Source organism: Haliotis asinina, chromosome 9 (genome assembly GCF_037392515.1).
Source record: "Haliotis asinina isolate JCU_RB_2024 chromosome 9, JCU_Hal_asi_v2, whole genome shotgun sequence".
NCBI lineage: Eukaryota > Metazoa > Mollusca > Gastropoda > Lepetellida > Haliotidae > Haliotis > Haliotis asinina.
The window spans coordinates 4,320,267-4,381,214 of NC_090288.1; the positions used below are offsets into that span (position 1 = coordinate 4,320,267).

General features: G+C 40.2%; 1 protein-coding gene and 1 pseudogene across 1 annotated transcript; one reads left to right on the forward strand and one right to left on the reverse strand.

Annotated features, from left to right (window-relative positions):
• Positions 1-44,501: 44,501 nt before the first annotated feature.
• Positions 44,502-56,361, reverse strand: LOC137295920 (universal stress protein Sll1388-like). Its single transcript, XM_067827498.1, has 4 exons — positions 56,186-56,361; positions 50,424-50,504; positions 45,757-45,866; positions 44,502-44,875 (listed from the first exon to the last, which is right to left on the reverse strand). The coding sequence occupies exons 1-4, from the start codon at positions 56,253-56,255 to the stop codon at positions 44,645-44,647; spliced, it is 492 nt and encodes a 163-aa protein (XP_067683599.1). The 5' UTR covers positions 56,256-56,361; the 3' UTR covers positions 44,502-44,644.
• Positions 56,362-59,532: 3,171 nt separating this feature from the next.
• LOC137296510 (probable ATP-dependent RNA helicase DDX23 pseudogene) lies at positions 59,533-60,717 on the forward strand (annotated as a pseudogene).
• Positions 60,718-60,948: the final 231 nt, after the last annotated feature.

A 60,948-nucleotide genomic window follows, 5' to 3' on the forward strand; every position in this document is an offset into this window, starting at 1 on the left:
AATGTTTTGTTTAGGAAGATGAGCAAATCTCTAAGGACACATGTATGATGTTTCAAAACACTGACACCACTTTTAGAGAAATGTGGATCTTTTGCCACAACCCTAATTTTCGCTAGCATACTTATGCTAACACTTACGCTGATCACAATTTGGTCAGACTCACTGACTTGGTCGACATGCCACCGTATCCAGATTGCGTAGATGCATGTTCATGCTGTTGATCCCTGATCCAGACTCGACTATTTACAGGCAGCTATCATATAACTAACAAACAACAAGATATAAGTTTGTGGACATGAAATCCTTTACAAGAGATCATGTCACATCAACGTTTTCACATTGTTACTCCTTTAAGCCAGTTTAGTTCATTGAGAAACGTACACAAGGTATTATAGACCTACTAGGTTTTAAGTAATTCTTATGCATTTTTATGTACTCCCAGATTTGTAATTAATTGAGCAAATGTTATATTTATTGAGTAAAATACGCAAATACGCAGACATTAACAAGGGAATAATTAGCACTGGTTGATGACCGTGATTAACGCTGATGGATGATATGATATTAGATGGAATAGCTAGAAAATATGGAAACCATCGGGACCAATAGTCATGATGAAAGACGGACATCATCAAGAGAATAGTTAACAATTCCCTTGACCATGCACTCTGCGTAAAGACCTTCGTGAATAAATCGATGATTGGTAATCTTTCAATAATTCATGCCTTAATACCTCTCTAACTATTCTTATTAGCAGTTTCAAAATGATATTGTGTGTAGCTTTCAACACTGATGTCCGTGAATATGCGCATATATCCAGTCTCAAACGCAATGGTGCCACCACGTCAACGTGTTGGTAATGTGAAGATAATGAGAAATGTATTGAGTATGGTCATACGAGTTGTGTCATACTTCCGTAGACACCATACGACAGCAGACTGTACGCGTGCCGTGTTCGCGTCTTTAGTTAAAGACGCATTGAATATCGTTCTCTGTATTCAGCGAGGAACCTTTTTGGAATATACATATGAGGGGCGAAACCCTATCCGGTTTTCATAAGAGGTATACCTTTGTTTTGCTCATTTAATCTATATTCTTTTTGTTCTTTGTGCGCGCGCGCGTGTGTGTGTGTGAAGGGAGGAAGGGTGTGTGTGTGTGTGTGGGTGGGTGTGTGTGTAGGGAGGGTTGGCTGGTTGGAGGGACGAGTGCTGCACAGTGTTGGAGGACCAGTTCTGGCAAGCATAAGGTATACATGCAATGATTTACTCGGCGTCAAAATTCAGAAAAAAATATCAAAGCAGGTTATTGCAGCCTTTCAGTTGAGCAATATATCAACAACCCAGTGAGGTGTTTTGGATGCCAGTAGTCTGGGCATGGGGTATATCCATGCAAAAATGCTAATGCTTGTGCTCGCTGTGGTGAGAAAACACATGTTACCGACCACTGTGGTAGCAAATTTAAGAAATGTGTCAGCTGTTCAGGTCAACATTCATCCTCGTCAAAAGATTATCCCACATGGAAGAGAGAGATACAGATTAATAAAATCAAGACTTCTCAGAACATTAGTTACAGTGAAGCCAGGAAACTTGTACCTTCCTGTGATCCTTATGGTTCCTATACCTCTGTAACAAGAAGACCAACTTTGATAGCATCCTCTATTGGCTGTCAGACAGATTCGACATGGATAAATACCATTAATCCTGAACTCTCATACACTGGATGATTCAAATTTATATATAATGTGATCACTTCCCCACCCTTCTTAGAGACTTCATCCCAAAGGATGGTCCGCCTTTATCCACACGAAACATCTAAGGGTCTGTTTAAAACAGTTTGTTCATATAAAACACTTTGTTCTGAACACTTAAAACCTGATGTTATTTTTCGTAAACAGCAAAGGTCCTATACAGCTGTTTTCTGATATGCCCCATAACATTGCTGACCAAACTATATCAAAGTCCTCTGCAGTCCCACACATTCGTAAACCATGGTTCAATAATGAATGTAAACAGGCCAGAGAGTAAAGGAAGAATACTTAAAAGTATTTTCGCCGACATCCCACTGTACATAATCTAGATAACGTCAAAATTTTAAATGGCAAGCTAGACGTGCTTTCAAACAAACTAAGCGTCAGTCATAGAGAAAACATGCTTCTAAAACAAATTTACACACGCCTGTGTCAAAGGTGTGGGACATGATTCAAAGAATAGAGGGCAGAGGTTCTACGTCTACTGTTCATCATCTCATGGATGGTGATAATTTAGTAACTAATAAATCTGACACTGCCAATAAACTTGATGAAACTCTCGTCAAGCAATCATCTTCTTCTGATTATGTCCGTGAGGTTCAAAGGTTTCAGAAACAGCAGGAGAAGAAAATATTAAATTTTAACTCAGACAACAGTGACGACTATAATGAATTATTTGCACTACATGAGCTAGATACCGCCCTTGAGTAAGCTCATGATACGGCAACAGGGGCTGATGATATCCACCATCAGCTCCTGAAGCACTTGTCCAAATCGTGTCTGGAAACGTTGCTAAATATTTTTATTCAATACGGAATTCAGGGAATTTCCCAACTTCCTGGCGTAATGCCATTGTAGTTCCCATTCCCAAACCTGGCCGGGATCATACTGATCCGTCTAATTGCAGACCAATCACTTTAACGAGTCGTGTCTGTAAAGCTATAGAGCGAATGGTAAACAACATGTCAACTTGAAACTAATAATCTCATTGCAAATATTCAATGTGGTTTCAGGAAAAATTGTAGTGCCACTGGTACTCATTTGGTACGTTGAGAACCCTTTGTTAAAAATGCTGTGGTTATAAACAACATGCCGTATCAATTTTCTTTGCTCTTGAGACAGTTTATGATACAACCTTGAACGATTTACCTAATTTTGGTTTGCCTCTTTTTATATCAGAGATTTAAACGACAGGCAATTTCAAGTCTGAGTGGGTTCAACCCTGTCTGATCATTACAATCAGGATCAGGGTGTCCTTCAAGGAAGTATGTTGTCTGTTACATTGTTTAGCACCACGATCAACAGTTTATTCGAGGTTTTAAATGATTCAATATATGGGTTACTGTTTGTGGATGATTTTAGTATTTCTTGTCGCTGTAAGAATATGAATACTATTGAACGGCAGCTGCAGTTGTGTTTAAAACAAAATAGATAAAAGGTGTCTTTATACCGACTTTAAATGTTCTAAATCTAAGTTCTTGGGATCTATTTCCGATTCATATATGATCTTTTGGCCACATAATAAAAAGCAAATGTCTGAAGGCACTCGATGTGTAGAAGGCTGTTTCTAATTCAAAGTGGGGAGGGGTTCACGCTACCCCCCTTCACTTATCTAGATCACTGGTGCGATCTAAACTTGATTATAGTCCCACCGTTTATGGCGGAGCCTGTGAAATCGACCTAAACCTGCTTGATTCCGTCCACCACCAAGGCAAACAACTTTGTCTTGGGTGTTTTTTAATTTCTCCTATTGACAGTCTTTACGTCGAGACTGATGACCCTTCTCTTAACCAACGCCGTATAAACTATCTTTGTAATATATTACAAAATTATCTTCTAACGAGTCTAATCCTGCATTTAACTGTGTCTTTAATCCTGTTTATGAGGATTTGTATTGCAAAAAGCTTTCTCTTGTTCCTCCTCTTCGGCTCAGCATTAAACCATTTATTGCTGCTGTCGGCATTGAGCTGGAAAATATAGCTCCTTCCCGACTTCTTCTTCTCCAGCTTGGCTATTGGTTGGGCCACATAACATTAACTGCATTTAAAAAATCGAAAACTAATGGATTACAATTTAAACAAGAATATAATCAGTTAAAAACTAAATACGCGTATAGCAAATACAAATCCTTATTTACAGACGGGTCCTAGGGCGGTGGCGCAGTAGCTTGTGGCACTGTCATTGGATCCAGAACAGTATCTTCTAGACTACCGGATAGCAGCTTTATTTCTTCAGCCGAAGCAAACGCCTAATTAATAGCTCTTAAATATGTTCAAATCCACGCTAAACGTAAACAGTATATTAACTATTCTGATTCGTCTTGTCTTCAGGCTATTAAAACGTATCATGTAAATATCCACCTTTAAAGAAAGCATTCAATTATTCAATGATCTTGCAACTAGCCAATTGGAGATCATCTTTTGTTGGTTATCCAGTCACGTTGGCATTTGTGGTAACACAATGACCGATTGTGACACCATTACTTATTCCATATTCAGATTATAAAGCTACAATTAGATCTTTTATCCGTGATCTGATGCAAACGAAGTGGGACACCAAAGTGGGTATTAATATATTACATGCAATAAAACCCTACATTGGTTATACCTACTTGGGTTGCCAGTCCAGATTTCGGCAATGTTGTATTGGCCATACAAGATATACTCATGCATACCTGTTGAAACGTGAAGATCCTCCTTTTTTGCATCCCTTGTGACGAGAGAGTCACGGTCAAGCATATCCTGTTTGGCTGTGTGGAATTCTCCATTATAAGGTGTAAATATGTCAATGTCAAAACAGTTAAGTATCGTTTTACGACTGTTAGTTCTCAATTTATTTATTTATTTTAAATTCATTTCATTGATGATTTATGATTAAAACGTTCTTTAGATAGATGTATCTTAGTGATCGGTAGTTTAGATTAGTAACTTAGATTGTTAGTGGCTGTAGCTGCAATTTAAAGTCAGTTTAGCTCTACCATGCTTTTAACAGTAGTATACTAGTATTTGTTTTTGTATGTTTGCATAAACTCGCCAGCGGCTGAAGGGAAGGCGTAAATCCAGCTACTGTCCATAAAGATAGCAAAAGTACTGTAAGTCCCTATGGACCCTTGGACCCTTGGTAATCTACTTTCAGTTGTTTGCGATCTATAGCCTGTTTAATATTGTATTGTCCAAATAGTACTATTAGTCTGAACGTTTGACACTAGTTTTATTTGTAATTGTGATTTTCTCATTGTTTTACTGTCCATTGTCGACAATTGCTCATAAAATACACATACACATTTTCTATTTTAATATAAAATATGCTTTTGTCACGATATGGCAGAAGATATTGCCACTGTGAGGTTAAATATTCACTCACTCACTCATTCACTTGATGTAAGCACGGAGGACTGAACAAAATATGATTTATAAACATTTCCAGCACGTTAAAATAATCAAAATCTTTCTGACAACGCTGATGTTCACTCAGAGTCGACAATCTCGTAAGACATTTAAACACCCTTTTAATCCCAGAAATGTCATGAACTATTTAAAGACCGTTGTGGTCTCCTTAAAACACTTTGATCCTGAGATAGCAAGGTGTGTGTTTTGTGTCTGGCAATTCACATTCTAAATCATAACCTTATCCAAGATTCGAAAATAGGCGCTCATATGAAATATGTTTGCTGTAAATCTTTCAGCATCTCTTGGTAAGATGTAGCCAGGTTATCTAGCAAAAACGTGATCATATGATATTGTCTGACTCTTTGATCCATCGCATACTTAGAATATTACCAATAAGTAAAGTAGTTGGGTTTTTACATTTGGTAATCCCGATCAACAATATCAGAAGTTCGAGACATCCTTACTGAAACCTTGACTTCAGGAAATGCCTCCTGTTGTTTCCTTGGTGACCTCGCATGGTGGAAATAGAATATTTTCCACCAAATCCATCAAAACATGTGGGCAAGAATCAGACTCATTTTTGTACATGACAGTAGGAGGCAAAGAATAGTAATAATCAATGTTTTTGATTAAAGTAAAGTTTGTCTTACATCCCTCGTTGAAACGGAGCCATTTGGATCGATTCGTTTCTACCATTGACGAATTGATTCCATCAACACTGAATACACTCAACAAATAAATGTACTCAATGTACTTTTGAAATATTTGCTATCACAACTTAGTACTAACTAGCTGTATGTAAACTCTGTCCAAAAAGAAACGCACAGGTGAAAATTCAGTAATGTAAACACTTATTTACTTATTTATTTCATTTGTCAATAATGATAGAAATAATGATTGTACAAACATCAAATTTCACTTGGGTGACGTCAGCAGTCACTGTTACAAGGTACACATGAGAAATGTTTCTGGAAACGTTACACTCGACGTACGGATGGCGTGAAAGTCAGTATCTGTTGTGACCGCCTTGAGCATTCAACACTGCTTGGCACCTCCTAGGCATAGACATGGTCAGTCTCTGAATCCGTGCTTGGGGCATCCTGGTCCATTCCTCCTGCAAGGCTGGAGACAGTTGTTGCAGTGTTTGAGGTTGAGGCTGACGTCGTAGGACACTTTTACCAAGCTGGTCCCACAAATGTTCAACTGGATTGAGATCGGGTGATTTTGAGGGCCAAGGTAGAACTGTGATGTTCTGATTCCTCAGTCCATGGTGACTCGTGCCACGTGCAGCCCGGCGTTGTCCTGCTGGAAAACGTGGCGTTGAGGGTCGAAAACTGGAAGCAAGTGACGTTGCAGAACTTTGTACCTATAACGAATTGCTGTCAGGTTTCCCCGGACGTGTACCAAACCACTCCTCATGTTGTAGGAATCCGCTTCAACTACACAGTTACGAGCGTAACGTTCGTTCCTACGTCTGTAGACCCATGCTACCATCGTGTTTTCGGAGTTGAAAACGAGACTCTATGCTGAACCAAATCCACTGCCAGTGTCTCCAATTCCATCTCTGGACGTTCCTGCACCATCGACCACGTGCCATGATGACGTCGTAGTGTGCATGCTACGAGTGGTCGTCGAGGGCGTATCCCGTGCTCTCTGAGACGATTTCTGATGGTCTGTGCGGAGACGCGGCGAAGACCTGGGACGTTTCCTGCTGTGTGTGTTGCTGGGACGGTCCGGTTACGCAGGTGGAACATCCGGATGTAACGATCCTGCGCTGCATTGGTAACGCGTGGTCTACCATTCAGAGGTCGGTCGCGGGTCGATCCCAGTTAACTGTAGCGCCTCCAAAAACGGGAAATGGTTATGTGATGAACGTTAAAGTTCCATGCGACAGATGGCTGTGATTCGCCATCTTCTAGACGGCCGATGGCGATGTTCGTGTCAGCTGCACTTAATCTTGGCATTTTCAGTTCGTCGCTGAATGTCGATGCACGCTATTTGAAAAGTGTTCACTGCCTTCCTTATATACCCTGCATACTGGTGCATAAATGCAGCAATTTCCACGTGCTTAGCGCAAAAAGTTTAATTTCCACGTGCAAATTTCATGAATCATATTTTCTCCTTCAAACATCACTATTTCGTGGAAAGATGTGTGTAAGCGATTTTTCATGGACATGAACATGATATCATCATGTTTGGTGAAAGAAACTAGGTTTGATTCCATAAAAATACAATAAAGTGAATTTGAAATTTTATTATCATCTGTGCGTTTCTTTTTTGACAGAGTAAATTTACATATCACACAAACAGGCGTTTACGTTTCTGCTTCCATTAACGCCAGTTATACACTGAACCGCAAAACAAACGCCACTCCCATTTTGAAATTGGTAAGTCAGTTTAATTCAAACACATGTAAATAACAGTAATTGTCGGAAAGATCCAAAATTGACGTGTTTGATTGCCAGTAGTTAAAAACGAATTTCAGAAAATTGCAAGTGAAAATGACGACAGGTAGCGCCACAGTGCGATCCGAAAGTCAATAACGTGTATGACCTCCTTGAGCATTGACAACAGCTTTACATCGTCTGTACATGGAGTGGATGAGACGGTTGATGAAGGTCATAGGAATTTGCGCCCATACTCGGTGACACGCCTGAGAGAGTTCAGCTGCTGTTGTCGGTCTTGGTCGCACATCATTGAACCTCCACTGAATCTCGCCCCACAAGTATTCTGTCGGGTTTAAGACTGGACTAAGGACAGGCCATTGAAGCGCTTGTATGCCATGTTGACGGAGAGTGAGTCTCTAGTTGCTTTGGCAGTATGGGGACCCGTGTTGTCTTGCTGGAAGACGTAGTTTCCATGAGGACCAAAATCTAACGGGTCTCACCGCTTGATCAATGTGCCGGGCAGATGTTACTCAATTTACTCTACCAGGACACCTCGGGGCCTAGTTTGTGAGCAATAGCACCCTATACCATTATGCTCGGACCTCCCCGAGAGTCTCTTTTCAGGACATAATCATCTACAAAGCACACCCAGAGTCGTTGCCACACTCTGACTCTACCATCTACCGTCTTTCATCGGAGAAGACTACTGTCCGCCACACCCGGTGACGCCCAGTCCTATGATGTGTGGTCCACAGGAGAGGAGCACGACAATGTCGAACCCTAAGGATCAGACCCCTGTAAGACCTGCGACCCCTGACGTTTCGCTGCCTCAAACGCCTATGCACTGTGTCAGCGCTGATTGGTCTCTGGTGAGTGCCAGTGGTTGTCCGTGCAGTTTCCGTGGCCCTAGCGAAACGATTTTTCAGGTAATGACGGACAACCTGCCGATTTTGCCTCAACGTTGTCACAGGCGGTCTTCCACTGCGAGGGCGGTGGGCTGTTCTTCCAGTGGCTCGGAGTTGTTGCTGCTGGCGGTATATAGTTCGAACGTGAACAGAAAAAACTACTTGATACATGTCTTGCAGCCTGGCCAGCATTCAGTCTTCCTGAAGTTATACATACAGAAACGTGTTGATGAGTTCAAATTTCATTTTTGCCATCATAGTCGTGGGGTCTATTTATACTTACATGCCATGTGTCTGATAAATCATTGGGTTGGTAATTTGGAGTTGTTCGTTTTGTTTCGGGGTTTGTTTGGTGTTGTTTTTTTATTACTATTATTAAACTATGCATAGTTTTTGTTTGTTTCTTGTTGTGTTTTGTTTGTATTTTATTTGTGGTGTTGGTGTTTTTACTTTCTCTGTTGTTTATTTTACATGTATATTTGTTCTTGTTTGTTGGTGTTTTGGGTGTTTGGGCTTTTTGTTTATTAGGTCAGACAATCCACTGATTGACATCATGAAGGTCGATGCCTGACCACCGGATCCTTTAAGCCTCCCTAACGGCAAACACGGGTTGCTGATGACCATTGTAAGTCACAGAATGACATCTATGATTTGAAAACTATGACAGTGAAATACCCTGAGAAGGTAATTTAGCAATTCAATAATATACCTTGCTAACTTCAACATGTCATCATGTTGGCTGATAACAGCATGCACACTGAGAAGGAGATGGCAAATGGGTTCGCTCAGTATGTACCACCGCTGTTATGCTAATGCAGATTTTGAACATGTGGATGAAGTCACGCAACCTTTCAAACATATTTTGTCACCTGACACCACACTCCAAACCTGGGAATGACATTTATTAAAGTAAAACCTCAAAAGTAATTGTTTGAAAAATCAATAAAGCGTCAGGCCTCAATATGTTCCTTCAGATCAAAGAACTCTTGCCCAAGAATCACAGGTCATTATCAAGCCTGCACTGAAAAGGCCACAGTCTCGCATTACGAGTGGTATCTCTGTAAGATGTAACGTGTAGACATTCGGCGTTGTTATGGAAGGAATGGTGCTTGAGATGAAAAGAAATCTGACAATTAGAAATTAAAGTCATCATTTCAGTCACGCAACCTTTGATATCGGTGTCGTTTCATCAAGGAACAGGACCCTTCGACTGAAACTTAACACTGACCAGCAGTGGACATTTCAATTACATGAGATAAATCAAAGCGCTATTTCAAAATCTAATCCTTCATGGCATGTAGTCAGTTCAAAGGATTAGTATATATCAGATGTTTGAATACGATAATGTCATACAATACTGAACAACATGTTACTTCTCGAAGAATGGATTAAATGATTACCGACCATCTGTTTTTTTCTGTCGTGTAGTCGGGGGCGTAGAACGGGCTGATATTGTTTTGAGAAACGTAACCGGAAAACACATAAGGTGAAAGAAATGTAATTTGTGGCCGGTTTTCCCTCAGACAATCAAATTGTTCGCTGAACGTGCTGGTTGTCATAAACGAAAAGGTGCTGTTGACAGCCCCTTAGTACACTAACCGTTTTGTCAACACCTGGCATCATTACTAACGATGATGATGATGATCATCATCATCATCATCATGATTCATGATGGAATGCTTGCGATTTAGTCGAAATTGCACAATGCTTGCAGTGATTGGTAGTCCGTGTACATCTTTTAGCATTGGAGTAATTTGATCGGAGACTCAGATGCATGTGAGTTCTGCTAATGACGTTGGAGATATGCTTGTCCCTATTCAGACAGTAGTACTTCCTAATTGCAAAGATGGCTTGACAAGTTCGGAGAGTTTTGCTTTTGATCCAGTAATCAGAAATTCTGTTTTACTTTCAATATGTTTTAGTCATCCATATCTGTATATCATTGCAGGAATCAGAAAGAGAGTCCAGAGATGGCAGGGTTTCCGTGATAGGGAATGAAGAATAGATTAGGTTGTCATCTGCATATATATCACAGCTTTTATCTGGCAGATGCTTCATATATTCATTTTGTATTTATCAGTTGAGAAAGGTTGTATTTCATCAAAATAGCCCGAAGTAGTTGAAGTAAACACTCCATACTGGTTATCTGGAGTTCATCTTGCGTTGAAGCCAAAGGTCCTAACTTGCCGTGAATACTCTCGATCTTCTGTTCTGAAGTATTTTAGTCCACAGCAGATTCTTAGGGAGGGTGGTCCCCGGTGCAGGTTGGTATCAAATGACTTGTTACACAGTTTGGAGGCGAGTCGGTGCAGCTGTTTAGAGTTGGCATCTGCATCCAGCACTTTGGTGTTAAGGTACTCGGCCTCAACCCGTCTCATGGAGTGAGTCACTTTGTTCCTTTGAAACATACATCTGGCGGTAAATTTCCAGGTCTGTTCTTTTTCCATTGCTTTTCAAGCATCCATCCTTTTGACCCGATCACCTTTCTCGCCAATTGCGACAGGAACGAAATTTAAACCAACATACTGAAGCATCGCGTCGTCCCTAAGATGTTCTTTTTCTCTGCAGCCTAAAGCCTACGCTATTGTTCAAGATTATATCAACAACCCAAAATACGAAACTGGGCTTCAAGATCCTGAAAGACGGTGCTCGTATGAGATGCCCTGTTGTTGCAATTTTTCACACTTCAAAGCTACATGAATTCATGTTTCTTACTGGTCAAGGACGTGTCAGCAATCAAATCGGTGCAACGGTATCGATATTCGCTATGAAGCCTTCCCTTGTTAACTGCTAATCAACGTGAAACTGGCCAAACTGGGAAATTGCACCCAGTGTTTTCTTTTGTTAGAGATGACATTATTTGGCGCCGATGGACAATTAGTGTCATATTTGTTATGTAACGTCATCGATTCAGACACATACCTGGTGAGCTGCATATTACCTTGACACCACCAGATTGAATACCGATGAGAGCAGGACGGTAGGTGGGTACCAGACAGATTGCGAATCGAAAACAAATTACCCTTCCCCGAGGTGATTAACTTTCGACGTCAGTAATCCGTAAAGGTTATGAAACTCGTCTGAAGTTTTTCTCACCCCCGTATCCTTGTATCCCACGACAGGCATCCGTAATTACCTAAACACTTATCCGTAGTTGTTTTCACATGTATCCACACGTAGTTGTTGCCAGAGTGTGGTAGCCTGGTGGTTAAAGTCTTCGATCCTCATGAAGACCCGGGTTCGATTCCCCTCATGGGTACACTGTGTGAAGCCCATTTCTGGTATCCATGGTCGTGGCATGACTGGAATATTACAAGAAGCAGCGTAAATGAAAACTCACTCACTTACTCTTAAAGAAATAAAGAGTCAGCAAAGGGGCTTATCTATCAGTCGGTCCATCGTATCTACAAACTATGGTGTGGGATCGATAAAATCAGACGCGGAACACACAAAATCTTTTCTACAGACACTGACAAGATAAAAGAATTTGTAATGGACATACATCAACCTTATTAATCCAAATCCGATGTGGCAAGTGTATTACGTGTTACGTAATATCCTGAGTGTGCGTTTGTTGTTCAACGTCGGACACAGCAGTTTCACAATATGGCCACGATCTTTAAATAGTCGTGTCATCAACAGCATAAGTATCGACCTATGCATTTGGGATACGACGACATATGTCAACCAAGTCAGTGAGCCGGACCAGCCGATCCCGTTAGTCGTCTCTTGGTGACTGAAGACCAGTTCTGGCCCGGACCTTCACGGAGGGGTGTAATATGCATGCTGAAACATTATCAGTTAAAAAACTCATTCAAAGGATTAACGGATCTACAGCAATTGCCCCGGATTTGTTTCTGCTGTTATTGTTTTTCCGCGGAAAGATGGGTCATATTACCTGACTGGTTCGCTTCCTATGCTGTGCTTTGACCCATGAAGGTCCGGGATAGAATAGGCCCTCAGCTACCCATGCTTGCCATAAAAAAGGCGACTATGTTTGTTGTAAGAGACGACCAACGGGATCTTGTGATCACTCACTGACTCACTCACTCTTCTGCGCCTTACCTAAACAGCAAGCCATATGCATAGTATTGTTATAGTGTCTACTTCAGGACAGCGATGTCAAATATTTCTACTGACCAAAAACTATGTGACCAGGCTATATGATATTTTGTTATTATTATTCAATCTGCAATCTTGATCTTTATCACTACCGCAGAGTACATTGTTTTGTCAGCTACCTTGTTCCTCTTTGTCACTTCCATTAATTACTGTATATGACATTTATGGCCTTTATTGGTTATCCCCTGACCCAGACAACTTCCCCCTGTTCCGTAAAGCTTGGACCCCAAGCTTAAATAAATTCAAACTGATAGGAGTGAAGCTTTGTAAATACCAACAGTGCGAATCAGTACATAATCAGGGTAAAGTGATTCTTGATCTCGTTGACATCCCGTGCAGCAAATATATCTGTGCATCGACTGTAAGAGAGTGATCATCTTGTCAATTTGACACCAGAAAAATAATCATAGGATCATTGCAATGTACATTTCACATTCGGGTATTGGCTACTTAGGACAGTTTCAAGAAATATTTCAAAGTCTGAGCAGGATATTCAAATCTGGGGTCTGGCTTTGTGGTGAGGCTCAGTACCAAATAATGATAATAATTAGCGTCATAAAAGTATGCATTAAACATCTCAGCAAATATTTCACATTAAGAAATTTGAAACCAGGAGTCTAACTTTACCGCGCGACTCAGACGGTACTTGTGGGTACTGTTGCTTTTTTAAGTATGATGGGTGCTCTTCCCGTGCCTGTGACGGAGCTTGCCCATATATTGTGGGTGCTATGCCCAATAAAGAAGTATTAATAACAACCCTACTCTGACTTCAAAATTGTAAAATGCTGAATATTTCTTTGCTGTTAATGCCTTACTATTGACACATGATAAAAATGTGGTTATGGGTATCTGGAGAAAACAATATTCCTATTCTGACTTCATTCTGTATCTATATAAGTAATCAATGTTCACATGCTCGAAATACAATATGGTATAGACATAAGAAGGTAGTAATGTACTGGTCTGTGATCAAACATACCTGGTTCCACTTAGCAACAATAATACATTGTATATCCTGCACTCAGTTCATTTACCTACACACAGATAAGTAAGTCCTAATGAGCTGTCTTGTACACAATGTTCATGTTGAAGATGTTCATAAGGTGGCTTCTGGATGAATACACGATCTCCACGGGAGAGACGCACCTACTTTCTTGGTCTGTCATATCTTGCTGTTCCATCCTTAACTTGTGGGTTGTCCATTAGGTGGTTGCTGTATGATGCTCCATTCAAGATGGCAGTGTTGAGGGACCATGTTTGCTTGCAATCTCTTCGTTTTGACGTAGAACTTGGGGGATCATCCTTGATACATGATGTTAATGGTAGGCACATAGAGAGGTTGCAGATTGAATAATAATAACTAAATATCATATAGCCTGGTCACATAGTTTTTGGTCAGTAGAAATATTTGACATCGCTGTCCTGAAGTAGACACTATAACAGAAGCATTAACGGCTACAGTCCAGTAGCTATGGTTCTGTAAATACTTTGGATAGTCGGTTTAATGTTGAAACACCATCACTGTAAATCACTGACAATCACACCATCGGACATTCTTAAGTGGTCGAAATGTGACTGTTAACCTTCCAGCGCCCCTTAGGCCACATGTATACTCCCCAGGGAGCTGAGAATAAACCTTCCGTGTCAGCAGATCCATTAACCGGGGAATGAGATTGTATAGCGCACGATGTATGAAACAATATTCTTACTCTTGAAGTACGCGTCTTTCATATTTAAAGAGACAAACAAGCGGATACAAATGTTTTGTGATATCTACGAAAACGAAAGACAGACTTACATTGACGACATTGATTTGTGGGCTTCTGACCTATAATTAGTCCACAAAAATAATGTCTGAAAAATACAAAGTCAAATGATTGGACAATCTACCAAGAAGACAAAATTATGACACATTTGTGAAAGTGAATCACATGTATACACTGACTGTAACAAGGCTACAAATCCGAGTCAACCTAGTTCTGAGTAAGTGGAGAATATACGAATAAGCAGCTGTCTGCCTAATGCTGATAGCTAATGTTTCATTGTCAAGTGGGTGGAGGTATTCACAGATGCTGTTACCCCCATGGACACGACCCTAGCACTAGGTGGTCCCCCATGGACAGTTTAGAGCATGTGATACATTATCGTTAAGTTAAGTGATCGACAGGAGTGCTTGTCTACTCCCAGTTTAGAAGTCCGAATCAATATAGATTGACCGATGGTCAGGAGAATAGATCTCCCTTTTTCTGGAGCTCTGAACCTGAAGATGATAAACCTGCGACTAACTATAAACCTACAAACTCTATTCGGAAAGGGCTAATTTCGATCAGGGCATTATATGTAGCACCGTGTACTATTGGGTTCCATGTATATCAAGAAGTATCATATATATATATGGAGAGAGAGAGAGAGAGAAAGACACACACACACACACACACACACACACATATATAATATATATATATATATATATATATATATATATATATATATCGAAAAGTATTCTCCACCCATTCACCACAAAACCTTATATCTAAACCCGATGCGGCTAATCCGACAATCATACCATTAAATCAGAATGAGGCAATCAGAAGTATGTCGAAAAATGACGTCATGTCCTACACGAAGTTTGGCCGTGGATTGATTCAGTCAGTGTCACAATGCTGTTGATGTTTCCCGAGATATACAGACATAGACTTTATTATAGATTCCGCATTGATCGGACATGAATGTCGGATGTTTTCGTCCACCATTGTCTCGAGAATGACAGTGACTGGTGCACAGACAGGCACTTATCTATAGTTAACTGTCTGTGATCAGGCCTGAGTATTGATGGCGATGGATGCAGCTGAAGTAAAGACAGACGTTTAGCAAAATATATCGTACTCTGTATATTGTATTTCACAACAAAACGTTTCTTTCATACATTTTACTTTGTACCGCGGAAACTTTGTATTACAACTGGCTTAACCGGGGTTTTCTTGCCGTACAACTTAACTCACTGGACTCGAACGGAAAAAGGAAGAGTCCGCGTGTTTGCGTTGCACTTTTCTTACCAATATTTGACTATACATGATCGTTCCAGATCATTCGTGCACGTGCACACATCCGACACGTGTATCACTGATAGATTTGTTATAGGACAACAAAGACATTTGAACGCTACCTTTTCCTTCCAACCAATGTGTATATCTCAATTCAGAATGCCAGAGCAACTAACCACCTTTAACGTTTTGAGACCGGTTTCTAGTCGGACATAACCAGAGAAAATAGAACATGTAAGCTACGAGACTCACTCACAATAGCTGATGAACTTCATCATTTACTGTGATGTAGTTACTTTAACGACATTAGACTAGAGTGTATTCCTTCACAATACCTTAAATGGAAAAGGCTGGTTACCTTCTTACCTTCAAGCCAACAATGTGTACAAAGAAAACAGCAAAACTGGAAACGCTGTCTATATTTATTATACTATCGCACTTTAAATGATAACTGTGCTCATCTTGTTATTCACTATGTAATCCGATACTTTTGTGCTCTTGAACCACAGCTGGGTGGTTGAAGGAGAATAAAGAAGTTGAAGAAGTGTAAGTAAGTGTCTTGTTTCTGAGCTACATTTCCGTCTGCCATTCGGACAATATATGAGTAATACACAGAAATACCTCGGTTCACGTGTATTAAGTTCACATATGGGGACGGTCTATTGGTTAAAGCGTCCGCTTGTCACGCTGAATACCCGGGTTCGAGTCCCACATGGGCACAATGTGAGATGTCCGCACTGGTATTGCTGGAATATAGATAAAAGCGACGTAGACTCATACTTAGTTACTAGTTCACAAATGAATGTTTATACAACTGTGGAAACACTAATAGTTACAACTGGTTTCAAGGCGTGCTGCTTTCTTTACCATTTCCTTGCTGGGACCAGTTCAGTGAGTGGTTGGTTTGTTGGTTGGTTGGGTAGGTGGGCGGGTGGTTTTGTCATGGTGTTAAACATTAGTTACCATCACTAGACTTGAAAATATGCAGGTTATGGTCCCTTAAATACCTTGAATATTTTTGGTTGAAATATTAGATTATTTCCATTCCCTTGTGGGAAGTCGCATGAATCAATGAAGCCATGCACCCAGAATACGCAAATGAGTACACAGGCTCAGATGATGATGGTATTTCGTGTCTCGAGAAAAAGATACTTCACATTATGTCAGACTTCGGAGATGGTGTTAAATTTATAATTATTGATGATTTTAATGCACGGACTGCTGAAGAGCCAGATGTTATTTCACATTCTGATACACAACATTTGCCGCTCCAGGAAGACTTTAGAGACGACAGTTTTGACATGAAAAGAGTATCATGTGATAAACAAACAAATAATTTTGGTAGAAGTCTTCTCAACTTGTGCAAAGTTTTCAGCCTTCATATTACCAATAGAAGGAACCCATGTGATAAACTTGGTAATTTCCCATGTATCACCCATTCTGGAGCCAACGTCGTTGACTATGTACTGGTATCGAGTGAATGTTTTACTAGAATTCACGACATTATTGCAATACCGAGATCAGAGTCTGATCATCTCCCTATATCATGTCATCTTAGTGACGTCATCAAGCTTATGACAAGCCATGCTGCGCCTAGTATACCCTTCTTGAAAGTGGCAAGATATATTTACAGCAATAGTGATAGACAACATTTCACTGATGTGTATACTTCTGACAAAGTGATCTGGATGATCTCGGAATTCCTAGAGTATTTAGATGGTGATATTAACTGTACAGTCACCAAACTGTCTAATATTTTTGCTGCTACAGGGAGACAACTCAGACTGACCGTCTTTGATGTGCGAACGACTCTCAAACAACCACCCTGGTTTGATAACGATTGCCAACAACTAAGAACCAATAAATATAGATGCTTTCACAGATTTAGGAAAATCAACTGTGACGAATATCGAAGGAAGCACTTAGAATCAAAAAGAGCCTTAAAAAGTTATGCTGTCTCAAGAAAACTGAATTTGATAAGAAAGAAGCAGACGAGATGGCCTATAAATCAAAACATGGAAATTGCAAAGCATTTTGGAAAATGATAAAACAAGCATTTCGCACAAGTAATGACTCATGGATTCCAGCCCAGGACTGGCACTGTTACTTTAGGAATCCTAAATTATCTCTGTCTTTGATGAACATGTTAAATACTTTCTTGAACACCACTCGTGCCAAGACTGTGATGGGTAAGCTAGCCAGGACATCTATCTCGATGAGGAAATTTCCGAAACAGAAATCAAAAATGCAATTTCTAAACTGAAAATGGGAAAGCAACTGCTACAGATAGGGTACCTCCGGAAGTTTACAAACTATCATCGGAACTTATAATCCCATATGTGAGGCTGTTATTTAATAAGGTCCTAGATGAGGGTATGTTCCCATTACTATGGTATATTGGAATGATTTTGCCTGTATTTAAGTCCGGAGATAATCAAATTACAGAGGAATTTCCCTACTAAATATCATGAGAAAAGTCTTTACAACAATAATCGAGTCACGACTTAGAAAATGGATTGAAGTTAACGAATGTATATCTGAATGTCAAGCCAGATTTTGTCCACAATATTCTACTACAGGGCATTTATTTACACCACAGGCATTGTTCCAAATATTTGGGTAAAACAAAAGATCATTCCTGTTGGTGGATTCATTGACTTAAAAAAGCATTTGACTTTGTAGACAGAGATAAATTATTATATGTGCTCGTGCAACGTCGATGTCATGGAAAGTTATTTATCTTACTCAAAAATATGTACCATCAGTGAAGGCTTGTGTTAAAGTTGGTAATTCAAGTAGCTTTTGATACCTCCCGTGAAGTAAGACAAGGATGTATCTTAAGTCCCGTACTCTTTATTCTGTTTATTAATGAATTTGTACATGTCTTGTATATGTCTTTTAACAGTGGAGTGTTCGTTACTCAGGATATACGAGATCTACTGCTACTAATGTTTGCCGACGTATCATCGTATTTCAAAATGGTGGAATTCTGACAAAATCGGAGAGATGGTTGTTCGGTAATTAGCCTATGCATTTTGTTACTTACTATAAATATCTTGGAATTGTGTTTGACGATTTTGGGCAAAATTATTTGGGTGTCAAGTGTGAGATCTATTTCACTGAGAAATGGTTTTTCACATGTATGGCTAAACCAAAGTGTTGGCGATGTACAGTTATTCATCCTAACCTCCGAACAACGCATCAAAGATATAGTCTACAAGAACTGGCATATAGACGTTTGCAGCTCAACATTTCTAAAACACTATTCACAATTCAAATACGACCTTCATTTGGAACCGTATATCACTGAATTAAAAAAAAAACAAATACCCAATACGTGCACACTGCAAATTCCGAATTAAAAGTGTCAGTGATACTGAACGTATTACACCTATTAAAATAGAATGTATTTGCACTGGAAAATGCACAATGCACACACACGAACGTACACACACAGATACCTACCTACCTACCTACATACATGCATACATACATGCATATATACATGCACGCAGGCACGCACGCACGCACATACATACATACATACATACATACATACATACATACATACATACATACATACATACATACATACATACATACATACATACATACAGCCAGCCTAATTCCATTTTTATGAAGAGATATTCGCGTATGCGAAACATGCTCTAAATTATTTGGTAAAGAATTTTAAACCACAAAGCACAATAACTGTAACCACTCTATCGCAGTCAGCATGATGTCAAAGCAAGACTCGTCAACAATTCTAATGCCTGCAGATTGCTGGAGAGGCCGTTATGAGTGCATGTGGCTAGCGCTGGTTTTAGACTTACAATACGTAATGACCCCAAGTTGACTTAACACCGAAATGTCTCCTCCTATGAGATTTCTTTTACATACAAATGAATTGTTATGTGCGAGCGTTATTTGTTGTAGAATAGTGTAGTAATTGTTTCTGTTAGAATAGTGAAGTTTGAGTTAGAATTGAGTTAGAATTCAGCAGGGGCAATGGCGTGCTCTTATACTAAATGTCATGAGCAACTGCGAGTCAAGAGGATCCTGGAACATTCTGTGGATGGAATAATCCAGCGTGTTAAAGCGTGTTAAAGTGAGTATGGTCTTACACCGCATTTATCAATATTTAGAATATGTTATATTCGGGATTACACTTCCCTAATAAAGTACAAATTCTAGCACCTAATCGCCAGCACAGCAATTCAGTCTCCTATCCTGCTCAGCCACCTGGCAGTTAGATGCCTGACTGGAAGTTGCGGGTTCGAATCCCGGATTGGACCCAGGTAGGCTAACTCCCTACCCCCTCCCCCCACAAGCATGGAATAGAATGCTCCTGTTGGAAATATCCTATAGATATGGGGCTGGGTTGTGTCTTTGTCATTGAACATCATCTGTTAATTTTCATTCTGGATTCCCCACCAAGATCTCTTCCTAACCTTGATCGTGAATTTAATAACCACTATCTTGCCTGCTATAGTTTCTTTAATATTTGTACTGCCACTCTCTATTACGGTTATTATTCCTTTGCAGTAATTGGTACTGATCAGAAAATAAATATAACATAGAGTCGTTAATTAATTCCTTTGTTATTTTTTGGTTTTCTACTGAATTCATTTATATACCGATTTCCACTTATTGTTCCAGATTGGAAAACGAAACGTAACGGAATAGGTATGGCTCTCGTCATCGTATACATAGTCGAAATCGATACGTTACTCTTGTATCGATGCAAATTCAATGGGAACCCCGTATGAACGGAATTCAACTTTTTGGAAACTACATGTGCGAACCCTTGTTTCAATAAGGTTCAAAATTGTATTTCTTAAACGATGCTTAACAAGAAATATATGTTTTTCAATTGATTATTTAGTCAAGACTCCATATTTACAAACAACAGCTGTAATACTGCTGAAACATATACATTGTACTCGTGAAATAGTCAAAATTGTACAATCGAGTATATTTTATGGTAGAGTTATGGATGTGGGGAGGGATTCTGACAGATCTTTAGATTGTACATCTACAGTCCGGTGTATTTACGTCGACTCGTAGCTTCGACTGTTTTGTCTGTCGGGTTCTTGAATACATGCGTGCACAGAAGCACAGATGTTGAAATCATTCCTGATCTGCTGAGAGAGTAATGAGTCCAGGTGTTCGTGAAATGTCTGAGAGTCATTACCTCTGACGAGACCAGCACTGACCGAGAGTCACCCGTCAACCCTACCTCCCCTGGGGACTGGCCCTGGAGCTGTACGTCCCCTGGTGTTATGCCTCATGATTTTCCAGCGTTGTCGTGAATAGCAGGATAATTCCAGGTTTCGTTTGAGAACTGTTAGCTAGCTCGTTGTAAATGTGGATCATCTATCATAAGTGAGTGAGTGAGTTACGGAGCAACTCCGCTTCGAATAATAATCTCATCGACGGATGATCAATTTAAATTGGAAGGAACGTCATAAGTGACTGAGGTTAAAGCTATGTTCCCTTTTATGTATGGCGATTGTAACACTCGATAAACTATAATTAGGGCAAGCAAATTCGTACGAATCATCAGCGGATCCCAAAAGGTACGGGACGTCACTCTGCATGCACAATTACATGCCTCCAGAAAGTAGTCATCATGATCGTGACACATATATACATAACGAGTGAACGTTGAACATGAAAGCTATTCAAATGTGATATTTTAATTGATTTATTCATGAGCAAAAGCGAGATAAAGAGTGCAAGAAAAAATTATTTTAATATATACGGTATCCATAATTGTACTGTGTAATGTGTAGATGGTATCCAAGGTTACATTAATTGTCTATACGGTATCCAAAATCACCTTCATTGTGTATACGGTATCCATGGTTACCTTCATTGACCTTCATTGTATATGCGGTATCCAAGATACCTATATTGTCTCTACTTTAACCCAATTTAGTGTAATTGTGTATACGGTTTCAAAGTTACCTTTGTTGCGCATACGATATCCAAGGTTACCTTCAGTGTGTATACGGTATCCAAGGTTACCTTCAGTGTGTATACGGTATCCAAGGTTACCTTCAGTGTGTATACGGTATCCAAGGTTACCTTCAGTGTGTATACGGTATCCAAGGTTACCTTCAGTGTGTATACGATATCCAAGGTTACCTTCAGTGTGTATACAGTATCGCTTAGTTTGGTTACATAACATTGGTTGAATTCGTTGAACTTTCAAGTGGTTACACAAGAAACCACAATGATCGCATGAACATATTTAGAACACGTCTGTAAATGTCACTGTCAAAGAATATACTTATGTCATGTTTACGCATCCGTTTTATACCAGTGATACATACATACTGTTCGTGTTGTGAATGTTCATGATAATGTTAACATATGTATATTAATCAGAACGGCACTCTTGGGTTTTGGGTCTCCCTATAATCGATGTTGAATGTTTACCTAATCAGTTACTGAACAACTTGCTGTGAGATGTGAATCGTTGTGAAGTGGTCCCGAGGGTGAATGGTAGTTAGAAATCAATTTCCACAAAACTATGAGTTAAATAACTAGGTCCAACCACAACAACAAAATAGATGTGTTTCATGATATTTTCTGATCTCGTCACTTCGGTTATCGCGATTATTTCCTTTGTTACCTGAACTACTGGGCGAAGGGGCACGGTATGTGTGAATTTCTTCCTAGTCATTTATCGTATGATTTAAACAGTAGACTCACGGGAAGAATGGTCCTTGCACAAAGGAAAATAATAGCGAAATTCGAGGAATTGTTCTAAGCCAGGTAATCCGCGGTAATTAGTCACAAAGGTAAAAGAACATCATACTCCTTTTATAGCCAGAAATATTGACAACATCATTATTAAAAGGAATTCTAGATTTCTTTAATTGTTACATGTATTGATGCTGCTACTTGAATATCGATTTCACCCATGTCTTTAGTGAATTACTAGGGCAGAAAATATATATCTGGCGTATCATATACAATCAATGGTCTGTAGTCTTTCTGACATGTTGTCCTAACAGCTTGTAATCCTTATTATATGTTGTCCCCATGGTATGGGATCCTTATGGCATGATGGCATTTCCATTGGGTATACGGTATCCGAGGTTACGTTCATTGTCTATAAGGTATCCAGAATGACCTTCTTTGTGTATGCGGTGACCAAGATTACCTTCATTGTGTATAAGCTTGGCATGGTGGGCGAGCTGGCTAAGGCGCCAGGCTAGTGATTCAGCGAGGTTGAGGTTTCGGGATCGAACCCACCTGTGACCGGGTGTAAAAACTTTTGAGTCAACTTTGTGTACAGACCCTTTCAGTGTTGTCACAACCCCTAGTGTACAGTACACAACCCTGTGCACTTAAAAGAACCCACGAATCCGTTGGTATATGACCAGATGGTGGCCACATGAACACGTGCATACACCTAGTTGCGGGTACAGCACCGTGCAGTAAACTTGGACAAAGTGCTGTGACTATGTGTCCCAGTCCACCCAGTTATCAATTGGGTACCTCGTTAGGATGAAAGAGCCACAATAATCTCGGTGCGCCTAGTGGCAGCACGAGTTGTATACTCCCCAGGGAGTTGAGATTGAAACACGATGTGCTGTTGAGATTGACATCCAGTGATCGAGGGAAAAATACCAGCGCCTTGAGCATGCACTAGTGCGTGACTATATGTGCTATATAAATATCCCATCTATCTATCTATCTATCTATCTATCTCTCTATCTGTCTGTCTGTCTGTCTATCTATCTATCTATCTATCTATAAGCTATCCAAGGTTGCCCGACATAAACGTTATTCACATTCTGAACATTCTGCACTAATCCAGTCACTAATACAGTAGTGTTCTTTCACATATATCGAGGGAAACAAGTAAGGGAACACATGAGGGTACAAGTGTTCCTTTATTCTTTTCTATGTTGTTTCTCAAGCGGTGCGATACAGGGATTTTGAAGAAACCTTGGGAACATGTACAGTAAGGACTGTTCCTTCATGTGATCCCTAATTTTTCCCTCAATATATTTTACGACATTGACAATATCTTCAGGTCAGCAAACACATTGTTTCAGTTTTTACAGTATAACCAGCCTGTCATCATTAGGAATACCTTTTCACTGCAATGTACACGCAAGTGCTTTTCTGGATTCAGATCGCATCAAAAGTCTTAATGGTTAGTTGCTCTTGGCATTACTTACATTACCAAACCTGTTGGTTGTGAAAGTAGACAGAGAAGAATAAACAATTATTTAGGAAGCCCACGGATGGTACTTCAAAATTTTCCTTACCAAAATTGTACAACTTATCAATATATTTCAGGAGATATACTTTTATTACAATAAAATCAATGTCGTGGGCGTGGGAGACCAAGTCGTAGAAGTAGCATGTATTGACTGTACAGTAGTAGTGGTAGTAGTAGTAGTAGTAGTAGTAGTAGTAGTAGTAGTAGTAGTAGTAGTAGTAGTAGTAGTAGTAGTAGTAGTAGTAGTAGTATGCTTGAGCAAGTAACACTTCATCAGGACGTTCCTGATCCGAAGATTTATGTTGGTTTGATTACATCCCGATATGCTAGCATAATACATGAGAAGTCAACTTTGACCCGAAAGTAGACCCGATACGTTTATAATAATTTAGTCCAACACCCATGTGGCGATGTTAATGAGTCCTAAGAGAAAATTTCGCGATATCCAAAGTACAACACAGCCATAGGAACCAAGCCTTTAGTTCGAGAAAACCGTTAGTCCGACTAATCAGAGTTCAACACAACGATGGCTGATGTTGTGTGTTGCTGAAATGGTCGTCATAACATGAGGTCAAAAGTAGGACAACGTGAAAGTTAGATCCACATGATCGAACACTTTATCCGCTAAACAAGCAGAGTTGATCCTAGACTGGCGCCATTTTCTGTCTGACTATCCCTTCTGCAATAATGACATGATGTGACATGACAATAATGACATCGCGTGTCATTTTTCAAACAAAAGCCACCATCACTGTTGTATGCAACAAAGACAACCATGGGATCCTTTTAATCAGAACGAGTATAGGAATCTAAACCAAGATCCTTAAAGCCCAAGGGACACAACTGCATATCTAATTGTCTTTCACAACTCTGAGTTCAAATTCTATTAATCTCACCATGGATGACTATATTCATTCTCTATGCTCTAATAATAGCAAAGACATTCTTAAGGGTGACATGCCTTAGGACAGTACAAGTATGATACCTTGAAATCCAGTCCAGGATATCAGCCAACGGCTTTCACTGCCCAGAATAGTGTGTGGCTCAGATTTGCGTGTCTATTAGCCCGCCAGGAACATCATGACACAAATATGTGGAACTGTACCCAGTCAACTGACATAATTCTCAGTGTGAGAAGTGATATTAATCAACCATGGTAGTCATCACTATTGTCAATAATGTCGTCGTTATTGTTATTGTCATTGGTGTTTTTGGTGAGTGAGTGTGAGTGAGTTTAGTTTGACGCCACACTCAGGTAAATAACGGCGGTCTGTAAATAACTGAGTCTGGACCAGACAAGAATAGAAAAACAAACACACGTATTTACAAGTGATTAAAAGTGTTATTACAATTTACGTAAATATTTATTACATTTTGCCGAAACCAAACGTTATTACAATTTACGTCAAGTTTTATTACAATTTGCGTTATTAGAATTTACGTCAATTCTTAATACAATTTACGTTTTCATTACAATTTACGTCAAGGTTATTACAATTTGGTGCAAATATTACAATTTGCGTTTCTATTACAATTTGCGTCGTAACAGCCCATACTGATGTGTGCTTTTATATCATCTCTATGTACACAGCTACACTCTTTCAACGTCAACGTCGAGTGGAGATTTAACGCACTGGATGCTTTTGTTTTTGTAGCAACCGTTGCAAAATTCGTAAAACAGCACTGAGCCTTATGGCAAACAAACTCAGTGATCAGTCAAATTAAAAGATGAATATTTCATTTTGACATGGTACACTTGGTATATTTAATATGTAACTGTTTAACCAAAGTTCAGTCACTGGCGATTTCCAAATGCGATCTTAATTCTGTAATGTTCCAATCCCATTTTTAAAATATACCTGTTAGGATATTCAACAACCTGTTTCTAAACAAATAATATTTGGAATGTTCAAATTAGTAAATGAAATAAAAACAAGGGAATAAATCGCAGTGAGTACAGAATGTTTTCTTAAACACATCAATGTAGATCAGCCCATATCACTTGGCTTCCCAGTTTGAGAAATGATAGCTCTTTCCCTAAGAGAGGAAGAACTTTCTGTTTCTTCTCCTCCGGTCAGTCAATCGTTTCACAGCCTTCCTGCTTTCCAGCTTCTGAAATTTAGAAAACAAACTATCAATACAAACAAGCATTCGTCAACAATATCCATGGCGAGAGAAAAGAAAACTGTTCAGTATTGCTTGAGGTGAAATAAACTGAATCCCCTGTCCAATAAGCGAGGAGCTCAAAAAGTATAAACTGAGCATTTAACCTCCAAAGTTTTAATCGCAGAACAGCTTATTGATATTTGATAGAGTGCGGAGACACAAAGAAATTCTCCTGTGAAAGCCGTAATTTATTTTCTAAATGTTACTTACAATATGCTAATATTTAACGAAGGAATATATATGCGTGAACGCAGACATGATAAATGCACCTGTATTTATTTCTTATTGTTACTGTTACTTGACTCGCATGATGTACATGTAGATACGCTATGTTTCAGTCGCTGTATGCTCTCTGCTGTCTGAAGTTAAGTGAGACGTCCTTTCGCCTCAATGAGTCGAAACATGCTTTTGTAAAGAATGGTGCACAATAATTATTGTTCATGAAATCTAATGATGTAGAACTGATTCTGCGATCAGGCGTGGTCTGAAATAATCTAAGCACCACCTTAAACAGGATTTGTGTTTTACTGTGATCTCCCTTAAGCTGTAATACTTGCCTGTGACGTTCATTCGTCTGTGAAACCAACTTTTATGAATTCAGCTGATAAAATTTGAAACAAAATCGAACACACGACCAAAGGTGTCTGGTTCGGCAGAAGGACGCAATAGCAACAGTGAAATAGTGATTGAGTTAAGCGTTATGCCGCACTCAGCAATATATGGTGTTGGTCTGCATATAACCGAGTCTGGACCAGAAAATCCAATGATCTACTGCATGAGCATCGATCTACGCAATTGGGATATGATGACATGTAGCGATCAATTAAGCAAGTCTGACAACCCCATCACGTTAGTCGCCTCTAACGTTTTATCAGTCCTAATACGGATCTTCACTCGTTCAAAACGCAAAGTGGTGAATAGGGGACAGTAGATAACATTGGGGTGCAACAATGACCGAGTTCGATTCCCGACATGAGTTCAGGGTGGGAAGTCCATTTCTACTGGATTCGGCCTTAATGTCGCAGGAAGTTTGTTAAGAGGCGTAAAATCGAATTCACTCTGCCACCCACAGACCCACCCACTCACTCACTTCTTGTTAATAAGGATGTGTCCGTTGCATAATTATACATATCTCTACCCGAGTGTCTACGTAACACACCGCCACATAGTGTGGATATTTAACACCATGGTGATAAATCTGTGATAAATGGAGATCCCATAGACAACTTGCCCTCATAACCGAAAAGAAGATTATTTTAAGAGTAATTGGCTTTAATGACAATAATACAGATCGACAATGGCAGACTGGCAGCAATCGTCTGAAAAACGTCACCAACTGTGTTTCACCAACCACCGTAAACACCCTGCCTGCTGAGATCGATAGAACAAGCCCAGAAAATTAGCGCAAGGGCTTGCTTCAAGTGTTGGGTATGATACTCAACAGCCTAAAGGAACGCCTGTAGCTGAGATCCTTCGATCAGTGTGTGATTGATTTTCACAAGCCTTCGTAATTACGTTTCCTTAAGGTGGGACATGGAATGGATTTCAACGAATGGTTACGAAGTCGCATTGATGGCGCATGCAGTATCCACAATGATATTGATTCTGCTGGTGTCAGTGTTTACATCATGTGTTACTTGCTGAATTGTTGGGCAACAAATGTTGATGATTATTACAAGATTTGCAAGGAAACGTGTTAACATGGGACTTTGCAGCTTTAAGTTGTGTAATACCTGAAGAATACTGATAGTTTCTCGACTAAGGTGTTGCGGTCCGGTGTGCCAAATGTTTGGTTTTCTTGTATAAGAACTTATGTTGTCTAGCAATAAAAGCTTGGTGGCTTCGTATTCCTTATCATATTTTTACATTTATGTCGTACCTCTGACAACTCAAAGTGTCTCACTTTTTGAATGTGTGGACTCTGTGTGTTAATTACATGATAGCAAGGATGCTGTCGTGTGATTTGATACAGAGTAGCAGAGAAGCAATTGACAGTATATTCCAGTAGCTATTCGAATACAGCTCGAGCTCACAATCTCAGTAATCATCTCTATGCTGATGGCACTCAGCTATATCTCGAATTCAAGCCCCTAACTGCATCTTCTCTACAGATTACCCTGCAGACATTAACAGATTGCATAGTTGAGATCCAGTGTTGGATGAGCAGTAATTTTCTGACATTGAACGATGACAAAACTGTGATTCTCATCATCAGCTCCAAACAGAGAAAATCAAAGTTCAAGGTCCTTGGAGTTTCAAACTGAGGACGTTTGTTCAACCAGAAAGCTATGTTCGAAATCTAGGAGTCATCTTTGATTCAAAAGTAATCATAGAAAAGCACGTCAATAACATGTGCAAATCTGCATATTACCACCTAAAGAACAGATTACCGGGTACATGAACACTCCATTAGTAAAATGCCTACGCCATGCGTTTGTGTCCCCATTCTAGACTACTGTGCAACAGTCCACCCTATGAATTACAGAAGTACATGCACAGCATTTTCAAACCACGGCAGCCAGGCTCATACCACGCACATACATGTATGTGCACATAACACCAGTACTGATGGTGTAATTGTTAATCCTTTGTCTGCCACTCAGAATTCTATCTGTAATCGCATTGCAATGTTTTCACAACGGCGTCACAATTTCATATGGAGGCGTCGCTTTTACAGTGATATACAGAAAAGCAAAAGAAAAGGAAACAAAATGAAATGTCATAAAAGTAAGAGTTCACGTTTATGTCTTTTTTTGAGAACTTGACAAAAACGGAGTTGCGTTCCTTTTGCTGAAACTGTTATCCTGACATTGCGTTTCCTCTGTTAGGTGAACGTTGACCACTAACTGACGGTCAGTCGGCAAGAGGTGTGTGTGTGTGTATAAAATACATGGTTCGAACATTGTGGTGGTCGTTATCGTACACAATGTTTTGACATACGTTTCGTGACACTTCAGATTTGGTTCAGATGTAATGTATCAGCTGTATACAGGATGGGTAAATAGACTTAACACTTTTTAAGAACAATGTTATATTCACTTCAAACTTTGGCAATACATTTCAAGTGAGTGACCCTTACTTACCATTGTGATACCTCAACATATTCAACTATCAACAGAAGTGTCAAAGATATCATTAATGTGAGTGAGTGAGTGAGTGAGTGCCAGCCCCGCAACAGAACTTGACTGCGGAAATAACCAGATCCCCATTCTAGCTGACTCGGGCACGAAGTACTCATGGCATATTCTACACCGGAATACCGGTAGGAATGAACATTAGAAACGTATTAAAGCTGAATGTGAGAATGACACATGTGCATGCATGCTACCTGAAGAACATCCCGCGAAATGGTAAGGAGATGTTAGTAGGACGAACACACAATCGATCAGCATGAAATCTGCCTGCCCTAAGGAAGTACATGGAACTTCGTGTACAAATCTGTTCTTAATGACAAATTCCTCTGTTAGTGTTCTCATTGCTACTGCTCACACCACGACTGCGAAGTCATCTATTTTCGAGAGGGACCGGAAGCTATTTTATCCATCAAGTCTAAGATATTTCATGCAATCAAGAGTTCAGTTTTTTGTACGACGTGATGTTATTGTGATAAAGAAGCAGTAACGTTGTAGTTCCAGCGTTGGGTACCAAGGTTGTTGAGATACACTCTCGGTACTTTCGAATTTGTAACCTCTGTATTCCCTATAAGCCGCGAATATATGCGGCCTGGTCGTCCTTGAATACATCCGACTGTGTTTCACGTGAATATATATTACATACATACGGGCTGGTTATGTGTAGATGAAGACTGGTGGTTCGTGGAAGCATCACGCCTTGGTGACGTACAGACTAGTATCTGAATATACGCGATGTTTTCGTAAGTGCATAGATACGGCTTTACCAACAGTGATTAGACATGACCTTGACGAATGAAAATAATGTGAAAGCCCGTGAATATCTTCACGGGCGTCCAAGCCACAAATAATGTGAACGCCCATTAAGATATATATACTGTATAGTCTACCGTGAATAAAAATAATGTGAACGTTAGTGAATATCTGCGGATCAGACGCCAGTGCAGACTCCTTCGTGAGTACAAATGGTGTGGACGCCGTAAACTGAATCAGATCCGTGAATACATACGGCCTCGGCAACAGAGACATGGAGCCCATGAAAACATACGGTTGTCGTTATCTCGACGAAAATCAGTCCGATCCCCATATAAAAGCTTGGAACTCTAATATCTAATTTTACGATAAGATTTCCACTGGTTTGAACTGACATTGATAAAAAGTCATTTACAAATGCTTGTACTGAATTCAAAATTATACTCAGATTTCAAATGAAATTTCTTATGAGCATGGAAATTAAATTTCGTTTACATTTAAAGTGTATACTCAGGTTAAACATGAAACGTGGATGCAATATGACATATGAACGTGAGAGCGCCTGCTGTGTTTCTATGTGCTGTATCACCAGGATTTACGCCATTTCATCTTGATGTCAATAAAAATACTTAATACATTGTAATATCTCAGGAAAAAAGATATTTATCTAATGCACAATCAGTGTTGCGCTAATATGTTTTGTAAGGGATTTTACGTGCATTTTATATCCACCTGTGTGTGCACGTGTGCATTATACCAGCTCTAAAGCAAAAGAAAAAACATCCGGATCTGAATGAATCTGTATTTTTGTGAAAAATATTCACTGCATAAAGCTCTATCTATACATCGCGTATCTTAGAAACATTGTCCTCCAATTCACAACACAGCGTCATGAACGTTACACCATTTCATTGATTCTTGTCGTGAATAATGTTCTTGGAACCGCCTTTTCCAATGGCAATATTTTTACAGACATTGTTTGGTAATGATTACACAGAAATAAAATAATACATCCTTAAAAGTGACAAGAAAAAACGTCGGCATGCCACATGAGCGTGTGTGTCCACGTAAATCCCACGAGTGCGTGTGTATCCATGTTTTCCTGTGTGTGGGTCTGTGTCTAAGTATTTCCTACAGGAGCGTGTAGGTCTGAATATATTCTTCATTTGCGTGTGTTCCAAGTTTTCTGCACGTGCGCTTGTATGTCCAGTTATATTCTGTAGGTGCGAGTGCGTCTAAGTATACTCTATAGGTGAATGTATGTCTAAGTATACTCTATAGGTGAATGTATGTCTAAGTATACTCTATAGGTGAATGTATGTCTAAGTATACTCTATAGGTGAATGTATGCCTAAGTATACTCTATAGGAGAATGTATGTCTAAGTATACTCTATAGGTGAATGTATGTCTAAGTATACTCTATAGGTGAATGTATGTCTAAGTATACTGTATGTCTAAGTATACTTTATAGGTGAATGTATGTCTAAGTATACTCTATAGGTGAATGTATGTCTAAGTATACTCTATAGGTGAATGTATGGCTAAGTATACTCTATAGGTGAATGTATGGCTAAGTATACTCTATAGGTGAATGTATGTCTAAGTATACTCTATAGGTGAATGTATGTCTAAGTATACTCTATAGGTGAATGTATGTCTAAGTATACTCTATAGGTGAATGTATGTCTAAGTATACTCTATAGGAGAATGTATTTCTAAGTATACTCTATAGGTGAATGTATGTCTAAGTATACTCCATAGGAGAATGTATGTCTAAGTATAACCTGCAAGTACGTGTATGTCTAAGTATATTCCACATGTAAATGTATGTCTACCCAACACGCATGTATTGTACATCTAAGCATATCCTGTATTAGTCCTAACTATAGTCTGGTTCATAATTATTGAGAATGTTTCATCTTACTTTGAGCTATCCTAACACCTCAACCGATTCACTGATACTTAAAACTAAGTAATGGTGTAAGGGAGGTAACTCATCTTGGCCTACTGAGTATAGTACAATTAGAGTTACCTCCCCTGAATCTGTAGCAGACGTCATTTTCCTCAGCACTGTCAACAATGTCTGCTGAAGATAAAAGAAGGTTGATTTTTGAGTTGTGTAATCAAGGAATTGATGATGTAAATACATTGGCAGAGAGAACAGGAACTCCTCTTTCTACTGTGTATAGGATTAGGAAGAATTTTAAAGAGGGAAAGGATTTTGGGCACCAGAAAGGAGCAAGGAGACCAAGAAAATTGGACTTCTCAGATCGCGTCCGGCTGAGAATTTTAGCGTCTAAAAAGCAAAGGGCAAGCATCTCCAACATCAGGTATGAAATGATAGAAAGGGGATCAACAGTTGTATCAAAATCTACAGTTAGAAGAAATTTGATTGATCTTGGATGGGAGAAAAAGACTGGAATTACTTCTCCTCTCATGAAACAAGAACATAAAGACAGGCGTGTTGAGTGGTGTTTGGCACATGAAAACTTTGACTGGGAAAATGTGATTTTTACTGATGAAAGCTCAATATGGGTATATCCCAATAATGTGAAAATATGGACAAAGTCTGCGTCAGCACCGTTGTATCGACGACCTAAATACAGCCCAAAGTTTCATGTATGGGGAGGGATATCCTTATTAGGAACGACTCCGCTGTGTGTGTTTGAGGGAAATCTGACAAGTCAACGCTACACTAACATATTAGATAATTTTCTCCTTCCAAGTGCACATGTGGTTTATGGAAATGACTGGATTTTGCAGCAAGATAATGATCCTAAACACACCGCAAAACATGCCAAGCAGTGGTTTCAGGAGAAAAATGTGACTGCATTACCATTTCCTGCATATAGTCCTGACTTAAATCCCATTGACAACATTTGGGGGATGATGAAGGAATGTGTGAATCAAAAGGGGTTGACAAAAATTGAAGACATGAAGAGAGAAGTGGTCCGATACTGGGACAGCATAACTCACGAGACACTAACCTCTCTGATAGGAAGTATGCCTACCCGTCTTAGACTGTGCCGTGAAGCTCAAGGAGACTTGATAAAATATTAAATTGTTACCTACACAACATGAAAAGGTCAGTTCACTTTCACAATACATTCAATTTTACCTGATTTGTTCTCGTTTAATAATATGAAATGCTTTAGCTATTCTCAATAATTTTGAACCATACTGTATATTCTCGATGTCCACTGAATGTTCTCGTCACGATATGGCTGAAATATTGCCGATGTGACGTTACATATTAACTCACTCACTCATTCAATGTCCAACTTTTGAAAAGCTTCCATTTCATTTTGAAGAAATCATTTATCACGTCACGCCTAAAACTGCACACACGCGGGTAAAGTGGGTAACTAGATGTTATTCATCACAACACATTGGGGTATAGTACTTATTTTAAAATGCAGAAAATGAAAAACGACCTGGCATGTGGCACCTCTTGGATAATGGTATGCCTTCACATAATATCATGTAAAATCTGTTCAGTATAGTATTGGATAACTATTAGTCATAATCGATAATAAGATTTGGATTGCTTGGTGTATATTACACGGCCTCTATGTTTATCCCTGTAATCCTTTGTTATCCCATTTATTCTTTATCATCGCATTGTTAATTATTTATTAGTCTTCTGTTGTGTATGTCACCTGTTCTTCCAGTGTACCATTCACACCTAAAAACGATACAAGAACCTGAATCGAACCGTCGTGCTCTCGGATGGAAGAAGTTGTCATCCATACATACTTGTTCCAGATGGTCATACTGTTCATCACTGAATTGTCTGGTATAGAATCGATTATTTGCGGATCGACGCCCTATAGTTGGTATATTGCTCAGTGTAGTGTTAAGAAGCATAAAAGCACAATTTTAGCATCTATGCTTTCTGAAACCTGGTATGTATTACTTCCACATATTAAATTAAAATTCAGGCTTACAGACTATCGATGCATACTGCCTATAATGAAAAAATAAATTATTTTATAATAATATTTACCTTTTAATTGTCTGCGTAAAATATGAATAAATACCTGATATAATGAGAAATTTCTGTCAAGAACACAGGTTATGCAGCAAACGGTTGTCCTACAGTGACGCTTAGAAAATAGAGACGTGAGTTAGTGAAAAACAGACATGTCGAGCTGTTTACCATCGCCACAGCGAAATCTGCCCAGCATAAAAAGTCTTCGAGGGATCGCATGTAAAATACCGTTAAGAAACAAGCCATAGTATGTGGTGCTAACTCGTGCCATCGTGTGTTCGTGCCATCATCATTATCAGTAATATATAATCGCCCTATATTTATATCGTTGGTTTTACTTAACACTGTTCAATGGGCCCTAGCTGGAACATCATTACCATTTCAGTTCAAAGCGATCACAACCCATGTGCCATTTACTGACCGACTGACCGTGGTCTCATGTATTTCTCCAAGGTACAAGAATAATCCTTCGGGGAATAGTAAATTCAGCAAGATAACACCGTCTTGTCTTGTAGTTCAGGAACATTACGGCTAATTCGGTAGAAATAGTCATCCCTAGTGGTGGCTATCGTTTTAGTGCTTCGTCTCAGGAGTTGGATGAGGATGATAAGATGCAATGTTTGGTGAAGTTTGGAGACAGGGAGTCCATTGGTGAAAACATGAAAAGATATCTCTGCGTGTTCCCACAAAGGTAAATGTTTGGAAGTCCACTTTTGCTGCAGTGTTACCTGTTAAGTGCTAATATGGCCAACGGTGGATCCGACAAGTAGCACTTTATGTCACGGAATGTATAAGCAATACTCGTTACAATGTGGTCACTGCAACATGTTATAAACTGAGGATCAAAAGAAAGTAGTCAAGTGCTTCGGACTCTAAAGTAAAAACGTATACTCAAGTTATGTTGATGCAAACAAATATTTATATCTCATTGATGTGTTATCAATCTTACACAATGTCGACTTAAAACATCATAAGTAACTGTTGTGTAAAACACAGGAGTTCCACATGTAGCATTTTTCACACAAACTGTAAAAGCAGCTGTGGCTAACAATTGATGAACCATGCGACCGGGATCTTGAGAGACGCCATCAATACCAATACCTCGCAAGAATGCATGCTTCGCGCCACTTTCTCATGACGTAAGCTTCAATGGGTTTCCACATGTCGTTTAAGGCATTCACCAGATCCTGACGATTTGTTGGTTGGTTAGGACGTCTCCTAAGTTCTCTACCAAGATGATCCCATAGGTGTTCAGTGGAAGACACGTAGGGGGAACGCGAGGACCATGGCTAGATGGCAACATTGACATTGTTTCGAAAGTTCTGAGTGATCCTGTGTGGGGACGCGCATTGTCTTGTTGAAGGGGTCCCCATGGTTGTCGCTACAAGAACTGCTGCCGGTCTCAGGGCTTCGTCAATTTACCGTTGTGCATTCAGGTTGCCACGGACAACAACCAGTTGTGTCTCCTGGTCATATACTCTTATCAGTTACCAGAACTCGCTTCTGCAACGTCGTACACGTTAGGCATATCGTAGTCTGGTCTGCCGAGGCAGTGTTGGCCAGCCATGAAGGTATGGTAGATATCTGCATGTCGAAAAGCATATTTTGGGTTTTAGGATCGCAGCACGTGCATTCACAGAGTTAGTTGGAAGCTGTACTGTATGGGAAAAGTGGAATGCTATAGAGATCTAATGCTACGTTTGAAGAACATCAAAGAATTTGTAAGTGCTCGAATAGTAGTGCCTGACATAGTATTGTCACTAACTTAATTATGGGGCAGTACCAATATATTTCAGTCAAATTGAAATTTACACTGTATGTGAGGATGCTTTCATCAAAAGGATAAATATTTGAGACCTACTACACCTCGGGTTTTCCTCCCACACTAACGAGACACGTCCTCATATCACTGAAACACTGTCAGGCCTGAAGATGTTTGGGCGTTGATTCCATAACTAAGATGGATATTAAGAGGGTATGAACCACGTCTTTTGTGATTCTAACTGTAATATGATCAGGGGGAAATAACTCACTCTCCGACATTACACATTTACATAATTTCACAGACATTGTCCAGAACATTGTCTAGAATTCATTCATTCATTCATTTATGTATTTGTTTATTTATTTGGTCGTTGCAACTCGTTTAACAAAATTGATGATTTCAGCCGGTCACCCCACTTGTTTTGCTTGTTATTTCTCAGCGCAGTGCATGAGTCTGGTTGATTTACGACCGTCTGTTAATTATCAGAGGTTGATATCAAGCCCTAACGTCGTCACGACGCGGCGGTAAATAATTCGCCGGGTCAGGCGATTGCGCGTTGCTACCTTCTTGTTAGGTAACCATGTAATTCTGTTGGAAATATAATTGGAGGGGCAAACGAAAAATACTGAGTTCTTCCAGTTTTATGTAAATGAAAATTGCAATAATCGCTAAAGAAATGTATTATCGCTATTAACACCCTTCCCTCAGTGGTTGGGTAATTTTGAATAAATATGCCTCAATAAAGACAAATTTACCACATGGTCCGAAACATATCTGAAATAGTTTCAATAACGCCCAAAAGAGAAAATGTGATTTGAATCTCTAAGATATTATGAATACCAAACCCATCAGCAGTTTTGTGCTGTGGAAATTTTGTTTTGACTTTAAGATGGCTTCAACTAAATGTTCTTTCTTTCTTTTGAATTGAAAAAAAAACATGAACGGCTTCCGTAATCCTTTTATACAGGAAAATGTCAGCGCTTTCTGAATCTGGAAACTGATGAATGTATGAATGTTTAAAAAGGGCCGGTGTGCGTCCCTTAATCAACCGTTTGTATCCCGTACGCATGTGATACATCGCAACACCTGTATCATGATGGCACGCGTTCTCTTCTTACGACAGGTCGCAATGTTACGAATGCTTTGTGAATCTAGACCATACTGAATGCATTAATGGTTCAATACAGTGGGTGCGCATCACTTAACTCACCGTCTATATCGCATACACCCCTCTCTCGATTCCATGTGGTCGGTTCTTACGACAGATCTTAACCTTACGAACACTTTTGACTCGGGATCCTGATGAATGCGGATGTGTGTCCCTGAACTCCCCTGTATTGAGCGTGCAGGCCACACATCGCAACATCGCTATCTCGATTGAGTATGGTGCATGCCTTCGTCCACCACTAAGAACATGAGGCTTATTCCGCAATGGGACTTCTACAATGAAAAAAATGCATTCTGTGCAATATCATCAGAAGGCTCGACGATGTGAGCATTAGGCGTGATCATGCATTATCAACATGGACGGTGGCAGCTAAAATAAAGAACAGCTTAGGTCATCTCGGCAAACACTACCATCGACTGGAACATCTTTGGCACAATACGACTCGTGGAAACATTCAAGTTTCATTAATGTCAAAGTCAGTATTGAATTGATAACAAAATTAATCACATCGATTCTGAATCGCCCGCTGTAGTCCTTTGCATACACTGGCTCGTGGACCAAAATTAGGGGATCACTCAGTGTCATTACAAGAACCAACATGCTATCACGAATTCGTTTTAGTTAGTTTCCACAAGGACACACTAAAAAGTTCCATGTTTCTCAGACAATGTTATTTGCCAGGTTGACATTTAGGTTTTATAGGGTTCTTACGTTTTCTGTTGTCTTTTTTTCGTTGCTTTTCTCCGTTGTTTTTATTTTTATGTTGCTCTGCTTGTGGATTTTAGGGTTTTAAAACGGGTAAATCTGTAAGCTGGTTCGTTGATAGGACTCAGGATGACTAAAGAGTCTAACCGTACCCTTGACAATTAGCTAGGTTCTTCTATGTGTAGTGACTGAGTTTTCTTTGTATTATACTGAATAGTTAAATGAACGTCCCAATTACAAACTGGTCGCACGTACGAGCTGTGTGACAAAAGTTTACATGCTTAAACATGTTCTTTAGAGACAACGATACTTTAACCAATTGACAATCGGGCTATATGCCAGGTGACTCTACCTCTAAACAATTAAATTATTCGTGTGATTTTATAGCGAAAGGATTTGATGATGGTAAAGAGGTTAGAACAGTTTTTGTGACATTAGTACGTCATTTGATGAGGTATGGAACAACTGAATCCTCCAAATGTAAAAACTGTGGCATCAGTGGATCACTTTTGAACTGGTTTGAAAGTTATTTGCAAAACATCACAAAAAGTCGTCATTAATGGATACTGTTCCGATTATGAATCTGAACTTTCTCGCGTCCCACAGGGTTCCGTATTGGGACCCTTTCTTTATATTGTATACATAAATGGTAAAGTAGATGACATAAATAGTCACATATGTCTATTTGCTGACGACACCTCATTTTACGCAATTGCAGATTATCACGATATTGCCGCATCAAATGTACATGCAGCGTGAGGAACAGAATAGCAATCAAAGCGACTTCTTCGCCTGGGTGAAGTCGGCTGGACTACAATGTGAAACTTGAGGCTTCCTTTTTGCTGCTGAGGACCAGTCACATCCAGTCGCAATCGCCAAAATGTGATTCTTAAACAAAATACTAACATGAAATGGCGACTGTGTAATGAATGTACAGAGGCACCTTGTCAGTGGATGCCCTTCCTTGGCTCAAACAGCTTATCTTACGCGACATGGTGCCATGGTTCGTTGTCACTAATTTTCTGTCCCTTTTGACAGCAGTGCGATTGGCAACAGTCAGAAAAAGTATGCTAAATATGCAGATCTCGCCTTTGAAATGTCTCTCTTGCATCCCAAGTACATTGTCGTCAGACTCCCCCTATGGTTTGGTACCTCCATATCCCTTGGCGTAGATCAGGAGAGTGCCGAGCTCTCCCCCGGGAGCATAGCTCTTCTGGGTAATGCAGAAGGCTGCAGTGCTGGGGAAGCTACATAATTTCCGCCAAAGGTAGCATTTCCTGGGAGAAGTCGCACTCGCTGTCTTGGCTACGTGTAGAGAGGGTAAGGACCCTGAGCTGATGCTGAAGCCTTACGAGTCTGACTGTACCAAGATCACCCGAACCCTTTCTGCTGCATAATATCTGAAATCTGTAAGACCATGGTTGTCGTAAGAGGCGACTAACGGGATTGGGTGGTCGGGTTCACTGACTTGCTTGACACATGTCATTGGCTGTTGATCAGTGTACTGCAGTGAGTTTAGCTTTACACCGCACTCTTACGACAAGCAAGGGTTACTGAAATTCAAGTCTAACCCGGACCTTCACGAGTATTTAAATCAAAGAAACAATATAATGATAATATCATTGTAAATATGCAGATACATATCTATAACAGTAGCACATATATTCTTCAGCAATATGCGTACATATGCGTACCAATGCTTGATCTACGACCAACAAACGTGCCGTACGATGACCCGCCAAATCACTGATCATGACCTCTCGCTCCATTCAGACTCAGTCTACTCAATCATGACCTGACCCATTTCTCCAAGACGTTCGTGTTGAATGACGTACATGTTTAGGGGAATGCAAATGAGCATCACACAATGAACACAATGTTAAAACAAACTTGACAATGACAACAGATGTGGGTGTACATTTCCTGCTGCTATTGACGTTATGGTCCACTTGGGAATTCACGGTGAGAAATCTGTTAGATTTCACTAAATTGATAGGTTACGCTAAGCGACCGTGCATGTTTAGGGGAAACAAAAAATACGATCGTTTCGGTAAGATGGTAAGGCTTGGTGATTAGTAACTGAACAGGAAGTTGGAGTCAAACAAAAAGGGACATCCCTTCCAAAACAAGCACTCGCCACCTCCCCACCCCCTCCTATCACCCCAAACAAAACCACCAACCACCCAACATCCCCTTTCCATTCATTCCCTCAAAGAAAATGTGAATGTGAAATGAATTATGAACAACAAAGATACAAAAAACAAACAAACAAACAAACCCAGCAGCCAACATTGAAAACGAAACATCAACCACACATGCTCGGCGTAAACAAACTCCACATGCGCACAACGATTTTAATTCCGCTGGACACCCATGAACCTCATCCGCTGCTCTTTCATCATTTTCCCAGACTGGTTGCGCGGGATAACTTCCTCAGCGCACATGAATTCGGCGACGTGTAACATCTGAGGCCAGGGTTATCTCAGCAGTTGATGCGTTCAGTCTTCCCGCCAGTGAGCGAGTGAGTTTGTTTTACGCCGCTCTCAGCAATATCACGGCTGAGGACACAAGAAAACATGGGCTCTCACACAAAGTACTTCAGTAGGGAATCGAACCCGGGTTTTCAGCATGACGAGCAAACGCTTTAACCACTAGGATACCCCACCACCCACTTCGAGCTAGTGGCTTGAGACCGTTTCTCCACACTGATACGATGTGTGGAGCCCATTGCGAGTGTCCCCATCCTTGATTATTCACCGATGTATCATACATGAATAAAGATAACGTACCCAGGTTAATTCAGAATGACAGCCTCTGAAATATTATCTTAAATAGGCTCAAAAATAACAATCAATTATATTCACATTTTCACACAATAATATCGTTAGGGAAAATGGATCGGTACTTCATGATTCTCAATGAGAACTCTCACCATATGCTTAGCAAACAGTTTCACTACGCCTCTCCACAGTGAGGTTCTGGGGTAATGCTGTGTGGAAGCAGAGAGTAGATATCGTGTTATGATTTTTCTTACGGCCATGAGATAACAACAAACGATGTTGTTTGATGAGAAATCATGTTTCAGAACTGCAACGTCGCTTTTGACGTCTCTGTTACTAGTATCGTTTTCTCGTCTTGTGTTATCGTCGTCTCATCTCGTGTTATCGTTTTCTCGACTGGTGTTATCGTTTTGTCAGTGTCGAAGGGGTAACTGAAGACAATGCAGCGATGTCCCCTCAAGGCCACCATCATAAATTGAGGATACTAAACGACCTTCGGTGCAATACCATGTTTATTAAACGAGTTAATGATTTTTTAAACGAGATAAATCTTTCACGAGTTTAATGAAAATGGTATTTCACGAAAACAAGTCTCAGTATTCTGTCTATTACTGGCCAACATAAACTGATAGAAACTGTGGCTTCCAGCTCTCAGTGTGATGACTCTCAGCTTTCCGAGTGGCACGAGTTAACATATCAGCTTTGTCATACCACTCGATGAAATACACACGTTATTTGACAACATTAACAAAATATTCTGTTTATTATATTTTCATCATTGTTTGTAAATGTTCGAGACATCGAGTAAGTCTGCAAAAGTGATATTCTACTCAGTGAAATATCATTTATATTTTCATCAGTATTTACAGTATTTCACTCTTTAAAATACAATACACTGAAGTATCTTCCAAGGGCGAGTAATAAAGATCAAAATCGTGCAAGTAGATTTCAGTCACTTTTACCTAGCTGATACTTTATGTTCTCTAACTGTTTAGCTGTGTTACATCGGCCATTATATGATCAGATACGATCAGAAAATGAAGTGATTTAAATTTTAAAACGACGGGCCAAACCGTTCGATCCACCAGGGCCCCCTTAACGTCGAGGATTGCTTGTGTTAAACCGCATCCGATGACAAGGATCTCTGTTCATATTGTAGTGTTAGGTAACAGGTTCAGTTTGTTAATAATATAAATCGATATGAGTGTATAGAGTGTTTGCATTTAGTTAACAAGAGTAAGGGTATGAGTATTAAGTGCAGAAAATATGTGTATCAAGTTTGTAAAGTGTTAAAGTGTTTGAGTGCTTAACATCAAATTGTGCATTTATGAGTTAATATGTGTATGAAAATATGCATGTATGAGTTTAACACTAAAAATGAGGATTTCTGGTTATGACAGTGCGAAATTATCAGTGAGAGATTTATGAGGTGATTCTGTTACCTAGGCAACGGCAAGGCAGGTAAATCTGGATGGGTGACATGAGCGGCACATGCTTGAGTCAGCTGTGGTGTGAGTGTCTCACTCACTAGACTGAATGAATTTAGAAGGTCAAAAGAATTTGGTATGTAATTTAATATATTCATAGATTTGTTTATTTGGGTAGCATTATGTTAATGTAAATCATGGGAAGTAAAATTTGAGGATTTGACATTTGTTTTCAAAAGGATTTTTGGAAAGGAAAGCTACATGTAGAACCCTAATCATATTATCAACTACTGATTTGACTTCAGGTGTGACCATGACAACCTTCAGTTTTGATGGCGTTGCAAGGCACAGTCGTCGTCTCTTTATGAAGAATTAGAGGCTCATGGGTCAAATCAGCGTCTACACGCAAAATATAACCAATACTGCCATAGCGCTAATCCTACTTGACAAAGAATGCCCACTACACCTACTACAAAAGTAATTTATTTAGATCCTATGGATATTATCAGTATTCCTGTCCCAGTGTAGGAGGTTCTAAACGTCTAACGGGCTTCCATTCTTTCGTATTGCTCTATGCCGATCAATAATTCCTTTTGTGTGATGTTTAAATGAATCTAGAAACCCATCAATTCACGCTATCGAATCTTCAGCAATACGATGAAAACTTCTCTTCACATGTAAATTACATGTTAGAAAATCAGTCGATACGAAAGACGATGATGAAGGGGTATATTAAAACTGTAGTGGTATTTTACGCGTGAACCAGATTCAAATGCAGTTACCCAATCACTGAAGAGACTCCGACAGCAAAAAAATGTAGACCAAGAACTATGAGATGACGTGAAATTGTAGTCACGTTCATGACAATCTAACAACCCAACACCGTTGTGTCGACCTCTGATGTGCCGAACTTAGCTTTATCTCGAAGTAAATACTCGAGAAGTATTCATCCTTTCGACATCATTTTGACTTTGTCGATCTTCGGATAACTCCATTTCGACACAACGGTACTTAATAGCGATGTACATGTACCTATCTGTCGCTATATACCCAGTGGTTACAGCGTTCCCGCGTCACGCCTAAGAGCCAGGTTCGATTCCCTACGAGGGTACAAAGGGTCCCAAGTCGTGATGTTGCTGGAATATTGCTGAGAACGGCGTAAAACCATACTCAGCCACTGAAGAACTATGTGTTCTCGTCTCTTCCTTGATGTATCGACATTCGGATATCCCAATGCAAATGTTTGTTCACTGCACATTCCAGTCAGGTATGATGTACTTATCCTTTTACCATTAATCTCGCGTAGCTTGAGGTTTATATACATGTATAGGTGTATATATATAGTGTGTGTTCATTTAAAACTGGTATTAAACCACACTCACTCATTCATCCATCCTTCCCCATATACCAGAGCATCCTCTCATTCACTCACTCATTCACAACCAAGGCGATCGACACGTAATCCTGGTGTTGAAGAAACATACCTGAAAGTCATGAAACCTTTGAGGTTTGGTTGTTCACTGTCAGCACAGTCATTCAACACTGATGTCTGTTCGAGTGAGTGAGTTTCGTTTTACGCCGTTTCGTTCGAATTGAGCTAGAAACTGACATGCTACAGATATATTGCGACATGGGGTCCGTCAAGGTTTGTATAAAAAAAATTATTCAGTATAATTATAAGAAAACTAAAATATTGTGGTGAGTTGTTATCCATTACGAAGTTGGTCTTTTTGACGCGATCGCTCCTTAAACAATTATAGCAATAATAACAATCCGCTTATAGATGGCGCTCAGGCACCTTGTCTGCTCACGGCACTACGTACATTACCATTCCTGGTCATAGGGCACTATCGTACTTTCCGATAATTTGTCAACTCGCTGAGGATCAGACATTCTGCCTGGTAACACATGGCTTGTTGTAAACCCAGAACTGTTTCATGTGATCAGTTCCATTTGTGATTTTATGGCTGATTTGAGGTCAGGCTGTACAGGTCAGTCATTTGGGAAAAGGAGTAAAACCGCCTCGGGATGTGCTCAATAGAATACCTAAACTGTTATATTTCTACCTATATCCCCCATGCATATATATATATCTGAGTATACCTTACATCTGATGCTAGTCTAAGTATACCCGTTGTAAGCGTCAGTATATCCTACATGTGTTATAAGTCTGATCATGAGTATACACGCTATGTGTCGTAAGCCTGAATATACCCTTCGTGTGTTGTAAGCTTGAGTATATTCTTTATGTGTTGTAGGTTTTTTTAAACCCTGAATGTGTTGTACGTCTCAGTATATCCTTCATGTGATATAGGTCTGAGCACAACCTTCATGTGTTGTAAGTCATCAATACAATTTTCTGTCAGCCTGTGTGTCTGTCTGTATGACAGTTTGTCTGTCAGCAGACCACTACTTACATGTAAGCTTCGTTTAACCGATCTTAGAATAATGTTCCGGCTATATCACAGTGTCAGCAGGAAAAACAGGTCTTTTGAAGATACGGGATGAAATTGATCTTCAGTAACCCTTAAGGCGACTAACGGGATTGAGTGGTCAGGTTCGCTGATTTGGCTGACACATGTCATCGTATCAGAATTGCGTAGATCTATCCTGCTGATCACTGGATTGTCTGGTGCAGACTCGCTGGAATATTGCTGAATGCGGCCTAAAACTGTAGACATTCACTCATTCTTGACGTCACTTTGACCTTCCTCTGAACACCTCACGCTCATCAGGGACATTCGATGAGACGACAATTTAAAAATTAAACTTAGATGGGTTTTTTAATTTTTTATTTTATAATGAGGGTCAAAACGGAGACGGATCAATAGCATTTACCATACTAAGAATTAAAATATAATGCCCTGAATCACCGAGGATGTCAAAGCGTTAGCGCTGGGTATTTGGTGGTCTGTGGATCAATGTCCGCTGTGTGTGCCGTGCTGTTTATGGTGGTCTTTGTGACGACAAACGACGACTGGGACGTGAGAGTGATGAAGGACGTAGTCGCTGATGCTGCCGACAAATGTCCTCCTCATTTTGCCAAGGCCCCTGGTGCCGGTGACGATCATGGAGGCATTCTCTTCGTCGGCAACTTTGCAAATTACCTCCCCCGGTTTCCCTGGGATGCTGCGAACTTTGCCCTCGAGCTGTAATAAAGCACTCCATCCTTATTCTATGACCAGATATGTGTGGATATTTCTACCGATATCCTCCTTGTGAATATACAATAGTGATTATCCTACCTCACACACGAATGTCGCTTTCTGATTGGCTAAGCGCTGTTCTGTTACTTTCAATGTACCCGCTTATAGGCGATGTAATATTTTCAATGTACACTGCTAGGAATTCCAAACTCTTCTGGTGCTTCATGGTAGTACTTCTTTGCCTCGAATGCCACTGCATCACGCATGAAGCACGGAAATTACCGACGTTTTGCGATTGTAAATGGATGGAAGGGAGATAACGGTAAATATATTTACCTTATGTGTTCTGCAACATGGCGATTTGCCTCGCATTCAACAGAAGTGCTTCAAACAGTTCAAAATTAAAATTCAGGTGTTCGATAAGATAAATACGTTGTTCATCGGTCCCTCGGGGTGCGGGCTCGGGGAACATAAACAAACCTCGAGGGTACATGATCCCATGGCCCTCCTCGTGACCAGTGAACAACTTATAATACCCTTCATGTGTTGTACATTTCATCACACCCTTCACCTGTTGTAAGACTGAGTATATCTTCAATGTGTTTTAAGACTCAGTAATTCCTTAAAGTGTTGTAAGTCTATCCCACATATTGTGTGCGTATGTCTAAGAATATCCTACATTTGGGTATATGTTTAAGTATATCCTAGATGTGCGTCTCTGTCTAAGTATATTCTAAATGTGCGTGTGTATCCAAATATATCCTGTTCATGTATATCTAAGTGTATCCTAAATGCCCTGGACATCAAAGGTCTTACAAGATTCTTCATGTGTCTTCGTGTGAATAAATCATCACAGACACTGACCATGCCGGTGTTTTACTTACTCCATTGTCTTTCAGCGTTTGGCTCAAAGTGTCCACCATCTTCTGAGCCCGCCGCTCTTCCTCGTGCATCATCTGAGTGATAAGACTGACATCAGTCATGACAGGAGCCTCTGGAATACAGAGTGAATGATTAAGAGGTTGGGTGTGATGAAAGAAATTAGGATTCTGTGTCGATTTTAGAAAGTATTGTTCAAATATTAGGAACTATGTCAAAGCATTATGATGCAGCAATTCTTACAGGTTTTTGTATTCGGCCTACTAAAGCATTTGTGGAGTCGCATACTGGTATGTATCAATTTGACGGAGTAGATTAAACTCCACCACAAGTCACAGGTTACACTGAGGGGCAAATGCTATGTCTGTATGTCGATAAAGAACTAATAGATAAATAACACTTAATGTATCATAAAACACAAAAACATAAATTTCAATTATTTGCACATTTGATTTGTTAATCAAAGTTACTTTACAAGAATTTCCCGGAATTCAATGGATAACAAAGTTAATCACATTGAAGTTGAATCGCCCGCTGCAGTCTTTTGCAATGGGTTCTCTCTGATTTTCTCGGGACTTTGGGGTGTTTGTTAGTGTGTTTATATTCTTCATTACTGTGGTTGCGGTTTTGTTTTGGTTATTGCTTTTCGTTTCTTGTAATTCATAATACCATTTTAGTTACATATTACATATTTACATATTTTGAGATATTTAGTACGATGGCTGATGTAAGCCTTTCTATGGGTGTCATGGTATTTTACATATCTCAACATAAACGTTTTGAAAGAATGACATGTTAGATGTTAATCAAAGTGAGTGAAATTAGTTTTACGCCGCGCTCAGCAATATGTTAATCAACATATCAGACGTATTCAACTCACAAGAAATCGCACAGAGATGACCCGGTAGACAGCACATGCATTTCATGTTATCTACATGTATGCTGTAATCTATATCTTGTTTTCAGCAGTCGTTTGTATTTTTAGAAGTTTTGCCCGATTTTACGGAGTAAACATGCTTGTCTAGACATTCCACTGAATGCCCAGTTAGGCCGTTGTGGGTTATTTGGACATATGATATTTGTAATTGTGAAATTTTTATTGATGCAAACATTTTATTGATGTATCAGTCTGAAACAGTTTAAATATTTCTATTGAGCACATTCGGAGGAGGTGGTTTTGTAAAGAATATCCTCCCGTAAACAGTGAGGATGGACGCATTGTACGACACATTTCACATGTCGGTAAAAGATAACCAATGGTTTACTTTCAGGTAACCAGATAGCTCTCACACAGACTTCTATAGCGATGTTGCATTGAATTTCATATTCCTTTTTCAAATCAAGAACAGATGTACAGCCTGGCCTCAAAGCAGCCATAAAATCACAAACGTAGCTGATCACATCAAACAGTTTGGGTTTGCAAGAAGCCATGTAAGTGAGTGACTTAATATTTAACGTCACATCGGCAATAGCCGATATCGCCATATCGTGACGAACAAGCGATGTGCTAACATGTAGCATGGCTAAATGATCCCCAAGGAGTTGAAAAAGTATGGGAAAGTACGATAGTGTCCTGACCAGGGATAGTAACACAGAGCCGTGAGCAGGATATGTGCGTGAACATGACCGCCAAAGAACTGAACTATTATTATTTCTATAATTGTTTCAGGAGTGATCGCGTCGAAAAGACCAACTTCGTAATGGATAACAACTCACCAGGATCGAATCTGGCATTTAAAACTAGGAGCACTATAAGTTCGTTCGCTGATAACAGGATAATTAAAGAGGTCAAGCTGTACTCCCGAAAGTTTAGTAAGTCCATCCTCATTGTGTAAGGACTGTGTTTGAAGAACACCTAGAGAGATAGAGGGAGAGAATTTTAATCTTGGAATTACAATGAATAGTTGCAACTCATGTTTATACAAACCTTGACGGACCCATGTCGTAATATATCTGTAGCATCTCAGTTTCTAGCCCAGTTCTAACGAAGCAGTGTAAAACTAAACTCACTCACTCGAACAGACTATGGATCAGTGGTGAATGTCGAGTGCTGACAGTGAATAACCATACCTCAAAGGTTTCAGGACGTTCAGGCATAGGTTTCTTCAATACCAGGATAAAGTGTCGATGGTATTTGGTGTGAATGAATGTGTGAATGGGCGGATGCTTTGGTATGTGAGGTACTAGGTGGATGAATTAAAGGGTGATTGAATAAATTTTAGCTGAAAAAACACGGTTGTGGCGAAGGTGAAGTTTTCTATGTAATAACTTCAAGTTATCCGAGGTTCAGCACACCCGATCCTAAATAGATAAGCACATCATAACTTACAGAATGTGCAGCGAACAAACTTTTCCTTCGAGACATCCGAAGTTCGACGCATCAAGGTTCAACACAAATTTCCGGTATATATGTCAGTTTGTGATCACCTTGTCATCCGGGATTCAAACTCGCGAACAAAGGTTTCTGATACGCTTTCAGGGTTAGTTTTGCATTGTTCTTGATGTTGGTGCTCAACTGCATAGAAGTGTCTGAAGGACTGAGCGCGCCTTTGATGCTTCGACCGTTGGTCGCGTCTTACTAAAAGGCGTTGCAAGTAACCATGCTCTTACCTTCCTCGCGCTCCTCATTTAAGATATAAGTGGTCGAATGTGAGGGTCTGAGTTTAGTATTTATGCAGGACTGCGGCATGATATATCAGACCGGTAGCACAAGAAAACTTACACTAGTCCCGACGAGGACTTGCAATGAGTGGGTATGGTTGTACGCAGTTTTAATAATATTCGACCAATATGTCACGGCAGGGGGCAGCAGAAACTGCCTTCACACATGATAACCATATGGGGCATCGATTTTCAGCAACCCCGCCGATGCCTATATGAAGAGATTTTGCCACATCGCAAGAACTAAATGTGTATGTCTAACCACTGACAAACCAGTGGTTGACAGTACGAGTAGAAATCGGATGCGGCATACTTCTAGTCCAGCTTTTGTCCGATTTACCCCTGGCCTCAGATGTTACTACAGTCTGGGGGCGTTATGAATGAGTGGCGGGTTGGTTTCGTGGAATTTTAACCGTTCTGTTCATGCCAATATTGTGTTCACCGCACAATTGCTGTTGCTGTTATTTCGTTTAAAACATAGACTACTGGGGCTCTTGTTGTGTTTGTTTTCACTGCATTCTCGGAACTCAATAATATTTCAACTTCCATGCAATTTAGTTACTAGCACCCAGCCATACCAACTTACCATAGCGATCCACTGTCTCCTGCCTAAAGATGTAGGGTAACTTACCAGGCTATCGATTTAGTGGAATCCAAGAAACATGGGCATGGATTTCGGGAATCTGTATTCTCCACCTTAAATTCCCTAGTGGATCATAACGTCAACAGAGTCAGAAATGTACACCCACATCAGTTGTCATTGTCAAGTTTGTTTTAACATTGTGTTCATTGTGTGATGCTCATTTGCATTCCCCTAAACATTCAACACGAACGTCTTGGAGAAATGGGTCAGGTCATGATTGAGTAGACTGAGTCTGAATGGAGCGAGAGGTCATGTTCATTGATTTGGCGGGTCATCGTACGGCACGTTTGTTGGTCGTAGATCAAGCATTGGTTTCTTACCGGTCCATACTCGATCATTTACAGACATCGTCATTTAACTAGATCACTAAGTTCGGCTTTGAACCACATAGAACATCGCCTCTTAAGACATTCTCTTTTAAAATTCCGTTAATTTAGAAATCAAATAGCTCGCATGCAGTGTCACAGGTATTTGATGATCGCACTACGAAATCGCTTTGTGGAAGGGGTCCAATGGGAAATGATTGTTCAATACATCGAAAGTCTAACAAAATACTGTTATAAGATGAAAAGTGCATCCGTTATGCATCCATTAAACAAGGAACATGTTACAAGTCCATTTTTTGAGAATTAATAGAATCAATGCTATCACTGGTAATAAATAAAGGCCTTCGGGGTATAGAACATCATAACTGCCAGTAACAGAACATAAAAGACTCTTAAAGTAGCAATTAACGATGAGTTACCGATGAGTATCTGACAGTAATTTCCGATCACGAGGTACGACATGAGACCATGTTATATTGTAACTTTAAACGAATCGGAGGGAGTGTATCTGGTCATGTGACAAGGGTGGGAAAGCTCCAACATTTAGAAAGATAGAGTTAACACTAGACAGTGCTGCGGGTTACAAAGTCAGCAGAAGAGTCGCATCGCCATCCATCCGGGTGCCGATCCACAAAGCGTTACGATATGTCGTAACTCTATACGTTATCATAGGCTTACGCAAGTCGTAGCGTTACGAAGGCTTTGTGGATCGGGGCCCAGGTCCATATCTGGAAAAGAGCTTGCCCTGGCCTGTCCAGTCCAAGTCATCTCGTAATGAAGAAAAGGATCGAGTAAAGTAAGTTAGCATAGAACCTGTGTTGAGTTATTCACTGTATGCCAGAGTGCCAGTACAAGAATGCAGTGCTGTAGTTAGGAGTCCCGGTCGTCCGACCTCTCGCTCCTTGACGTAACAGCCCCGGACGGGCCAAACGAGTGTGTAACTTGAGCTTGCATCACCCCTGACAATGCGGAACGGCCATCTTAATGGGTGACTGGTAATACGGTTTACTTACACCCAAATCACAGTTACGGCAATACTTACGAGAGTAGGTGATGTTGTGGTACTCGGGGCAGTGGACTATCACGACATGGTCGACGGGGCGACGAATGTTCTTCAAGTAGACTGCAACACAGAAAGGTGCTTGAATGAATATGAATGAATATTGTTTTACACTTTAGTCAGACATTCTTCAGCAGTCGGTGCTTACCAGAGGTACAAGACATCAGCTCACTTCTTTTCTTTTCGGCCGAACGAAGTAAATATCCTAGACATTTTGAGCGCTAACATCGTTCATGGTCGATATCCATCGTTTAAAAAAGCAACTTATTCAACTGGGGCTCCTCACTCAGAGATAAAGATGATTTGCCAGCGCGCCATTATAGAGTGAAGGCGATGGGTACTTCGAACAGTACCTGTGGTCAAATAATAACTGTGGTCAAACAATAACTGTAGTCAAACAATAACTGTGGTCAAACAATAACTGTGGTCAAACAATAACTGTGGTCAAGTGGAAAGATCGCCTGCCCGGGAAGCGGAAAGTCGAATGTTCGATCCTCAGGTATGTCACATTAAAATATATATTTGCATGATTAGGTTCCTAACATCACGTTGTGGTCAAGGTCATCGTAGAAGTAATGTGGCGACAGGTGTACGTCGAGGGCAGAAGAATGCAGGTTGTGTGAGTATATTAGAAGTTGTTCAGTGGTCACGTCGAGGGTAGAAGAATGCAGGTTGTGTGAGTATATTAGAAGTTGTTCACTGGTCACGACGGGGGTAGAAGAATGCAGGTTGTGTGAGTATATTAGAAGTTGTTCACTGGTCACGACGGGGGCAGAAGAATGCAGGTTGTGTGAGTATATTAGAAGAATGCAGGTTGTGTGAGTATATCAAAAGAATGCAGGTTGTGTGAGTATATCAGAAGAATGCAGGTTGTGTGAGTATATCAGAAGAATGCAGGCTGTGTGAGTATACCAGAAGAATGCAGGTTGTGTGAGTATATTAGAAGAATGCAGGTTGTGTGAGTATATCAGAAGAATGCAGGTTGTGTGAGTATATCAGAAGAATGCAGGTTGTGTGAGTATATCAGAGGAATGCAGGCTGTGTGAGTATATCAGAAGTTGTTCACTGGTCACGACGGGGCATGGGTTGATGTACCCTCCAGGTTTGTTTATGTTCGAACCCCTCCAAGATAATTTTGAATTGTTTGAAGCATGGGTATCGGATGGTATACTTCAGCCAACCTGTGAAATCAAACGATTCGAATCTTGTATCTTGCTGTTTATTCCCACAGGTATAGTCTAAGTAAAATCGCCACGATGCAATTCCATTTCTTCAATATTCAGAGGAACTACATTTGAACGATTTGTCACAATTTATTTATTGGAATGGGAGGCAAGTGTTTTCGTAGCCATCGCTAGATTTGCAGACGACACAAGAAAACAAATTTAGAGTTATCTACTTTCCATCGATTTGCATTCGCAAAAACCCGGTAACTTCCGTGCATCATACGTGACTGAATGTTATGCGAGATAAAGAAGTACTACCACGAAGTACCCAGTGAGTTGCAGTTGACAGTATGACACATTGTAGTGTACCTCGCTTGTAAGTGCGTATATCGTATATTGTTGTAGAATATATGAACTACTGTATGTACAGTATATACACGTACTGTATCTGTACACAGACAATCATGTTATTATATTGATTCTTTAATTTTGTAATTTTTAATACCCGTGGGGGTTTGTCTTGTTTGTCTTACCGTAACGATATTGTTCAGTGTGATGTACAACTATACTCACTACAGTACAGTGATCAACAGCATGAGCATCGATTTACGCAACTGTGACCTCATGACATATATTTACCAAGTCAGCGAGACTGACCGTCTGATTCCGTTAGTCGCCTCTTACGACAATATACACTTAATTATACTTATATTTAGTATTGTTTACTAAATGGAGCTATGAACTCCGGATGAACTAAGTCTCTTTGTCCCCAGTGACAAAGGCGGATTCCTAATCAGCAGGTAAACGTTTGTAAGAGAAGGTCAAGTGATACACCCTATGGGTCAAGTTCACAAGCAGATAACGGCCGTGCTGGGCTATGGAGAGGTCATGTGTGTACCTTTCTCTATAATCAGTAAAGGTTAGCATAGAGATAGCACGTGCACTCTTAATGCAAAGAGGGCAAAGTGTTCATTTCAACATACACCAATACTGCTGATTGAAGCTCACAACAATACATATAATTAATTGATTACATTATTCTAAAAGAAAATATCACGCCGGGGCACACCAGAAATGGGCTTCACACATAGCACACATGTGGGGAGTCGAACTCGAGTTTTCGGCGTGACGAGCCAACGCCTTAACCATTAGGCTGCCCCGCCGACCCTCACATCGGAACCAGCAAAATAAGGATTGATATTATGAGCATCACCATCCGCAGACATCAAGCCAGACAAACTGTTTTAGTTGTCTTAAATGGGTTCGTTCGTGACTAAAGTCTCTGGATGACCAATTTCTCTTTTTGTGTATTTTATGGGTGTTACAAATCTGTGTAAATGTACTTTTAAATTTATCAGCACAATCTGGGAAGAAGCACCGGGTGTTGGAGATGTTGCCTGGATAGTATGTAACTGAAACACCTGACCTGAACAAAAACATGTATATCCAAATGAGACACGGCATACTGGCTCCGAGACGGCAGTTTTATAAATCATAATTTAAGACATTCAGACTGTCCAAATGAAATTTTATCTACAAATTTTGTTTTTAAAAATTATTGTACACGCTATTTTCATAAATGTACAACAGCATGTCTCATTATATTTCAGCAAGTGCAACAATTTATAATTACATGAGAGTATATTTGAATATGTCTACCTATGTCTAAATGCAAATATGAGTGCGTTTGAGAACTGCTGAGTATATTAAAATACATCTCGGCCATATGATGGCAGTATAATACTTCGGAGTATAAATATATTATATCTGAGTTGTTGGGTGGGTTGGTTTGTTGCCGCACTAAGCAATATTCCAGCTATGCGGCGGTTAGCTGTCAACAATCCAATCTGGAACAGACAACCAGTTACCAAATGTACTGGCATCGATCATCTTAATTGTGATACGATCATATGTGTCAGCCAAGTCACCATCAATGGGTGGCTGCAGATCACCAGGATCTTCACGGGTACTTATTATATATATGTAAGTCAAAGTATATACTGAGTATATATGAGAATGAAAATGTATATTTGATTGTGTTTGAGGATACATGACGTACGCAGAGTGTTTGTGAAAAAGCGAGCGAGTTTAGTTTTGCGTCGCACTCAGCAATATTCCAGCAATATGGCGGCGGTCTGTAAACAATCGAGTCTGGACCAGACAATCCAGTGATCAACAGCATGATCATCGATCGCGCAAATGGGAACCGATGACATGTGCCAACCAAGTCAGCGAGCCTGACCACCCGATCCCGTTAGTCGCCTCTTACGACAAGCATGGTATGACTAGCATGGGTTGCTCAAGGCCGATTCTACCCCGGACCTTCACGGGTCTGTGTGTGAAAGATAGAATATCAGTTGTCGGATATTACTTCAAGGTATATACAAATAAATTCTTTGTCTTAAAGGAGATACGAACAACCACGTCTCGTAAAATTCCAAAGATGTAGCACAAGTAGCAAACATTTAATTTATCAAACCTATGACAAACCTTGACCATTCGAAGCAAGGGCAATGCGATAAGCATTATTCTATTCAGTGTTTCCATACCTGGGGATGAGTAATACGATATGTAATGTCCACATAACATTGTAATGTGTCATGCGAGGTTAATCGGTCGGGGAACGACATGACACGGAAACCCCATAACGAGGTTGTTGCACTGTGTGGAAAGTGATGAACGTGAACGTGGCTCTTGGCGTGATCTCGCGTGATTCATTCCAGTGACTATTATGGACAAAAAGCGTTCAAATGAATACCTCACGTCTACTCGTTCAAATTAGACCCAGTTTTGCAAATAACAATGTCTTTATTACACTCCAGTAACGGCAGATATCCCAGATTCAATAATGGTATAATAATCTGTACCACGAACAGCGCCATCTCAGTCAAGAGGGAAAGTACAGCTAAAAAGCCCTTCAAAGAATAACTCGCGTCTGCTCATTCAGGTTAGTCACAGTTTTACAAATAACAATGTCTTTATCAAACTCAAAAAACGACAGATTTCCCAGACACACAGATTGTAAAATGGTCGGCACCATGAACGGCGTTATTTCAGTATAGAGATACGTTGTTTCACGTATATCGTGCCTAGCTTGTCACCCGTCAGCATGGAAGAAATGCCAATATACTCTGTGGTTTATAAATATTGAGGTGTGTTTGAGTACAAGTGTGTGTTAAATCAATATATAAGTACCTCTGAGTATAGCATTACTTTATCATGCATATTTTACTTATGCGGGTATGGTTAAGTGTAAGCATGTTTGATGTATACATGCAGATGTGTGTGTGCGTGTGTGTGTATACACACGTGTGTTTGAGAGAGGGAGGGGAGAGAGAGGGAGTGAGAGAGAGCATTTTAGCTTTCTTGATCATGCAGTGAACATTCAATATTAAGTAGTGAGTGAATGAGTGCGACTTTAAAGGAACTCAAATCACATTACCATATAGGCACCCATGTCTTTAAAACATTCAACCCAAACATATTCTGGGATATTTTAACTACTTTCGATTTGACGTCTAAATATTACGTTTCGCGGGTGTGCCATTTCTATAAGTGCTCACGCAACAACTACCTGTGCCATGGTTCACGTCAAAATGTTTGCATGCATATTTGAAGACAGCAAGTTGCAAACATTCTCTCAGCTCGAACATCCTGCACAAATAAACCGCCAGGTAACTGTTTGGTGTTAAAGAGCTGGAGGAATTGAAGAATTTAACCACAGGGTGATTTTATTTTTAACTTCACAATAGAACGGTTTAGCTATTCAAATATATAGCGTGTGGCTCTGACCAGATGAGATGCAAAAGACAGAAGTGCTGAATCCTGTTTTGCTAGTATGCGATGAAACTAGACCAGAAAAGACCTCTACAACTACTCTGTAGATATGTATATAGTAGAAAAACTAATATATCAGGCAGTGATGAGATAAAGAAAACAAGGTAACTCTAAGTGTCATTTGCACATCGAGTTATCTGAGGTTTGACACACGCTAAGTGGTGACTGAAAACAGCCCAAAGTGTACACCAGATTCATAAACTAACATTGTATGAACCTGTATGTCGAACAAACGTTTGATGAAACTGAGCCTAACTGTGCGTTCCGCATCTTCTACATGCGTGCGTGTGTGCGTGCTTTCGTTCGTTCGTGTCTGTAGTGACTTGGATGAGCAGAATTTGATCCAACCCACACAGACACAGTGCAGATTTCCGAGGGAGTTAGTCTTTGCCTACGTTTTAATACTGACAGGTTCTCGTAAAATTAATGTCCCTTGACGCTCTTTACGTTTTGGTTACCGTTTTGGGTTTTTTTTCGTTCTGTATTTGACGAGGCCAGGTGGTTAAACCAGCGACCTTCCGTATCCCAGGACACACGTTCTTACCAGTACAGAGATGACATAAACGAATATTATCTGTAGTGTGACGATCTTACAAGATTAGAGACACGTGGACAACATTCAGCTCGATTTGATAAGTCAGCTCAGAACAGCTGACGACAGCCAACTAATCCTACCTGTCTTAACTTTACGTGTTTACACGCCCTCCTCTTTCACTGCAACACTAACCGAATGAAACTTACATTGAAATGCATATTCGGAGTACTCGCTTCCATCCATGGCTAAAACGACGACTCGACCTTCCTCTGACATCGTTGATGCTGTTGTAAGTGATGGTGATGCTAAAGGAGATGTATTTGGTGCTGTCGCTTGTTCTGCGCTCTGAGACTTGACATACCTATCACGTGACTTTGTGGTGTCTGACGCGGTTGGGAGCTTTGATAACGCAATGCTGTAGTGAAACTGCTTTAACATTCCGACAGCCGCGTCATCCACATGCCGACCATCGGCCAGTGGTTTAAGACAGGCGGTCAGTTTCTTTGAAGAGGGACTATGCTCAATGTGATAGTGATCATAATTGACATGCAAAGATGACGAAACGAGAGTTTAGATACCATCTGGCTAACGGTTATTTCAAATAATCTGATGAGGGAAGGAAACAAAGATATGCCATTAAACTACGAGTTGTTAAATCAATAGTACATACCAGACACGGATCATTGTAACATCTTTCTTACACACCCAACGGATCACCCCCTTTCCGATGTATCCTTTGTCAATAGATCACAATGGCATAGTACATAAATGACTCACTACTTAATACTTGAGGTGATCCTCCGCAAAACCTTTCCACAATATAAATATTGAATCAATAATCCACAATATATGCATCAATCAATCGTTTATTCAGAAGTATAGGTAATTTCTAATTACATATTTTTCTAGCTTAACAGGTGTGTTATTATCTACATATTTTCTTGTTTGATGGGGATAGTCTTCCTTGCAATATTTACTTTAGAACCGTGTGCAGATATTCTACATTTACCTCGACTCGGTGTTTTTCAGCATGTTTGTGTAGAATTTTGGCTATAGAGGGGATATATCCAAAGCCTTGAAATGAGCTGGATATGCTGAGATAAATTTTAACATGCCATGTTTGAGCAGTTTCGACATTGAAGTAGTCCGTCAAAATGTCTCCCTGGGGTCAGTATCATGAAGTAACCAACCACGAAGCTCACACCCGAACTTATAGGTTTTGTCAAACTCGAACTTACAGTTACTTCGTACCTACAACTTTACATAAGCCCCTAAAACTTCGACACAAAAATGTTTGACGGTGTATATGTTTGATAAACGTCTTACTAAATTTGCCCCCCCCCCCCCCCCCCCCACCACCACCACCACCTTAAAGCTTGAGTAGATTTTTAAACTCTTCCACTAAAGGTGAAATAATGCATTTAATATCCAATATACAGAAACTTAACTCCTTCTCGACTAAACATCGTTCACACATTACGATCCAACAACTATTATCTTATTTGCTTCACATGATATTATTGCATAATCCAAATTCCATCGACGAGACGCATGGTTCAAAGCGACGTAATTGGCTGGTCCTAAGAGAATTTGTAGAATACGTTGGTTGAATGCGGGACTCCGGTCAGCTCGACAGTATTTATCGTCGCAAAGACTCATCAAGACGCAAACACTTCCTTGTAAGGTGATTATCACAAGATTTCTTTACAGTTCATATAAAAAATTAAAAGTCAGGTCAAATGACACTGAGCTAAACTGTCAAAATTATCTGTAAATGTCTCTTAAACATCATTTGGCTTGTTTACCTCTCGTATTTATCACAGTGTGCTCTAGTTGGTGGTGGGAGATATGTGCTGGAGCTATAAGTAAGAAGTGGTATCAAAATGTTCCAGTTATCGCCAAGAAGTTACTGAGCAATCAGGATAAAAGTTTGACTGTAACATCAGTGATCCTTGTCTAGTTAATGAACCAAGAACTATCTACTTCACTATATCCGGTCTTATGCTATTTGCTCCTACACACCAGTACCCCCAAGTATGAACAAGATTGAAGCATGCAGTGTAATTAAGTTTATTGCACTTAAAGGGCTGCACTTCCTGATGAGATGAAATCTGTTTATGGTGATGATAGCCCATCCCATAACACTACTGAGCGATGGAAACGGAATTTCCAGACCGGTCACATGTCTCTCACAGATGAGCCAAGACGTTGACGCCTCTCTGACTGATGATATGGACACCGTGAACAAAGTCGAGGCACGTGGTTATGCATGAGACCGACTTGAGTTATGGGTCTTCATTCATAACTAACTGTACATGTCCAAAGTGTCAGCATGCTGGGTTTCCTCGTTTACTGACTCCTCTTACAAGACAGACTCCACGGAACATGTCACGACAGGCATTGGTGCTTCTGGAGCAGGATAAGGAGGATTTCTTCAATCTTGTAACATTGGGTCTATTTGAATGTTACAAATGTGAATGATACGTCGTTTTGATGACACAAATGGGGTCATTCAAGGGGTGGATGGTTGGTTTGTGAAGTCAGGGGACTTCTATCTAGCCGTTCTGTGCAAAAAACGGCGGGAGAAATGTGTAACTCGGGATGGTGGCTATGTAGCGATGGCATAAGAACACGAAAGCAAAATAAAGTTTCTACTCTGAATGAGCCTTTTTGATAATTAAAACTTTTTGATATCTCCTCGTATGTCGACCCATCCATCATTAACACGGGTGCGATGAGGGCATGTTTGACGTTTCCGGATTTATGAAAGAATGGACGAAAACGACACTTTCGCTCTAGAAATATTCATTAAAAGCGACGAAGCCCTTTGCATAATCATAGACTTGGTTTCAGTAACACGTTTGTCGTAAGAGGCAGCTAAAGGGATCGGTGGTCACACTCGCTGACTTGGTTGACACATGCCATCGGTTCCCATTTGCGTAGATGGATGCTCATGCTGTTGATCACAAGACTGTCAGGTTCAGACTCGATTATATACACACCGCCGCCATTGCTGAGTGCGTCATAAAACTAAACTCACTTTGCATAATCACAAGACATCGCTACTGAAAGCAGGGTGGACTGCAAAATGACAAAGTCGACAATGTCTCAGTCAAATAGCTGTGAGAATATTACACTATTATGCGTGAAACTGTAAACTAGCAGTACACCGTAGGAAAGACGATATCTCAACAAAGCAGCGATCACACATAAGAGAATCCAACTTCGTTCACGACCACATGTAGTTTCTGATCGCATCGTACGGTCGTACAGAGCTTTTTAGGATATAAATAGCGCATCGTACTATAGTTAGCTCCAAGTCGACTATGGCGGTGTGTGTACATAATCACCCTTGACTACGGTATCGATTGCGACACCGTACTGTTAACGTTTGTCAACGAGCGTGTTGCGTTCGGCGTACATAGGTTACATATAGTGAGAGACAGTGCTGTAGACGTGTTTTCGTGTTTGGACACCATCAGCGACACACACGCGTTAAGCACGCATCACCGACTCACACATCAAGTAAGCATCAGCGACACACGCATGTGACATGGACATGAGTGAGAAAACAGTCAGTCCTGATGAGAAGTATGTGGAAGGCTTTGGTTATAAGGTCGGGACAAGGAATAGGAAACGAACAAGGCATGTTGAGAGGTCGAGAGGTAGAGATCATAAGAGAAGTGGACCTAACCTTGACGATCGTCACCGACGTAGACGAATAGATAGAAGTCACAGAAGAGGAGGAGATAGAAGTCGCAGCAGGAACGGACACAAACGCAGAGAAGAATTCAATTCCTCATCTGACGATAAGGAAAGTGAGGTGAGAAGTACATGTACGGTCCATACAAAACGCGAAGATGACCACTCGAACAAACCTGAGGAAAATTCGAAACTTGAATCATCATCACTTGATGATCACGTTGAAATTATGCAGAGGGATGATCGTCACTGGGCCGAGAAATCTATGGATGAAATGACCCAAAGAGATTGGTTTATCCTAAAATCGGATCATAATATCAGGTGCAAAGGTGAACGTGTTCCTCATCCTTTGAGATCATGGAATGACCTCACAGTTCCTAGTTTTATAAGGGAGGTAATGGACAAAAGCGGGTACAAAAAACCCACTCCCATTCAGATGCAAACAATTCCTATAGCTCTACAAACCAGGGATGTTATCGGTGTTGCTGGAGCCGGAAGCGGCAAAACAGTCGCATATCTTGTTCCTCTTTTCGCACGTATTCACGGATTGCCAAAATGCCAAATGATGAAAAAAGCGACCAAAGTTCCTGATGCTGTTATTCTTACACCAACACGCCAGGTGGCTCAACAGGTCAAGGAGGAATGTGACAAGTTTGGCGAAGCAAGTGGCATCCGAACAGTCACAGTCATCGGAGGTGTAAATTTTAAGGAGCAAACCAAGAAGCTAGCTTCGGGCTTCGAGATTATTGTGGCCACCCCTGGTCGACTCCTTGATGTTCTAGAGAAAGGTATCCTTGGTCTCAACGAGAGGACCTGTGTTGTGATGGATGAAGTTGATGTTATGATAGAACTTGGCTTTGAACCTTTTTTATGTAAAATCCTTGATACATTACCAGAAAGGCCAGAGACAGAAGGTGTAGAAGAGGATGCGGAGAAGTACCACCAGACAGTCATATTCACGTCTACCATCTCACCTACCTTGGAGCGTCTCGCGCGTACATTCCTTCATGATCCCTGTGTGGTACAGGTTATTTGAAATCACATCCAGCATCATCACATCCTGCACGATCACATCCAGCATGGTCACATCCTGCATCATCATACTCAACATTATCACACCCAGCATGATCAAATCATGCATGATTACATCCATCGTTGTCACATCCTGCATGGTCACATCCTGCATTGTCACACCCAGCATGATCACATCCTGCATGATCAAATCCAGCACGGGAACACCCAGCATGATCACCGCCAACATGATCAC

Excerpts from the sequence above, each read along its gene's own strand:
- LOC137295920 (XM_067827498.1), bottom strand. The coding sequence starts at position 56,255 with ATGTCAGAGGAAGGTCGAGTCGTCGTTTTAGCCATGGATGGAAGCGAG. Across the intron at positions 45,867-50,423 it reads CCACAACATCACCTACTCTC|AGGCTCCTGTCATGACTGAT; the intron begins GTAAGTATTGCC and ends TCTGTATTCCAG. Across the intron at positions 44,876-45,756 it reads AAACGCTGAAAGACAATGGA|CTCGAGGGCAAAGTTCGCAG; the intron begins GTAAGTAAAACA and ends GCTTTATTACAG.